At 42.3% G+C, this 72,089-nt stretch overlaps 3 protein-coding genes across 4 annotated transcripts; 1 reads left to right on the forward strand and 2 right to left on the reverse strand.

Moving 5' to 3' along the window:
• Window positions 1–1,790: 1,790 nt before the first annotated feature.
• Window positions 1,791–11,127, reverse strand: inhbb (inhibin subunit beta B). The gene is made up of 2 exons (XM_034562531.1): window positions 10,075–11,127; window positions 1,791–4,269 (listed from the first exon to the last, which is right to left on the reverse strand). The coding sequence occupies exons 1-2, from the start codon at window positions 10,460–10,462 to the stop codon at window positions 3,449–3,451; spliced, it is 1,209 nt and encodes a 402-aa protein (XP_034418422.1). The 5' UTR covers window positions 10,463–11,127; the 3' UTR covers window positions 1,791–3,448.
• A 10,567-nt stretch (window positions 11,128–21,694) lies between these two features.
• Window positions 21,695–45,401, reverse strand: slc37a1 (solute carrier family 37 member 1). Of its 2 annotated transcripts, none has more exons than XM_034561427.1 (20): window positions 45,237–45,401; window positions 43,948–44,126; window positions 39,644–39,725; window positions 38,500–38,623; window positions 37,814–37,892; window positions 36,632–36,767; window positions 36,297–36,373; window positions 34,439–34,605; window positions 33,258–33,310; window positions 31,360–31,434; window positions 29,682–29,804; window positions 28,182–28,272; window positions 27,698–27,760; window positions 27,461–27,546; window positions 26,901–26,949; window positions 25,244–25,317; window positions 25,048–25,126; window positions 24,340–24,437; window positions 23,949–24,013; window positions 21,695–23,091 (listed from the first exon to the last, which is right to left on the reverse strand). In XM_034561427.1, the coding sequence occupies exons 2-20, from the start codon at window positions 44,001–44,003 to the stop codon at window positions 23,076–23,078; spliced, it is 1,593 nt and encodes a 530-aa protein (XP_034417318.1). In that variant the 5' UTR covers window positions 44,004–44,126; window positions 45,237–45,401; the 3' UTR covers window positions 21,695–23,075. The 2 variants fall into 2 exon arrangements, with proteins under 2 accessions (XP_034417318.1, XP_034417317.1); XM_034561426.1 differs by having other exon boundaries at window positions 31,360–31,437.
• A 5,418-nt stretch (window positions 45,402–50,819) lies between these two features.
• Window positions 50,820–66,076, forward strand: LOC117750641 (ribosomal RNA processing protein 1 homolog B-like). Its single transcript, XM_034561912.1, has 16 exons — window positions 50,820–51,055; window positions 51,525–51,607; window positions 53,813–53,870; window positions 54,502–54,587; window positions 55,311–55,372; window positions 55,465–55,594; window positions 56,744–56,808; window positions 57,106–57,314; window positions 58,275–58,384; window positions 59,278–59,375; window positions 60,366–60,385; window positions 60,483–60,626; window positions 62,000–63,312; window positions 63,420–63,587; window positions 64,851–64,917; window positions 65,596–66,076. The coding sequence occupies exons 1-16, from the start codon at window positions 50,929–50,931 to the stop codon at window positions 65,796–65,798; spliced, it is 2,943 nt and encodes a 980-aa protein (XP_034417803.1). The 5' UTR covers window positions 50,820–50,928; the 3' UTR covers window positions 65,799–66,076.
• The last annotated feature ends 6,013 nt before the right edge of the window (window positions 66,077–72,089 follow it).

Here is a 72,089-nt window from a genome sequence, read left to right on the forward strand (position 1 = left end):
ACGGAAGGCTCGTGACGTTCTGTTTGTTTAACTGATGAGAGGAAATGAAAAGAATGAGATCCTTTAACTCTTCAGAAACGCATCTATTTTGTCTCATTTATTAAGTATTTAACATGTGTTTATGTTTTCAATAACCCACAAAGCTGTGATTAACCAAACATATATATCTTCTAAATAGCTGGTATACCTAATATAAGATGTGGAAATGGTGGTAGAAATGAACAGAACACTCTTTTATGCACAGATTCGCTCTTCTCACGATGGATTGACAAAGTCTATTGTGGATTGGTTTGTCATTTATAAAAAAGTGAAACAGAGGAATGCCTGGCCCCGGGCGATGAATACTTACAAATTCATTAGGGAGCGCGCACCGAGCTGATGTGGAAGAATGAACGCTAATGCGGTGATAAACCAGTTGACCCTGTCAACTTGGCAGTTGTCACGACCTCAACCTGCGGTGCTATTAGACGAGGCAGGGCAGAGGGACAGTATTTGTTTAAGCTGATAACTAGGGGGTGTGGAGGTGTATGTCGTGCGTGCGTTCGTGTATGTGTCTGTGCGTGCTTGTGTCCGTGCACGCGTTATTCTGAGCGCGCGTGTGTCTGTGCGTGCACACATGTTTGTTTAGTGTCCTTAGTGTCTGCGAGTGTTACTTTGGGAAAGCGCATGCGATGGATCCGTACCAACACTCCACTGACTATGGATCAAAAAGGGGGTGGTGGACGCGAGTGTGTGGCCCTGCAGCATGCTTAACGGCCTGCAGCTTTTGCAACGCCAATAACATTCCAGCCGTGGAGATTTTGGCCTACATTGGGAAGCATGACAAGACAGCTACACATCTCTCTGCACAGACTCCCATTTGTCTAGGAGAAGTGCGGGCTCCACGAGGGGGTTGAAAAACAAACCCGAGGGTCGCCCTGACAGATCATTTATCTTCTTGTCGGCCTCTTGTCAATCACATGCAGCGTGATATTCATTGGCTCTCTGTTTGTTTTCTTAGAGACGTGCTGCTGCTGCTGCTCACTCGTCCATCCAGATACAGCTATCGACACTTGTCCCTCCTTTACATGCTATTTTCCCCCACGGGCAAACATAACTGATTGCGCTCCGTGGCACGTCCTAATAGATGCATTTAGAGTGATTACCATGGCTGATTATACACAGGCGCACGTGACATGTTTTGATGGAGCCTCGCAGAATTGTAGCCGTTGGTAGCTGTTGGCACAGGCAGACACTTGGTCGGGCATGTCTCATGCTCAAATGCTGACATGATCCTGACATGATGGCAACTGTACACCTACCTTTATAAACAGTAACAGTGTGTTGTGTTGCAGAGTGCAGAGGGGTGTGGGTAGGTGGAGGGGGGTGGGGTTCGCTGTGATGTAACATACTGTACAGAAACGCGGCGCAGGAACGCCGCCAGTTGCCCACCTCACACGCGTGCACAGGTACAGATACCGATGCACAATTATATCTGGCATGCACACGCAAACACACATCAACAGGCGCTCCAGCCAAGAAGAAATCAAGCAGGTATGTGAAGGTCTGTATGCTGGCAGCCGCTTGGGATGCCATGGGAGCTGTTAATCATAGTACGTAATTACTGTTCCATTGCAGCTTCTGAGAAACGAGATGTTTCAACCGGTATGGACGGAGACTGTGCTGTACTCAACTATTTCAGACTCACCTTTTTTTTTATTGAGGTAGCAGCCCAAAACACCTTCAATCAGAAACACAATACACCCAACCCAGGAAGGAAAAATAAAAGTCTCAAATTTAAAATTACAAAATATTTTAAAAAACATTTTTATTTGACAAACTGTACAGATGACATTTATTTGACTAAATGATTCTTAGACAGGAACTAAAAATAACTTTCTTATTAAATAGAAAACTGAAACAAAAAAAATAGAATTAAAGATGAAAAACGAAGTGTTGCTTATTGTACAAAACAGAGAACGAAAATATAGCTAAGGAATGAAATCATTTATCGTACCCTGATACAGTGGTAGGCCTATTGCGAATGATCAAAAACAGTATTGTACACAGTAACTCAATGGCCTTGCCATCTTCGTACAATAGCTAAAAATATTGGCCTCTTTGGTTCCATTAATTAAGCAAAATACATTTGAAACAAAATTAAATTTACTTCTATAAAAATAACTTTTCAATGGCAGTTTTTGTTTCACTAATCCCGCAACCTTTCAGTGCAAACGTCACAACAATCATTCGCTTTGGAAAGGAAGCGAAAGATTACATTTCAAGTATTGATAAAGAGTGGAGGACAGAAACAAGAGAGAGAGAGAGAGAGAGAGAAGAGAGAGAGGGAGAAGAGAGAGAGAAAGAGAGAGAGAGAGACAGGTGGAAAGAGAATTCAGTCTAATAGAGCGTATTGAGTATGGGTATAGGCTACTATACATTGCATAGCTCATGTGGCACTTATTTAGCGATAGGACAGGACACTCAGTACCCCTTGGAAGGCATTTCTTTATACAAGTGCTATTCAGGGTGTGCATTTCTGTTTCTAGTGGTGCTGCACTGCACCGTGGTGACCCACTGGGCCAAAACTAGAGTCTCCGCGTCCAGCAGGCCCATGTCTACTGAGCCTCGGGGGCAAGGGGAAGCAGTTGTCTCTTTTGTCGCTTTCCTGTGCACAAGTGAAGTACACTTATGAGATCTACCTTCACCTGGTTGTCATGGTTGCTGGGCCTGCATCTGTCTTGACAGGCAGGAAGTTGAGGTCGAGGCCCGTAGTCAAGAAGGACAACAGCAGCTCTGTGGAGGACTTTCTTTTGCCTTTCTGTGGAGGGTATAATCCTGCAAGGCATTAAGAGCTGCCGGTCTAATTCCACCAGAGGGGACAGTCAGACTGTGTCTGTTGGCAAAGCAGGGAAGTGCTGGTGTTCTGAGTTGTATAAGATGATGAATTGTCAGTGCTTTCTAAAAAAACAAAAGTCTGTCATGTGCTCAAAGTACTTAAAAGGGTTGGAGGAGCGGGGTTGGAAGTGTTGGGGGGAAGCCAATAATGTCATCGGCCAATCCTGTCACTTTCCTTAAGCGCTTGTTAACTTCGTTCAAGAGGAGATGATGAACCATTATTTTTTGACTAGAAATGGCAAACTAGAGCAAAATATCATTTGGTGATAATCGTTCCCTTCTCGCCCTGTCACTGACCAGTTGTCGCCCGACGGACTTAACTTGGACAGCAAGCATGTCACTCAGTCTGATAAATACACACACTCGCACGAACACGTGCAAACACACGCACGCACACGGGGACACGGCCCTGGTACTCGCATTTGCTAGACGTACCAGATGCACCAGTGTGCGTGCTGCTTGCATATACAGTAGGTATAGATATATTGTATATGTGTACCGTACAACAACGTCCTGTTTGTACAAAAGGCCTTTCTGACTGTTCCAAGTTCAGAGATAATGAAGGGTGGACTCAAGCACAGCCGCACTCTTCCACGATCATGTTGGGCACATCCCTCTTTACGATGTTGTATTCATCGTCAAAGTATAGCATGGACATAGTACTGAGCTTGGTGGGGATGCAGCAGGAGTTGACCGAGCCTGGGCTCATCCCTCTCATGCGGTACTGGTTCACCACTGCAGTATGGAAGGATGAAGCCGAGCCCGGCACACCCGCCATGTATGCCGGGCAGCTGCCCTCGCAGTAGTTGCCATAGTAACCAGCCGGCGCAATGATCCAGTCGTTCCAGCCGATGAGGCGGAAGTCTATGTAAAACTGCTGCCGGCAGCAAAGACCCCCGCTGGTGCCATCGCACTCAAGACCCCGCTTGCGAATGCGGTGCTTTCCGTCCACCTGTCGCACGCGCACCACCAGGAAGGGCCGGTGGGACGGGTCGCTGGGGTTCACCAGCACTGGGGCCACGCCAGCTGTCTCGCAGCCCTCGCAGTGGACCTCGAGGTCCTGGCGCCGGCTGCCTTTCCCGAACACAGCCCGCACCGCCTCGGAGAGGGGGAAAGTATGCCAGCCGCTTCGTTTCAGATCCACCCGTTTCTCCACCGAAGCCCAGCGGCCTGTTCCCCCTCCTCCACCACCAACACCACCTCCTGGGCCTCCCTCTGCTCCAGCCTCCTGGTAATGGATCTTGACCGTCACCTTCCTCCGAAGGCCCTTCTCAGGACCGCCTGGCAGCACACGGAAGTAGAGCCACAGGTTGGCCTGGGACACGTACAGGTTCTGGTTGCCCTCGTGGGAGACGAGGAAGAACAGCCCAGTGTTAGAGGACGTGTGATCGTCTGTTGGAGACAGTAAAGGAATGGTTTATTCTCTTTAGATAAGAGATTAAAATAATGCATAACAGTCAGTTGGAATTAGTTGACAAAGAATTATATTTTGAACTATTGAATGGTTCAGTTATCACATGACCTTAGTATGGTCACATGATCACAGATGTTCTTATGGCGGGCGAGGACGATCTCTAGCATCAAATTACCGAAATTCCATACTGAGGTTGCGCGATGACAACTGAACCATCTCCATGACAACCGAGTCGTGAAATATGACTGAAAGTTTTTAATAATTATTTTGTCAAATACATTTATGCTATTTCAAGGAGAACATACTGTAAACACAAACACAGACAACATGTAGCCCACGTAGAAAGCAGAAAGCCCCCTTAAAAAGGGCAAAGCCGTCTTTTAAGGGCTGTTTTCCCCTTGTTTTCTCTGTTCACCCTCAATCACTGTGTCAGGTGACCTCTGTGGAAGCCCCTCATAGGCCAGCTGTGACCAGGCCAGTTCTGGGATCAGGCCCAGTTGGCCTCGGGTCCAGCTTTGTAAGTGACAGGGCCAAAAAGAGAGAGAGAGGGTGAATGAAGGGACCGGGAGGAGAACAGAGACGAGGAAGACGAAGGAAAGCAAGAAGGATGCAAGTGGGAAGAGGTGGGAGGGTGGCGAACACGGCCAAAGACCCTGGGGGGTTCATTGAGTTTGCTGTTAGTTCCCCCCGGATCCCCCCTCTCCCCACCCCCCACACACACAGACACACACACCCCTCGAATCCCACCCCCACCCTGCCCTACCCCTTCCCCCCTCCTTCCAGTGACAGAGAGTGACAGCACAAAGCCCGCTGTGAGGCACTGGGAGACAGCCGCGCTGCAGCTCGCCATTGAAACGCGTGGCTTTCCAGCAAAAAAGCATGATGAGGCAAAAATAAAAGCCATTTACATGACACTGGCCACTTTCTACAGCAGCACAATGAAGAGATCCCGGGAGTTAAAAAGGTGGCGATGGGCTCTCCCTGGCACTACTTTTTTTTCCTCTCTCTTTTTTTTTTCTCTAAGCCTAACGATGTCTTCCAAATTACCACTGAGGTAACTTGAAAGGTTTCTATTTCAGGAGATTTGGTACAATGCGCTCCAGCAGAGCAGCGCCTTTGAAAGCGGCTAAATGACTTTGTTTGCCGACTGATTAGTGTGTGTCAGTGTCAACAGGTGGCCACCAAAGACGCCCCCCGCCTCTTTAAGGCGCCTCACGCCTCTTCCTCCTGTAAACCGCGGCTTTACATTCACACGGGGACCTGTTCAGACCAGCTCCCCACTCTGTAGCATGTCAGCTGGGAGCTCAAGCACACACACACACATTTGCACCCAACCATGCAACCACACACACAACCCTCTGGTAAGCAATACATCACCCATCAGCCTTCTCAATACCAAAGCCTGTGGCACAGTGCGAACATATTGTAACCCAGCTGAAGTGAGCGATATAGAGGAATCAGCGACTGCCGTAAAGGCCCCTTTAGGGATACAAGTAACTAACCTCACCTTATTGAGTACCGTGCGATCTTTCTTGCCTCTACAGCTCCACGATAAGAAAAAAAGGGGGAATTGTTCAGTAAAGAGCCCAGAGTGAACGCGTGATAAACAGACAAGCAATGGAGCCATGTAATGAAACTGAGCCTGAGTCTTCCAGTCGACTTGATGCAGTTTGTTGAGAAGGTAATTGGTTGCCTTTCAAGATATCCACATTACGCTTCAGGGTAGGATCCCCAACTATAAAGTTGTTAACAACGATAAAGGCTAGGATCATCAAATTGCTTTCATCGCTGCCGAGGTGGTGGGACGAGTAAATGATAGGCATCTTTGCTGGAAAGATGACTCGATTTATGGATTATCATTATTGAAGAAGACATATTTTGCACATTTTCAGGGTTTATAGTTGTATTTGTTTTTTTTACTAGAACATGTTTACATGCTTTGATGTTAAAAAAAACACTTCATTTTTCTTACACCGTCGGTCAGAATATACCTGTATTAACCCTCTATCTGAAACTCTCCATTATAGCGCCTGTCTCTTTAAGCCCCTCCTTCCCAAAAAAGCCCAGTCTCCTCTGTGCCTCGCTGTGTGTGTCAACATGGGGTGGAGCGCCACCTCTCCCTGTGACTGTATAGCTGTGACATCACAGACCTTACAGAAGTCTTGACATCTCATGTAAAGGGACCGTTTCTGAATTCGGAGAGCGGCTGAATTTCAACATCATAACAAAGTCGACTCTTTTCATCTGTGCAATGACGCAACGATTCGACAACCAATCGTATCCTTCATTCATCCTGTTCCTTTCCGTCTTGATAAAAAGCCGTAAGCCAGTTCCCAGGGCTATTTAACACTTCAATGGCGACTCGCCGAAAATGTAGCTGCCCACGCTTGGCCGTTTTGTTGCGTCTGTCAGTCGTAGAGTGAACAGCATTAGGCACATTAGTAATTAGTGTGCAAGAGACTTTTCTGGAAATGTTGAAGTGCCCTCTCATCCACACGCCAAATGACCTCCTTCACAGCAGTAGCAAAGTCTGTTATTTACGGAGGTTCGATTGACAATTATATTGTTACCACCCACATTCCGCGAAGACCCACCCTACTGAGCCTCTGATTGGGTAACATACATTTCTATGTGGTGTCATAATTAAACTTATATTATCATTAATTCAATTCAATTCAGTTTATTTTGTATAGCCCAAAATCCCAAATTCCCCTCAGAGGGCTTTACAATCTGTACACGTACGACATCTCTGACCTTTGACCTCTCATCGGATCAGGGAAAAAAAAGAAGGGGAAAAAGGTGAAGAACCCTTCAGGAGAGCAACAGAGGAGGATCCCTCTCCCCGGATGGACAGAAGCAATAGATGTCATGGGTACAGATGAACAGAGTTACAGAGTTACAGTACATTCAATGAATATGACAGAAATGTATGAATAATGAGTAGTAGGCATGGACCACAGCAGGAGTTGGTACGGCACAATGATTAACAAGAACAATATATGTGAATGGTTAAATGAATGAAAAACTGCAACACTTAAACCAGCTACTTATTTTGGATTTGAGTTATATGAAGCCCTCACTGAGAGAGCAGGGCACTAAGGATCACCGAGTAGAAATGGTTCAGTTACCCTCAGCAATTCATACCAGTTCGATCCTTTGGCTCCCTCAGCATTCAGAGCAGATGCCGATACACCACATGACTTATTTCCACTGAGGTTCTTTGAATGAACAAATTGTTCTTGTCATCTAGTGTTGCAAACAATCTGGAGCTGGCCCCGACACGCCTCGCCTGACCCTGCTGCGCTGAAAGGACTAGTGAGAACAGTGCAGGACACCTGGGTGGGCTCGCGAGCTGTTTCAGCGTGTCCCCACCTGCGCCACAAAGTCAGGGAAGAGGCAGCGGAGGCAGGCAGGCAGGCCGCCCCAGAGCTCATTACTCAAAGCTGCTGTCGACAAGACCACACCGCCGTGGAAGGACGAGGGCGCGGCACGAAGCATTGGCCCGAGCCTCAGCACTCCAGGAATTCCACATAGGGTGAGGAGGTGAGGGAGGGAGATGGAGAGCATGGAGCTTTAAGCTTGCTTGTTGTTGTTGAAGCTTTACTACAGGGGCATTTTTTAATAATGTTGCATAAATCATTTAGAGGACCACAAGCCATAGAAAGGCAGCCAGGCCCATTGAGGACTGAAACACACACTTGTAGCTGAATGTGGAAAATGTCTGGACCAGGTCCAGGAGGTCCGTGACTGACAGCTCCTCATGAAAGGGTTGTGTCCTGAAGTAAACCTGCCAACCTGATCCTCTGGAGGAACCAGGCTGGAGTTAATGACCTCCTATAATGAAGTCTTAATTCCGTGTCTTGGACCACTCGCCGCAAGTTCACTGGGTCCGAACGGCTATAGTGAGCAATCAAGAAGCGCCGATCTAAACTTCTCCTTCAACCCCTCTCTCTCTCTTTCGCCCCCACCTCCCTCTTTCCCTGCCTGTGAACCCCACGCTCCGCTCCCGTGGATACGAGACACCGAATCCCTCAGCGAGGACTCATGGGACCATGTCAGGAGAGAAAGGAGATTGGCACCTGCCCGGGGCCGCTTGGCAGACCTCTTTCCTCTGTGCCACCGCAACTGGAGATAAGACGCCGGCTCCCTGGCCGATAAGCATGCAGTTAACCCTGTGCTAGGGTGGTGGGGTTGGGGTGGGGGAGCTGACCTTACTGCTCCACACATAAACAAGACACATGCACACCTATCTACTTGCTCGCTGCTGTTGGATAAACATGTTTGCAACCTTCTTGTCCTAAAATGTGACAACAACAATTCTGGCTCCCTAATGGTTGGTGGCGTGGGGGGGGGACAAGCTCTCCTGGCTTCAGAGCTTTCTGGAGACCTTGCCTCTGAGCCATGCTCCCCGGCTGGCAGCATCCGATCTGGGGAGGGTGGGGGGGGGCGTATGCCAGCTGGCCAGGAGGCAGACGGGGTCTAGGGAGCAAGGAACCCAAGCCAGCTCCATGGTACAATGCCACACAAAGACTCAAAGGTGTGAGGAAGAATAGAACTAGGGGGAAAACAGAAGAAGAAGAAGAAGAAGCAGCAGCAAAGGAGCCCAGCGAACCTTTTGAACCACGAAAGCATTCTTTGCAACACTGCATTATGGGCACACAACACACCCCCTTACCATCAACAACACCATACACCCTCCACCAACTCAAATGTCTCATGCATTATTCTGAGCAATTTCTTTTGTTTTCCTGGCTTTTTCCCCCCCTGCACAACGTTGACATGTCGGGTTCAGCAGGAACACATAGTGCTCTACTAATAATTGCCTGGCTTTTGTTCCCTTGTCATGAGGTTGCTCAGATCATTCCCATTGGAAGGCAGGACCTAGCAGCCCATTCAGGCTAATTGTACCGGCAGGGCCAATGGGAAACACAGGATGGTGTGTGTGTGTGTGTGTGTGTGTGTGTGTGTGTGTGTGTGTGTGTGTGTGTGTCTTTTTTGGTGTCTTTAATTGTATGTTTTCTTTTTGTTGAACAAGCAGTTTGTGTCAAAGACTCAGTTCTCACAGCGTTAACTGACAATTATTGGATTCTGTCAAGCGCAGATGATTTTAAGTGTTGGAGTGTGTGTGTGTGTGCGTGCGTGTGTGTGTGTGTGTGTGTGTGTGTGTGTGTGTGTGTGTGTGAGTGAGTAAGTGAATGAGAGAGAGAGAGAGAGAGAGAGAGAGAGAGAGACAGAGAGAGAGAGAGAGAAAAGGGTGTTCTCTTTGGACTTCTGAGAATTAGTTAGATACACATTCTTAGAGGAAGGGATAAATGGCCAATTGAGGGACTTTGTCTCTATTTAAAAGAGGGCTTTTATACATTGGAGTATTGAGTGTGAGCACAGCTTTAGTGATGAAATTGGATTCAGAGGTTCCTTTTATCCCCTAGACAACACATGGGGTAATTTAAGGACTCTTCCGTTGGTTTCATTTTTTTTCTATAAATTGCATCGGGCTCAAACCAGGAGGGTTGAACAGCCACTGGCTGCGGCAGGAGTGGATTGCGATGCAATAAGATGCTGGGAAACGATGAGCATCAGATACTATTAGTTTGTGTTACTGCCGATGTGTCCACCTCATCCATCTCTGCTGCTTAGTCATATCAACATGATGAGTGTAACATCATTAAACTCCATCTATGTGATGGTATTAGCCCACAGGGAGCAGTTACATAAAGTCAAAAGGTGACCGGGATTCATCGAGGGGTCGGTTTGGATGCGTGCAATGAATTATTGATTATTACCTGATTCCGCGAAGCTGATGATCTCCGAGTTCTCCGCTTGAACCTCGTTGTTGTATGCAGCCTGTCCGTCAAAGCTGGGGATCTCCACACGGCCGTCCTCGCGCACTTTCCCGGCGTGCAGCCTCCTGAGCGCCGTCACCATCGCAGCCTTTGGGATGGGGTGGGTGATGTTGGGTCTCTCCCTCATCTGCAGCCGGTTCAGTATGTGCCTCTTCACCGCTTCTAGGAAGTCTATGTTCACCCGCTCCGACTGATCCGACGTCCTGAGGCCGCAGGACGCGCACGACTCCTGGGGCAAGCTCTGAGTCTCCGTGCCCGCCACCGAGCTGCAGCGCACGGAGAGAACGCACGCCACGAAACAGGACAAAGCCACACTGGAGATGCTCATTTTTAGAGAACTTAAGATCGCAGTCCAACCACTATAGAAGAGAAGGCGAATGTGTCCAACACAACCACACTTAAAAGAGTCTATTAATTTACAAATGTGCCAGTTCCGGGGGGAACATCCACTTGTGCTCCAAAAAGTGAAAAGCCACAAGATATCCACGGAAGCCAATGAAATAGTTTGTATTCCCAAACACACAAGAAGAGGCTGAGATCGTGAGGCTAATTGCCTCGAGTCATTACGCGTTCAGGTTGTTATCCAGCGCCGCGTCTTTGTGCGCTAAATAAAAAGTGAATCTCTCTGATTGACAGGCGCACTCAGATGTTTGGGTCGTTGACGCGCTTCTGTCGCACCGCGTTCTCTTCACACTGAGCGTGATCTACCAAAACAAAGCGCAGCGCCTCGCCGACCAGTCTACACGGGAAACCCCCACGGCGTCCAGAGGCGCGCTGTCCGCTCCTTCCCATTCAAACAACGCGCAGCAGCTCCACTCCGACGGCCGCAGTCCCGCAGAGAAGAACAGCGCTCCGCGAGGCTTCTGTCTTTTGTGTGAATGCGCCCGGGCTACCGTGTGCGGCGACGCGCGGATGTGGATGGCCAGCTCCGTGTGCGTTCTTCGCAAGATGCTGCTCAGTGAGACCCTGTTCTCCCTTTGCAATCACGACACCAGGGGCTCAGCGCACCCAAAGTTTTTATACAGGAGTCGAAACCACGTGGGGATTTCCACCAACTGGACGCCAGGCATCGGATTATTAAACTACTACGTCTCCAGAGCCACGACTAATGGAACAGGGTTGTAATACGGGAGCTCGCCGGCCCCGGAGAGGTTGCATACTTGTTGTCCCACTTTTGGACTTATTTGATGAACAGACTGAAACATAGTGTGGTCATCCAACTGTGAGATTGGGAGCATCGGTTCAGTTTGGGTACTGTGTGCAGTCCAGCCTGTTGAGACTAGTTGGATTTAGATCCGTTTTCAGACTGGTCTTAAAAATACATTTGTTTCGCGACATAAAACGGGATCGAGACAAATTAAATACCTTCTTTTTTTATATGTATATATATATATGGGGGAGGGAATAAAAATAAGTTGGAACTTTAGTCTAGCGAGTGCATGTCCGGGTATGATGTTGATTAATAAACAAACATCGCCATCTACCGATATAAACAGCTCATTACACGCTGCAAGGACGGACGAATGGTATTCAGACCAATGGTTCTCAAATGGGGGTACGTGAGATTTGTAAAATATATATTTAAAATGAGCATCAATTAAAAAATCCTTTAAAAATAGTAATTTAATAAATATTCAATCAAATATAAGTGTACATTCATAAACAGAATTTTATACATCATGGAAAAAGGTTGAGAACCACTGAGCTGTACAATGATAGTGAATGTATTGTAAGAAAAGAACATATAGTACTTTTCAGTTTCTCTGAAGCCCGTTTCTATAAACCATTACGAAAATGATCTGAACAGTAGAATAGGTATAAGCACTCTTACTATTTCTAATGCTGTCTGTCAATCATCATAACACATTGCAGTATAAAGCATTTTATAATGGCTTATACACGTATCATACAAATTGCTGGTCTCTTCAGCCTAATCAAACCAGACAAATCAAATTGTGCAAGAAGAGAATCTCTTGTGTTGAAATGCTCATGTGAACACACAGCCTGTGATACGGGGTCACCAGAAGAAACTCCAAGGGGGGACAAAGGTGGGCAATCTCTGCTCTAGACCGCACAGTAACAGCCAATCACATTATTGGCATATCCATGATGCTTTCATTATACATAGACTATAGTCTAACACAGAAAGGAACACAGGATGATGGACAGCGCTGATGGATTAAAACAGCCTGATTAGTTGACTTTCCTACAGGTAGACTCCAAGATGAGGTTTACATTACCCAATGGCTTCAGATAGAAAATAAGACAATGTTGACATGTGTTTCAGTGTGGTTTAGAGTTTATTTAGACATGACTCAGTTATTCCTAAAGTATTGCTATTTTATACTTACGGGGCTCTTGCTTAGTTTCCCCCTTACCGAGCAGAAGTCTGGCAACCTCTGCAGCCAAGGCATTTTTAGACCCACAGAAGTTTATTTAAAATTCAGTTTTCCAAAGATACCAAATATTTTATTCTGAATATGGGGGAAACGTGTTTGACATTCAGAGAATTACTATTTGGTGAAACAATGCAGCCAGAAGTCAGTCTTGGGTTTGAACATTTCACTCAGTGTAGATATCACATTTCTTACATAAAGCGTTTCCAATAGACATATGTCATGCAAGTTCTTTTTACTGTCAACAAATGAAATGACTAAAACCATCCATTTCCTAGTAGACGTACATCTTCACCAAAGGTCACACACATACATACTGTATAAAAACATTTATTAAAATGGGGCGACTGTGGAGAGCAGGGTCGCCCTTCAATCAGAGGATCGGTGATTCGATCCCCGGCTCCGCTAGCCCATGTCGATGTGTCCTTGGGCAAAACACTTAACCCCAAAAATGCTCCCAGAGCTGTTCTACGGTGTGTGAATGTGTGTGAATGTTAGTTAGTCCTGATGTGCAGGTTTATGAATGTGTGTGAATGTTAGTTAGTCCTGATGTGCAGGTTTATGAATGTGTGTGAATGTTAGTTAGTCCTGATGTGCAGGTTTATGAATGGGTGTGAATGTTAGTTAGTCAATTCAATTCAATTCAGTTTATTTTGTATAGCCCAATATCACAAATTACAAATTTGCCTCAGAGGGCTTTACAATCTGTACACATACGACATCCCTGACCTTTGACCTCACATCAGATCAGGAAAAACTCCCCCCCAAAAAAAAAAAAACCCTATTCATACCCTAGTCCTGAGGGTATGAATGGGTGTGAATGGGTGAATGATGTCATGTAGTGTTAGTGAGTAGTCGGAAGACTAGAAAAGCGCTCTACAAGTACAGGACCATTTACCATTTTAAAGGCTCAGTGATTTCCTAAAGCAGATGGTCACTAGCTTTTAGCTAACTTTACTCAAACAGTTGGTGACTGATTTCATTCATTCATTATCTTTAACCGCTCAACCTGTTAAGGGTCGCAGGGGGCTGACATTGGGCGAAGGCAGGATTCACCACACTATCAAAGTGTCTGTCTGTGGTAGTTAACAAGTGTTACCTGATTACATTCAGGTTTACCTGTAAGTCCAGGTAGTTACAGAATGTGTCTGTCTGTAGTTGTTAACAAGTGTTACCTGTTTACATTCAGGTTTACCTGTAAGTCCAGGTAGTTACAGAATGTGTCTGTCTGTAGTTGTTAACGAGTGTTACCTGATTACATTCAGGTTTACCTGTAAGTCCAGGTAGTTACAGAATGTGTCTGTCTGTAGTTGTTAACAAGTGTTACCTGTTTACATTCAGGTTTACCTGTAAGTCCAGGTAGTTACAGAATGTGTCTGTCTGTAGTTGTTAACAAGTGTTACCTGTTTACATTCAGGTTTACCTGTAAGTCCAGGTAGTTACAGAATGTGTCTGTCTGTAGTTGTTAACGAGTGTTACCTGATTACATTCAGGTTTACCTGTAAGTCCAGGTAGTTACAGAATGTGTCTGTCTGTAGTTGTTAACCAGTGTTACCTGGTTACATTCAGGTTTACCTGTAAGTCCAGGTAGTTACAGAATGTGTCTGTAGTTGTTAACAAGTGTTACCTGATTACATTCAGGTTTACCTGTAAGTCCAGGTAGTTACAGAATGTGTCTGTCTGTAGTTGTTAACGAGTGTTACCTGGTTACATTCAGGTTTACCTGTAAGTCCAGGTAGTTACAGAATGTGTCTGTCTGTAGTTGTTAACGAGTGTTACCTGATTACATTCAGGTTTACCTGTAAGTCAAGGTAGTTACAGAATGTGTCTGTCTGTAGTTGTTAACCAGTGTTACCTGATTACATTCAGGTTTACCTGTAAGTCCAGGTAGTTACAGAATGTGTCTGTCTGTAGTTGTTAACCAGTGTTACCTGTTTACATTCAGGTTTACCTGTAAGTCCAGGTAGTTACAGAATGTGTCTGTAGTTGTTAACCAGTGTTACCTGTTTACATTCAGGTTTACCTGTAAGTCCAGGTAGTTACAGAATGTGTCTGTAGTTGTTAACAAGTGTTACCTGCTTACATTCAGGTTTACTTGAGGCAAATGAAAGAGAAGTTAGAAACTGTCTCCATTGAGCGAACGTGAACGAGCAAATTCGAAATACAAGAAATAACTATCCACATCTCTCTATTCTTTGCATTAATATAGATTATTATTATATTGTTCCATTGAATGATATATTTGACACTGAACTAGTTCATCTTTATCTCAGTGATAGTGTCCAAATGAGCATAAAATATCACTATGACCCTGAAATTCTGTCTCTTGTGTTATCATATACTGAATGAAGCAAAAAGATCAGGACACTCAGTAGCTGGTTGTGAGTTCATACCAGGATCTCCGTGGAGGTAATCACACTTCCCCTTGTGTCTTTGTCGCTGTCCTCTTCCGTGTGGATTATCTCTGTGGTCATTTCGAGTGCATTGTTTTCTGATTACCTGGTGAGAGATTTTGTTTTACCTTCCCCTGGATTACAAGCAAGTTTTTGGTTTTGTTGGGTTTGATGTTCAATCACCCGTGGACTAAGGGGACACTTTGTGTTTCTTCCAAGTGACTTGCTGTGCGCCAAAATAAACTACGCCGTGTGTTCGGCTAAACTGACCTTTGCCTGTTGTCGTGCGCTTGGGGTCAGAGACAAACCATAAGAAAAACAACATACTCCATGTCACAGCACAATCTATCCATCTAGGACATACCGTGACTTCAAGATATTGGCATAAATATTATACATTGCTGATCCCCAAAAATAACATTGGAAACCCTTAACAGAGGCAGACAGCCTCCAATCTACAGGATATTTGATGTCGAGTGGACTCTTTCTCCACGGATGTAACTTATGCAATTGATCAGTGCTGAAAAGATTGATCAATAAGACAATCAATAATAATAATAATAATAATGCATTTAATTTATATAGCACTTTTCATAATACTCAAAGACACTTCACATAATTAAAACATCCTAAAAGCTAAAAATAAATAAATAAGAATAGCTAAAATACAAGTAAAACAAATAAAACAAATAAATAGGGACTTTCTGAGTCGCTCGGACCCTGATAAGAAAACAAAAACAAACAATCACACATTAAACGCAGTTCAACATAAATACTGTTTTTGATCATCTATTCACAAGCATGGACTCTTGCTGGTTCCCTCTTCTTTGTGTCAATGTGCTGCTTCTCTGCATTATATAATTAAGTGTTATTTAGGTTCTGGACTATCGCTCAGACAAAGTCAACTTCCTCAAGAAGTCAGCTCGAGGAAATTGGCATGAGTTATAGACCTATGGATAAAAGAAATGTATACAAGTTATCTGTGGAACCAAAACAAAGTGCTTGTGTGACAGAGCATCACGAAACTGGTGAGGAACCAATTGGTAAGTTGTGCTCCAGAAGACTGACCCTGGCCCTAAAACGGGGAACATATGAAGATACATGGATTTGCATTAATTAAGGTACTCAGACCTTAATGTTATTTACTTTGGTGGTTTTACTCGAATAGCTTAACAAGTGATAAGAAACCCAAACGGTGGTGGGACGAGCGTACCTGCAGGTGGTTGGAGGGTCTGAGCAGCACACGGGTCACCAGGTCGCTGTGTCCCGCAGGTCGTGCACGCTGCAGTCAAGCCAGGGCCTAGGTTTGGCCTCAGCAATTGTAGGGACACTACAAATTAGAACATTTAAAATAACTGACTGTTTCCACAGACAGACAGACAAGGCTGGCGACCACGGACTGTTTCCACAGACAGACAGACAGACGACCATGGACTGTTTCCACAGACAGACAGACAGACAGACAGACAGACAGACAGACAAACGACCACGGACTGTTTCCACAGACAGACAGACAAACGACCATGGACTGTTTCCACAGACAGACAGACAGACAAACGACCACGGACTGTTTCCACAGACAGACAGACAGACAAACGACCACGGACTGTTTCCACAGACAGACAGACAAACGACCACGGACTGTTTCCACAGACAGACAGACAGACAAACGACCACGGACTGTTTCCACAGACAGACAGACAAACGACCACGGACTGTTTCCACAGACAGACAGACAAACGACCACGGACTGTTTCCACAGACAGACAGACAGACAAACGACCACGGACTGTTTCCACAGACAGACAGACAAACGACCACGGACTGTTTCCACAGACAGACAGACAAACGACCACGGACTGTTTCCACAGACAGACAGACAGACAAACGACCACGGACTGTTTCAACAGACAGACAGACAGACAGACAAACGACCACGGACTGTTTCAACAGACAGACAGACAGACAAACGACCACGGACTGTTTCCACAGACAGACAGACAGACAGACAGACAGACAGACAGACAAACAACCACGGACTGTTTCAACAGACAGATTGAAACAGTCCAAAACAAGTGATAATCTAACACTGATGCTTTCTTTGTCACATTTCTCTCAAAAAGAAGATGTTGGTAACTTTTGGTCTTCTTCGGAGTCCATATGAGTCATTTTCCAAATGGAGATAGGACTGTGTCTGGTGCAGGGTCTCCCCCCCCCCAGCACCAGCAGCAGATCGGGCAGATGCTGGGCAGCCCTGGTTGGATTCCTGAGCTGGAGCTGCTGCTGCTGGACCAAGCCCAGCACAGCAGTGGTGGATCTTGTCGGGGGAATGGAGCCCGGGAGTGTGGCGACCTGCCCCCAGCTCTGCGTGGTGAAGTTGTACCTCCACAGGCAGTTCTTTGGAGAGTTCTGGCTCTCGCCTCCCCCAAAAATAAGCATACTGTCCTTGTAGGCCACAGCCGAGTGTCCCATCAGCCTGGACATTGGTTCAGGAAAATGTCGATTGGGTGTGCTCGTCTTCTGTCTTTGTGTGTGCAACCTTCAGCGGGGACAGTGATGGGATGGAAAGCCCATTACTGGGATGGATATAAGACAATATATATATATATATATATGTGTGTGTATATATATATGTGTATATATATACGTGTGTATATATATATATATATATATATATATACATGTATATATATGTATATGTATATATACATATGTATATATATATGTATGTATATGTATATATATGCGTGTGTGAGGTCCTAGGACAGGGATGTCGTATGTGTACAGATTGTAAAGCCATCTGAGGCAAATTTGTAATTTGTGATACACTTATTGTAAGTCGCTTTGGATAAAAGCGTCAGCTAAATGACATGTAATGATATTGGGCTATACAAAATAAACTGAATTGAATATAAGAGAGGCTGTTTCTGCTTATGGCGGTGTGGAAGGGGCCTGTCATAATAGTTTGAACCCCCTCAGCTGTTACCTATTAATTATAGGTGGGGGCAAGTCGGGGAAGCAGTCTCAGGAAACTGTGGTCTGAGGTGGCAGCGTAGAAGAAGAGGAATGTGAAGTGTAAATAGTCGTGTGGACAGGATTTTACAGCGTGCTGCAAATTAGCCGCGAGCAGGCGGCTCCCCAACTTTTTCAGATGAATACCATTGTTCCTAAAAAGAGGAGCGGTACCAAAACACATTCAAATTGTCAATAAAGCCCACGTTGTGGGTCCTGCAAGCGGACTGGAGCCAAGAGACTGAGGACTGCTGAACCGCTGCAATCCACAGTGTGGGAGTTGGACCACTGACACAAGCTGTTTAAGAAGTGTAAAAGATTGTTAAAACTCTGACTGTTGGAGGGCGGTGCCGTTGATTCCCATAAACAATAATTTGCTGAGCGGTGGTTGGGAGTGCGTGCAGCAGGTGTGGCGGGTTCAGCAGGATGTTGGGGGAAGCGGTGTGTGGCTGCATTGAAGAAACAGGTCATCCTGATTATGGATTCCCCAACTATTAGTGTGGTTGGGCCGAAGAGGGGACGAGGAGGTTACACTGTAGAGAAGCAGACACCCAACGCTAAAGCATGCAGCATGAACCCGGCTATTGCCCTGACCTCGGCCTGAACCCGGGCAACACAACCTTGTCCCACCACACGACCAAGATATGTCACTGTAGCCCTTTGCAAAGTCCCATTTGGCCAGCTCAGTGCATTGCACTTAAGAGACTTAAGGGTCTGGTGGAACCTTTCCAAGGCTGCTTGGCTTTGCGCATAATAAGACGATGATTGGGTCTGATTTAATGCACAACTTCAACACTTGCCCACATATGGGATGAGAAATTAGACCCATGGACAGTCTTGACCACCTTAGGAATGCCAAATGTGGAAATGAACTAAACGCCTAAACGCCACAGCCTGAGTTGTGGTTGACCTGGTTTGACACACCACCATATGCAAATATTTACAACCAGATTTGGAACAAGGCAACGGACCCTCAAAGCTGTGTAAATGGTTCTCACAGCTGTGAAAGGCTGCAGTGGCGGCTTGATCTTCTAATGTGGTTTTCCCGTTAGCTGGCTACATGACATGTTTGGATATATGCGGACGCCGGTGCGGGAGGGGTGTCAGCCCAAACCCGGCCACCAGCCAAGCCGTTGACCAAAAGGAAATGTGCACCTCTAAAAAGCAGATTCACCAATTTCATGTACTTTAATGAACAGCACATCACTCTACTGGCAGAGGCAACGTTGTCTCACTATGAGCTCCCAAAACAACGTTCTGCAGTTGAAACAGTCAAATATGTATCAAATATAATTATACAATGTGAAGTTCATTACAACTGTGAATTCCAAAACTCTACTGGCCGAAACCACTATGTCTCACTTTAAGGTCCGAAAACACCTTTTGGTAGGTGAAACACTTAAATACGTATAACATGAAAAATACACTGAATGAGTTCATATCATCTAGTTACTGACTTTAGCTACTGAGTTAAGCAATTTCATGTACTTTTCATGAACAACTGTAGTCTCCTTATGAGCTCCCAAAACAACTTCTGGCAGGTGAAATACTCAAATATGAATAACAAGAAGAAATACACTAAATGAGTGATTTTTATTCAATTCAATTCAGTTTATTTTGTATAGCCCAAAATCACAAACTCCCCTCAGAGCGCTTTACAATCTGTACACATACGACATCCCTGACCTTTGACCTCACCTCGGATCAGGAAAAACTCCCAAAAAACAGAAAATTCACAGGGAAAAAAGTGAAGAACCCTTCAGGAGAGCAACAGAGGAGGATCCCTCTCCCCGGATGGACAGAAGCAATAGATGTCATGTGGACAGAATGAACAGAGTTACAGAGTTACAACACATTACATGGATATGACAGAAATTATTAATAATGATTAGTAGGTATGGACCAATATCCTGCCCTCGATGGACTGGCGGCCTGTCCAGGGTGTCCCCTGCCTTCGCCCTATGTCAGCTGGGATAGGCTCCAGCGCCCCCGCGACCCTAATGAGGATAAGCGGTATTGAAAATGGATGGATGGATGGACCAATATCCAGACCGCTACAATCCATATAATAATTGATTTTATTTGTAAGGCACTTTTCATTCAAAAATAAGTGCTACAGAGCCAGTAGATAGTAAAAAAACAACTATAATAAAAAATAAAATAGATGGCAGTGATTTAGTTTACAAGTAATAAAACGCCTAAAAGTGTTTTTAGGCCGGTCTTAAACAGTCCAGGGTCTGGGTTGCCCTCACATGGTCAGGGAGACTGTTCCATAAGCAAAAGGCCGGTCGCCCATGGGGCGGAGCTTGGTGTTGGGACCCGGAGGAGGGAGCTGGTTGTGGATCTGAGGGTGCGGGTGGAGGTTTGGGGTGTAATGAGTTCTTGTAGGTACGGAGGTGCATGTCCATTTACAAGAACAAGTTTACAAGTAATCAACCATGAGCCCAAGTACAGACAAGTCCTGAAACATTCAGCTGAATGGAACAGACATTTTTCTTTACCTCAACTACACCGGGCCTCTATAATCAATAATGTTTTGGCTTGTGTCCACTAAGATGAACCCAGGACATGTCGGTCATCATTGGTGTCCTGAAGTTACATTGAACCCTGTCCTGGTTCGTTAGACACATGCAAACACATGCAACGTTAAATGGTATATTCAAAGAACTCTGCTTCCTCCCCGGAGTCGTTGTGACTTCACGTCTCATAGGGTCCATTGGACCTGGAGGTGTCTGATGCTGGTGAACCGGCCTCCTGCGTTGGCCCTGCTGATGCCCCGCCCCCTCCACTCTACCTCCTTCTGTTTCATGGATTGGAGTTCCATTCATACATTGTCATATTCATGTAATGTGTTTATGTAACTTTGTAAATGCTGTTCATTCTGTACACATGACATCTATTGCTTCTGTCCATCCGGGGAGAGGGATCCTCCTCTGTTGCTCTCCTGAAGGTTTCTTCACTTTTTTCCCTGTCAAAGGTTATTTTTGGGGAGTTGTTCCTGATCCGATGTGAGGTCAAAGGTCAGGGATGTCGTATGTGTACAGATTGTAAAGCCCTCTGAGGATAACTTGTAATTTGTGATATTGGGCTATACAAAATAAACTGAATTGAATTGAATTGAATTGAAAGAAGTTGTATAAGCTACTGTCAAAGAAGGACAAATGTTTGGGTGTCCCCCCCCCGACACATCTGGCAGGGTTAAAGAGGGGCGGAGTTTGGAGATGTTTTTGAGATGATAAAAGGAGGTTTTGCACAGGTGTTTTATATGGTCATTAAAGGTCATGTGAGGGTCAAACCTAACTCCCAGATTAGTGACTGTGGAGGACAGGGGTATGACCTGACCGTCAAAGGTGAGGTGAGTTATGGAGGATGACTGGCTCCATGTCAGCTGACAGCTTGAACTTCAACATACGTCTCACCATACCGACTGAAAACAACCTGTCTTTTAAACACACAGACAAGACTTATTCATCTTCACATTTATCTTACCTTTAAGAAAACTAAAAAACATTTCTTTAATTGGGAACTGTTAAAGTGAAAGCAGAGGGAACATTTAGTAAAGTCCTAGTTCACATCAGGATCACGATTCCTGAAGCCGTGACCTTCCCAATCCCGTGTGTCTGCCTGTGTCACCAAGTGGGTTTCTGTCTGAGGAGCTCATCATTTAGGAGGACACCTGCCACCTCCAGCTGAGACTTGAGGCCTGTAGACGTAGGCTGCCGAGAGCGCCATCAAAAACACAACCCCGGAACAGTCGAGTGAGAAAACAATTTGTTTATTGTTTATTCCAAATAAAGCAAGTAAACATTTGGATATGTTATTTCTTCACAAAAGCAAGTGCCTGGAAAAAAGACAATCAACAAATAAGGCACACAATGTTTCAAGTACTAGGCCTACCACTGACACATAATAAATATACACCAACTGTGGTCTTGTTCTAAGTAATGCATTATGATAAGTGAATAAAGAATGAATATGTTCACAATATTAAATTACATAGATATTTAGTGGATTTTACTTTGATACAATTTACAGAGAATACATTTTGTCAGGAAATTTGTTTTTTTTTGTTTTTTATCTTAGTGTTCAGATTTTCATTGATATCATTTGTTTATGGTTACAAAATCATACATTGGAAGATAAGATTCAGTCACTATTGACAACTTACAAAGCAAAGTTATCAACATTGCACTGAAAAACATATCCTTATGAGGTTTGAAAAGTTCGACAAGAACATTACATTCATAATAGCTCAGATCATCGCCCACAGAAAACATACATCACTATCTGCATCTGTCGTATATATATATATATATATATATATATATATATATATATAAAAATACACCTTTGGTGCCTTCATTTCAGAAAAAAATCGGAAGCCTTCACAAAACCAACAATTAGTCTCTTAATTAAATTACATTAACATGGTGGGCACAATGTCTTTGGTTCAGTAAGGCAAAGAAGACTCTGAAACAGCAACTTCCACACAGAGGAGAGTTGTAGTGGTCTTGGTTTGTGCTCCTTCCAGATACAGCGTATCGAACTCATTTGTCCACAGAGAGTAGGAAAGTTTCATTCTTTCTTTTTTAAAAGAACCAGGTCAATAGTGTGCTGATATTTGATTTATATTGTCTCTACACTAAATTAGTAGAGATCAGAAACTCTACAGGGGACCTTTCCATGTGTGAAAGGGGTTGACGTTTTGAGTAATCATCTCAAAGATACAGAACATTCATTACTGAGCGTTCATGTGAAGCTGCCATGGCGGTTGCTAGAAGTTAACATCAAATGTAAGTTGACTTACAAACACCTGCACACATTTCAGCTGTTACCATTTGTTGGGGGTCAAGCTCAGACTGTCTGCCATAGGAAACAAAAGGTCAATAGCAGAAGAGTTGAGAAAAGGAAAGTTGAGTAGTGAAGATGAATCCTCCTGCTGCTGCACTTCTTTTTGGTTCACCAGCCAGCTTCAGCTCTTCCTCGGGGACGCTAGTACAGTGAGCTACTGCAGCTGGCACAGCACACGTTTATTAACGTGGGCCTGTGTGTGTGTGTGTGTGTGTGTGTGTGTGTGTGTGTGTGTGTGTGTGTGCCGGTGTGTGTGTGCTCTTACGTGAAGGCAGTGCAATCAAAGTGCTCAGTGCTCCTTCAACCTGTGAAGTAGAGACAACCATTAACATCATATTGATAAAGTAATGTTAACATCCATATCCAAAAGTGGAGGTCCGAAAATATCCCAACATAAAACTGAATGCCACCCAATCCTGAAGCCATCTCCATTTTCTGTCAGGATTCTTTGAGTGACGCCTTGTTCTCTGAAGCATACGAGCCTTTACAGAAGATGAATCCTTAAGCTTTTGGTTATTTGACTTTATTTGATATTATGACTGGGATGGCTATAATATTATAATTATTACAATACACTGTATTACATTATAATATTGATTCCATCTATTTTCATGCACAGAAAAGTATGCATTTCTGTTCATTATTGACATCTGCCTTTACTTCATGTAGTAATATTTCTAGTTCATAGATTTCATTTAAGCGTCCCTTTAATGGAAAATGTCATGTCGGTGCATGAAGGATGCACCGACATTGGGCCGATATTGACTCAATTAGCTGAATACATTTAAATATTTGCTTTCCTAACTTTGTATGACTAAAATATAATATTTAAGTCAAGCCTGTTGTTGCCCTTCACATAGAGAATGATCCCAGTCTCTTCTACACAGCGAGGCACAAAGCTTATTGATTAAACTCTGGTGTCTGATTGGTTATCAGTGTGTATATATATATATATATATATATTTATTACGAGTACGATACATACAATACAAAGATAGATTGAATCGCCATCTAGTCACTTTGTTTGAATATAAATATTTAACCAAATATAAAACCAGAATGATTCACAATCTGCGAGAAATAAAGGAATGAAAGGAAAGTGAGAACATCCCAGAAAAACAGGACATTGAGTAACATGATGAACAGGGAAAACAGGACTTACTCTACAGTGGAGATGGGGCGGGACTTGGTGGAGGTCAGCTCCTTTGCCACAAGCCGGAGCAGAATCTGCACACAAACAGTGGTTCATTTATTCAAACAAAATAAAATAAATGCCTTCTTGTTAGCAGCTTTTCTGCTCGTTTGTCTCCCCGTTTGTTGCCATCTGATCCGGGTTGTGACAGCATTGAAACATATTTTTGTAGGGTGTCATTTAAAAATAAAATCCGGATGTCTGTGTGCATTCAGTATTATTGAGACTGATCTGACCCCATATTGGAATGAGCCCCATTATTTAGTAGACCTTAATTAAAGACAAACTCAACGAACGCATCTACTACGGCTACTTTGTTTGGTAATGATACTTTGTGGTTTATGGTTTTTAAAGCACTCACCAACAGGGCAAGGAAGTCAGCAGTCATCAGCATGTAGAAGACCCGATCCCAGCCACCTGCAGACAGCAGCCCAGCCAGCAGGGGGCCCAGTGCTGCGCCTGACATATTAAACATAGGCACATCATTATCTCAACACATTAATGACAAACATATCTATCTCACACATGGGGATTACACTGAATTGAGAGAGAACAGAAGATATGCCAACATGAACAACACTAACCAGATTATTAAAATATGAAGTTAGTGATATTTCATTTAGATTTTCCACCGTGTCATATTATTAAAAACACATCACTAATCAAAACTGTTGCACTGTATAACAAGACACCGTATGACCTTCATTACCAGGAACACACACACACTGTAGTTTATTTTGACTCAATCCCACATACAGTGTTCTGCTGCTTTAAACACAGTACTCACTAGACTAGAGTACCAAATATGTATTAATCTGCCACTGAAAATAGTCCCCAACAAATGTACTATTTCCTCCTGTTTGAGTTGCATGTACTCAAATCTACAGTTACTGAGGGTTTTTAAAAATAGTGCTACAGACAAGGTAGGGATTACGTAGATTAGTGTCATGTGGTAGGTTTGCATGATATAATGTGTCCATGTTTTCTTAACTAGAATTGTGCTAGCTGGGTTCTGATTATGAATGTTTCAGTACAGAAACCTAATAGTTTGTTGATCAGTGGTACTGACCTACAGATCCTGTGCCATCGATGATGGCAGTGACAGTAGACAACGCTCTGGCATTGCCTTTCAGGCTCTTGTGGGTCCCCTAGGGTCAAGGGTCAAAGGTCAAAAGAGAGAGGGAATGAGAGAAGGGGCCGGTGCAGATTGAGTAAATAATTATGTTCAAGTTCAGGAGACTGGAATCAGAGGTTAAAATGCTTACCAAATCAGCAGATACTGCAGTTGTGATGAGGGAGTACGGTCCATTGACGAGGCATCCACACACCAACAGCATGCCTGAGAACACAGACGGGTTAAGTTGGATCTACAGCCCCCACATCCACTGGACTGCTGCTGAGCATATCCGTGTCTTTAGATCACGTTAATACGACAAAACCTGTGGGCATCTAGAAGGCATTCGGCCCCTGCTGCCAACATGTGTTATCAGGGGCCCCTTCCATCCAGCCAGCTTACCAGATAAACCAGACTTATCTCAGTTGTTCTGACTGCAGTGGTCATATTATTTGAATTTATTAACCAGCATCAGTCAGAAAATTAAAGTTAATAGAACATCAACTTGAATAAATAATAAAATAAATAAATGATCCAATGATAAATGATAACATGTAGACCCACAAGTGTTTACATATGATATTAAACATTATGCTTCTGCTACACAAGTCTTAATCTAAATAACCCTAATAGATAATAACACATACATAAATAGTTAAAAGTCCAGTTGCAGAAAATGATATTGATCACAAATATCCACATTTTCCTGAGAGGAATGTTTTAACATGTATTGGTTAATATATTTGCTTATGTTAAAGCTTTTCTCAATCTCTTTTTTGTAGCTTAGATTGTTCTAGCTTTCCCCTGAATTTCATTTAATTGTACCATGTAGCTAACCACATCATCTAAAGAGGAGCTGCTCTCGGGTTTAACATTAAATTCAGTTCAGTTCAGTTTATTTTATATAGCCCATAACATCAGGCCTCACAGATTCAACCCCCACACAATGCATGACTAGATCCCTACTTGCTCCAACGTCATGCACGCGGAAGCATTCAAACCCAACGTTTTGCAGTCTAGTAGCTGCTTTCCACCGACTGAAACCCCCGGGCATGATGGGAAACGCCTGGCTGCCAACGGATCAATTTTGCCTATTTGAGTCCTGATATAATTTAAAAGGCGGAGTTATGTAAGAATTCACCCCCCATACAGTTGTCGTGAATTAGCTAGAAAGGCCAAAACAAAACCATATTTGTACCAGGCTTTAAACATAAAAGTAAAGTTATGGAGGTTGTAACCCTCTTCGCAGGATAAGTGGATAAAGATGTTCGACGATACTTTTGCCGTGTATAAAACTCATTGTCAAACTTTCCAGCCCAAGTAGGCGCCAATGTTCTGTCGTTAGTCTTTACTTTGTCTCTTTTTAACATCATAGTCAAGTGTCTTGTTATAACAACATATCAACTTATAATGTTATGACAAGAAATGTTTGTTTTAATGAGATATGATATTATTGTGATAGAAGATTTTGCGATATAGATCAAATTACATGTTATAACACAAAACAAACACTTAATACAAAATAAATTAGATTGGTTTGGCATTGACTAGGTATGTTACTAAATTGTGTTGTAATGTTTCAACAATTGATTAATCCATTATTGTATCAAATTAAAAAATTAAAAGAAATAATACAATTTTGCAAGTTCACAAGCACCCAAAGCTATTGATTATATAATGACAAAACATGAAGATCCGTCTGGTTTTCCTCATACTAAACAGAACATCAACACTTCTTCGCTTCTCAAAACTGATGTAATCCTTCAGTGAGAGCCTCAGTCGGCTGAGGAGTGAGAGCTGGCTCTTACCTACGGTCGGCCCCAAACCCAACTCACTGATCATAGAGAAGCCGTACAGCTGCAGGACGAGGAGAAAGAGTCAAAACACTCACATTTTCAGTCACTGATCATAATTCACATGCTGAACTACATTAACAGCAGCCGGATTATACATTTAGTTGGAAGTTAAAAGTCAACACTGTAGCTACTTTGAGTTATCAGAACCTGTTGGCAATATGGCATGCGAATGTCTTCTTAATGTACTGTATATCATAAACAAAAGACACTGTGTAATCGGTCTACTGCTGCACTGCTCACAAAGACACACATTTGGCTTCAGTGAAATATGTTTGTTTTAAGTGCTACACAGCTGGGAGGCCTGGTGAGGCAGTGCAGGGACACATGACAGTCAGTTACAACCACTTTATGTATGCTCCTCCTTAAAGATGTATGCATCAGTCACTTCTATGCTGGACACCATTCATTGACACAGAATACTTTAAGCAGTACAAGTATGTCTCTGAATTTCCTAATCTAACATGTAACTTCAGATTGTGGATGAGCGTAGCAGCAGCGCAGTGGGAACTTACTGTAGGAGCAGCCAGCAGTAACATGACTGCACAGGTGGTGGCTCTCTTCCCCAGTTTATCAGAGATCACTCCTGCCAAGATCCCCCCTGTGGGTGCCCCAAACAAACACACACAATAGAGGGGCGATGAGCCAGTACAATAGTGTATATCAGCTTTTATACTAACCATGGAGCACAGAACTACATGACAATACTGACGGTAAGAAAAAATAAGAAACGTTTTAACAAAAGCACTTACCCACTATTCCTCCCACGTCAAACAGGGTGGAGAGATCTCCAGCCTTCTTGGCATCAAGGTGAGCTAAGAGACACACAATCACTAATTAAATTCTCTTTCTGGCACGGCCTTTGATTCTGGCGCCTGCTCTACCAGCCGAGCAGGCGCTCTTATCATTCTCAATCTGTCTCGTCTAATACAGGCCAACCAATAATATACAACACATGCATATAAAACAAGCCAAAATTGATTACTGGAGTCTTGAGTCCGCCTCACTATTCATATTTGTGAATAAATGTTTTGTATTTTGAATAATGAAAACTGCTGGTTATCTTAATGTTTGACAACATAATGTATCAGTTAAGATTGATAACAAGCAGATACAGAACATAACCGTATACCATCATATAGAAATCATTTGGCTTTTTTCTTTTGTTTAGTTTCATAGGTGAGAATCAGACAAAAATGAAGAGCAATAATTGTAGTAGTTGTGTTTGGTCCTCACCTGCTTTGGTGATGTAGAGCGGCAGCCAGAAAAGAAAGGTGTAGCTGACAAGCTTGGCAAACAGCAGACACAGAGAGAACTCGATCACTCCCTACAGAGACAAACAGAGCACACGTCAATACAAGGTTGTTGGTGACGTAATGATATCTGTCTGTTCAACTACCCTGATGCAGTAAAACTACAATAATGACCTCTTGACCTTATGGACACAGTCTGATGCAGAGACACACACATCCATCAGAATATGTTCCCAACATTTTAGACCATTAGGCATTCAAAACAGCAGTCCAATCTATTTGTAGACTCTAGGGTTCGACACGTATGTGTATGAAACTCTCAGTTCACTATCTGCTCAGCAGCAGACAGACCTTCAGAGACTAGCTGGTGAACAGAGAAGCGCATTTAGCAGCTGAAGAGACAGATATTTCCTTCGATATGATCTCCCCCCTTTAGGGCAGCTGGATCCAGCCCGACCTACATGTGCTGGCTTCTAGAGTGGATCTGCTGACCACTGAACTAGCTCAGATGAAGTCTCTTCTCCTAACCCTCCACCCTAGTGCAGAGAGGACTGAGGCATCAGATCAACCCGCGGCTGAGCCGGTCCCAGAGGAGGACGTTATCTCAGTGGCAGTGGCAGCCAATCTCTTTACTGAATACAGTAACGAGCGTCCCTCCCATGCTTCTGGGTCTGGCTCTTGTTCCTCAGCCCATAGGCCTTCGGAGGAGGCAGTCGACAGCTCCATGGGGTCTGTCATTCGCGGGGCACCGGCACACCACTCTTCAAGCCCCTGCCACCTTTTATATCTCTCCCTCCGAAGAATATCTGAGGGAGTTGCACGCATGCTGGAGAGACACTAGCGGTTTCTCCCGTGTTAAGTCAGATGGCCGTACCCTGGCAGCCATGTAGGACGCGGCAAAATGTGGCCATTGAGCCGACTATTACCCTCATTGTTTTTCCCCCCCAGAGGAGACTGAGGCCGGATGCCAGGTGTCCTCAAGCCTAATGTCGGATCACAAACGACCGCTTTCCTGTGCTTACAACACGGCAGCGCGCATGGGTCGTATTGGCAATATTGCCAATATGGTTTATTGGCAACAGCCTCTTTCTTCGCCTATTGAGCAAATTGACAGCTGCCTCAGCTGTCGCTCCCGTGGGCTTGCTGTTGCTGCGCCCTTTGCAGAGATGGCTGAACAGCCTTCGCTTGGACGCCAGGAGCCACAGGACAGCAGGCGTCACAGCAGAGAGCATACAACAGTCACCTGCCTCTCAGTGTGGGGGGCAGTGGTCCGTTCAGGACCACATGGAGCATGGAAATGTTCTGGAGCTACGGCCATGCACCTCATACTTGATGGAAACATGTACTTGTTTGGTCAGATAACAAACACCTCGATCGTGTTTCCACATAAACCACCAGGGGGGCACCAGGTCTGTAAAGCTGCTACAGGTATTCGTGTGTGTCTGTGTGTTTGTGTGTGTGCGCGCGCGCGCGTGTGTCTGACCGGTATGCGTAAAGCTCCCATGAAGCTGATGGCGGATGGCTCCAATTCCCTCTTCACCACCACGACCGGCTGCATGGGGACACACACACCGTCTCTTGGCAACAGCAGCTCTGTGTCGTAACTCTGGAAGAGAGAAGGAGGAGGATCAGGGGCTGCCGGTGGAGCGGTTTCAACTCAGTCCATCTACTAAATGAAGTCAAGAGACAATATTATATGTTTCTGTGATTTTTTTAAATTTTTTTACCCAGAATGAGTTTGTGCAGAAACATTTGAGTGGTGACCTCTGACACATTGTGTGACAATAAATAAAAGAGAAAAAGAGTTAACTTAGCCAAACGGTAATTTGAAGAGCAATCAAAGATGATTTAGTGATCCAATTTAGTAATCATTTACAACACCCCCGTTATTATGGGGGGGGAAAAAAGAAAAGTGACACACCAACATCCTTGTGTTAAATACTATCAATGCCAGCATCAATCTAGGACTGCCAACTAATTTGGTGTAATAGATGGACAGGGTTCCCTGTATGGACCAATGCATTAGGTAGACTAAAGAAAGGTTGCATGGTAAACCCAACCCAACTATAATTCCAAAAAGGTTAAAGAAACCCTGAGCCTAAATCCAAATGTCCTAACTCGCCTGCACTCGTGGTGGACTTGAGTGGCGTGTTATTGTTACTGGAGTACCAAAGGCTGTTTAAAAACGTACAGAGAGTTCACGCTATGTATTACTTATGTCACAAAGGCTCAGTCCATGAGTCAGAGGATGGACATTTGGATTCAGCCTCCACATTTTCAGTGTTCAGCCAGCATACCCCAAAATCTGGGGTACCACGAAGCACCAGGGAGCACTAAAGAAACTGACCTTCCTGGTTGTAACACTATCCTCGTAATAGTAGTTCACCTGAACAAATTACAATGATACAATCCTTTGATACTCTGTTAAATGTCATTCATTTAAACAGTTACCAGTTAATTTGGTACAATCTAAAGCAGTTAATTACAAATATATATATATATATATATATATATATATATATATATATATATATATATATATATATATATTATTATTTTAGTTGTCAAGATGTAGGAAATATAATTTCCTTTTTGGACATAATTCAAAGCTTCTATTGAGGTTAAGCTTTAAGTGTCGGTTGTCATTTTTTATGTTATCAACCTGAGCATTCAATAAAAACAAAAAAACATAGAAAACAATCCTACGAAACCACCACTGGAATGGTGAATAGCCAAAGAGCCTAAAGATGCACAGCGTTTTAATTTTCCATTTAAATGTCACCGAATGAAGCTACAGCCCAACCAGGTGGTTTCTCTTTCCCATGCATGATTGGTAATTGTCAATGCGATCAAATAGCTATTTGACCAAATTCAAAATGTAACATTTAGTGGACATGTTTTAGAACCCCTACAAATGTTGCAATCAGCCTCTTATTTCTGTTAACTTATCTCAACTTGGTGAATGGCTGGAGTTGTTGTATTTGGATGAATTTTGCCTTTCAATCCCCTGAAACTATATTTTCTCAATAAGCTTCTAACTTCAGGTACTGAGCTCATACATGAACATTAGTAACTAGTCGTTACTTGTTTTGAAGGAAGTGGGGCTCAATTGAAAAAAAAGGTACTAATACACAATGCAACATACACACACCGCCACACACCTGGGTTTTGTTGTCCTTGTATTGTAGATACACTTCAGTCTGTCCATTTACGCCGTTCCAACTCCTGGTTGGAACCTGCTTGAAGAGAAAATAAATAATGTACATCACACAAGTTCACCAAAAGGCATGAGGAGACTCCAAATGCGGTTTTACTTTTCTTTTCTAGATGCAATGGCCTTTAGTCCTGACTTGTTCATACCACACTTCATTGTATGTTCTCTGGCTCGTTTAAAAACAAAAACGTGTCAAATGTTCAGAAACAACAATGTAACTGCTCTAGTAAAAGGGCAGTCAAGCAACAATCTTAAAACACCAACGTTATTACATTTATATAAATCACAATAACACTAAATCAGATGTATGTTTTTTGAGGCGGGGATACGACAATGTGGTGAAGCATAGAGAACGCAAGAGAGCAAGAGACTGAATACAGACCAAAATTGCACACTCTGCTGCTATGTAACCACAGAGAAGCTTGGATTGAACACGCAGAGGAAGAGTGACTTCATTCTCTGCTGGGATATACATTACTCCATTATATCTTTCCATAGCAGATAGTTGTTTGAAGCTATATTAATGCAATTAATCTTGTCTATAGAATCTTTGGCACATAGTCCTATAAAGAAGGTTCCGATATTGTAACCCTTACACCTACGCAAGGCGGAGCTCTCTACTGGATTCTAAGGGTTATACTCTCCTCCAATCACGAGCATGTGCTCCTTCTGAAATTTGCAAACGCATCACCGGTTGTGCCTACCCAAATATATGGGTAGGCACATATAATGCTCCAGAAAAAGTTAAAATAGTACAGTCAGATACAAAGCAGTCAGAGACTAGGATGTATATTATCAGAACTGATACTTTTAGCGTGCATAACTTCTTCAAAGAAAGATCAAGAGTCTACAAAGGCAACGGAGTTCATCAAATGGTCGGTGGTCTGAGGTGAGTTTATTTATGTCTTTCTTTGCTGCCGCAGAACATATGACTTGGCAGTATTGCACTACTGAATAGTTTCCCATCCTCCTCCACCACACACTCCAATTCCACTCCCTGGACAGAACCAGAAACAGACCCTTTATCAAGGCCTTGAGCACAAATGGCAGGTCCCACTGCAGGGAGGAGACACGCATCACCGGGTGTAGGAACCGTTGTGTGTGACCGTGTGAGAGGACGAGCGACCAGCTATAGCGCAGCAGCGGCCATATCAGAAAGCTGTGATATCCTGTCTTGGCTAGGGGTCACGGGAGGCTGGCCATGGGGGCCAACATAGAAAGCCCACCCCACCCTCGAGAAGGTTAGGCAGAAGGAGTCAAGGGTGCTCCATCTTGCCAACGCTCTATCCTTCACAGACACATTACGCTTCACCTCAGCCTTCCTCTGAGGGTGGCCGAATGGCAAATGACAGCTAAACTGAGAGTGAGAGCACAACCGTGACGTTAGGGGCTCTCCGGGAACCATCCTGGTCCTTCTTTGGGAGTGCCGGGACTCCCAGCCAAACATGGCGAGAGCCCATGCTGAATAGAGACATACCACTGTATGTAGTCAGCTGGCACATGCTACGGGTCCAGACTGTCAGATTGGGACATCAGACTGGGGAGATGCCAGCGAAACTGGGGACTGTAAAGGCTTTAACTTATAATTCACACCCTTTTCAGGCCTTGTGCCCTCTCTAGAAGCACCGGCATTAAGCTCCTCTGATCCTTTGTTAATGTGTTTCCTTTCATTTATTAAAAAATATTATTGAGACACACTGAGGCCCTAATGGATGCTGAAAGATAACACAATGCACATATTAAATACACGCTTTCAAAAGCAATAAGAACGTAAATACAAAGAAATGTTGCAACTGTGTTTCCATTAACTAAAGAAGGAAACAGGAAGAACTCGGTTGTACTCACGTTCTTGCTTGGAGAAGAATTATGAGCATACATGCTTTTCAGGTCATTTGGATCTGGAGAGAGAGAACAAATGCCATAAAGTCAATGATGCTCCTCGATTTTCAGACGGCAAAGTCTTGCTATGAGCTGCTTCTTTTCTTCAGTGAGCCACAACAAAGTGATAAAAAAAACAGCCTAATTAAATAAAATAAAAAGAGCCTAATAAATAATTAAAGCCAAAGGCCTCTGTACAAACCATTAGCACTGTAAAGGGAAAACTCACTTAACTTGGGGAACACAGGGTTAATCCCATCAATGTTTGCACTGTGAGAAAGTGCATTAAGTGCTTCCTTCATAATTAAATTTTTTATATTTATTGCATTATTGGTATGTTAATATTGCTAATATAAACAATGTTGTTGGTGCGTTTACTCGCATGTGGACAGAAATCGGTTTTAAAGAGAATAACAAAGCAAATAAAGTAGTTCTTAAAATTACAAATATAACATCACAAATTTGAAAGAAAGAGAACAGATGAGCAAGCAACCAGTGACTTGCTGGATTCATTTTTGATTGATCTGTGAAGAACACGACAACAGCTATTTTGGAAACCAGCAAGTAGACACGTTAACTGATGACACTTAAGATTCAAGTGTGTATCACATAGAACACAAATAATAATAATAATATTGTAATAAAGCTTTTATTCTTCTATGTGAATTTTATTATTATTAATGGCACAATAATAGAGTCCATTTTCCTCTGTGTAGTTTGTTCCGAGCTTCTTTTTGCTTTGTTGAACATGCTTTCTGTGCATGTTGCTGCCACTCTGCACTGCTCTGATAGGTTACAGCTGTAACCTATCAGAGCCATAACCTAACATCGTCCCAACCGTCCGCCTCATCGTGGGAATGTGGCCCCCACCGTCAGGTTCCCCCTCAGGTGAACACTGTTAGCTCCGTCACCTTGTCTGCTGCATTGTTAGCTACGAGTCGCCAGCTCAGGCATCGCCATACTGACAGCCGTTACGAGGAAATTAAAATGCTCCCAATCTCGCACAGTATCTTGATTACTCAAAATATTTAAAAAGTGACCAAAAATGGCCACCATATTTCCAGATTCGGCAACCAAAAGCTGATGCTGGTTGCCATTCTGACAACCACTTGTAAAAGCCCTCTAGCCAATGGGGAGGCTGCACTCACGCTCAATGAGGAAGAAAAAGCAGACGATGCCCATGACGGCGATGATGAGCCCCGGTACGATGAAGGACAGGCCCCAGTTGGAAGAAACCCAGTAGCCGGCGATCAGAGAGCCCAGGATGTTTCCAACTGAGGTGTGAGAGTTCCACAGCCCCATGATGAGTCCACGCCTAACAGACAGACAGGAGCACAGGACAAGAGCAACACAGACACATCAGGGTGTTAGTGACTTCACAGTCGGCAAGTTCTCGGCTGACTGTGTCTCACTGGTGCAGTGGCAGGGTCGTCCTTCAATCGGAGGATCGGAGGTTCGATCCCAGGCTCCACTAGTCTATATCAAGACACGTAACCCCAAATTGCTCCCGTAGCATTCACACGGTTCACAAGGACAATATCATTTGGAGCAGGAAAATGGGATTTCAACTTGAATGTATTAAATATTAATCACAATCCAAATTAATTATTTAAGTTGCAATTTAATAATGATTTCTAATTCAAAATTATACTTCAGATGTTTTCTTAGGATGGCTGTTCGGATAATATATTTCAAAATATAAGTTATACAATATTTTGATGAATCTCAACTCGTCAACCTTAGTGCTGATAAAGGACTCATCTCTGTACTGGTCTTGTTAGACCTTAGTGCAGATAAAGGACTCATCTCTGTACTGGTCTTGTTAGACCTTAGTGCAGATAAAGGACTCATCTCTGTACTGGTATTATTAGACCTTTGTGCTGCGTTCGACACCATTCATCATGACATCCTATTACAGAGACTGGATCAGTCGATTGGCATTTCAGGTACCACACTAAGTTGGTTTAAATCCTATTTATCAGATCGATCTCAATTTGTAAACAATGAAGCCTCAATGACGTGTGGGTTTTTTTCAGTTTTTGAATTATGCACACTACAGATTATTTAATACGGTGGAATAAATAAAACTATTCAACATTTCATATTGCACAAATGCAATTAAAGTCAAACAATGAAGCCTCGATGACCACCAACGTTAATGACGGAGTTCCACAAGGTTCTGTGCTTGGACCAATTTTATTTACATTATATATGCTTCCTTTGGGCAATATTATCAGGAAACACTGCATAAACTTTCATTGCTATGCAGACGATACTCAATTATGTCTATCGATCAAACCAGAGGAGACCAACCAGCTCACTAAAATTCAAGAATGTCTTAAAGACATAAAAACATGGATGATCTGCAACTTCCTGATGTTAAACTCAGACAAAACCGAAGTTGTTTTACTGGGCCCTGAACACCTCAGAGATCAATTATCTGGTGGTGTGGTTTCTGTAGATGGCATTTCCCTGGCATCCAACACCACTGTAAAGAATCTCTAGTTATCTTTGACCGAGACTTGTCCTTTAACTCCCACGTTAAGCAAATCTCAAGGACTGCATTTTTTTATTCATAGGGTCCATTGGACCTGGAGGTGTCTGATGCCTGGTGAGCCGGCCTTGCGTTGGCCCTGCTGATGCGCCTTGCCCCCCCTCCTCTCTACCTCCTTCTGTTTCATGGATTGGAGTTCCATTCATACATTGTCATATTCATGTAATGTGTTTATGTAACTTTGTAATGCTGTTCATTCTGTACACATGACATATATTGCATCTGTCCATCCAGGGAGAGGGATCCTCCTCTGTTGCTCTCCTGAAGGTTTCTTCCCTTTTTTCCCTGTGAAAGGTTATTTTTGGGGAGTTTTTCCTGATTCGATGTGAGGTACCGGGACAGGGATGTCGCATGTGTACAGATTGTAAAGCCCTCTGAGGATAATTTGTAATTTGTGATATTGGGCTATACAAAATAAACTAAATTGAAAATTGAATTGAATTCCACTGTACCTTCCTTTACCAAACCAGTTGCCGATGCAGGTCACTACACTGGGCCAGCCAGTGGTTTGGACCAAGCCGTTGGCCACCTGAAATCACAAACGAATGAATGAGGACAATGAGGTATTAGAAGCACGGCTACACAAGTAATTAGTGTGAGCCTGTGTATATGCATGGGTATATAAACCTAGGGTTATGTTTGTGTACACCTAAGTTTGTTTCTCCAAACTGGGGGCGTGCTGACCACCATCTACTGTTAGGTAACACAGCAACCATGGAAGAAGCTCTATCCCCTTTAGTCCCAAACGTTTTTTCATGATTTACTTCAGCAATATTATGTGTCTCACCTGCACAAATATATAGAAACCCAGATTGTGAATGTTGTAGACATAACCCAGTCCAAACAGGCAGGTGAACAGGCCGCTGGTCAGCATGCCCACGGTCAGGTACAGTCGAATGGGCACGCGTTCCCCAATGATGCCGCTGTATTAAAGTGGTGACATTTTATTAAGCAATAACTTACTTTCATCAAAAAGGTTGTTGGAAGTCTCCCTACATGGAAGCTTTGTACCTTCACCAAGGAGATTATGTTTCGGTTCAGTTTGTTTGTCTGTTAGGTAGAAAGATATCTAGAACATTGCATTGAAAACCACAGGAAAAGTAGTTTGTTTCATTCCAGATATTAAATATAGTGGCTGGACCTGGATCATCACTGTGAACTAACTGGGACTGGAACTCTGTGTAATTCAATACTATTTTTCAATTGAATTAAAATGTATAAAGATTGTGCATTCTTGGTGGAGGTTTGTGCTTTGTGAGGGTTTACTTGTTTGTTACATGAAAAGACTGAATGTTCTGTTAGGAACAACAAAAAGAAATCAACATACAACATTAGTAGCTAGATTTCGAGAATAGATTGGAATACATTGATTCAAAAAAAGAACACAGAGACAGAAAACAACAATGAAGTTTCAATAGTTTATGTTGATAAAGCTCCTCTGTATCTGCCACAGTTGCAGAAGTGCAGTTTATTGAGACAAACTGGTTCATTTAGCCTGGAGGGAGGGGGGTGCTGTGAGTCTTTCTTGTTTTCATTTGTCAAAATGTTTTATTCCTTAACCAAGCAGATTTAATGTGTGGAATCATCACAGCACCCAGATCCTCAAACCATAATGCCAAAATAAATCAAAAAGTTAAACATGTTGATTAGGTATTAATGGAGGATACAGCTGATATCAAAGGCCACATTTACACCTGGTATTAACCTGTGGATCTAGATATGTTATCTGTATAGTTCAGATCACTTTTGCTTCCTGCTTCTACTTGTAATGTTAGCTGGGCTTGCTTATACTAGCAGGAAGAGGTGGGGTTTGTTCTCTTCAGAATGGTGCTATGCCGTATGGACTGCATGTGCACATGGCTGAGTTCAGACCACCTCCAAAATGTGGTACTTTTCTTACATTCATAAAGTTTGGTAAATATATTCTTCACTTATGAATAAAACTGCCGTCCTCTTCTCGCCATCTTACCTGAGGTACATTCCCACCGCATAGGCACAGAGGAAGGAGTAGTCCATGGCTCCCAGCAGTTGTTTGTAGTTCCTTTTATCTGAGAATAGAAGAGTTGTTTAGTTGGGGACAGTAAATCAGATTTCATTCATCCTCAACTGTGTTTATCAAACTTTATGCTTCCACGTTCCTCCATGAGCAAAGCTGAAGAAAACAAGCTTGAAAAAGAACAGTGCACTGCTACATGCTCTGCACATTCTATCATTATTATTATTATTATGGGGGGTGCTGAAGGGGCATGAGTCTAATGGCAGAACAGAATCATGTTGACTGACTAATACTGAGACAGGAAGGTGACCTGGTGGCACATGGTAGCTAAACCAGTGGCACACTAGCAACAAGTGTACTTGAGCTTTTTGGGAATGTTAAAGTGTCCTTTTGTAAATTGGCACTCGAGTGGCCTGTTATTTACGGTGGTTTGATGGATTATTTTTCCACCTACATTCCACAAAGACCCAGCCTACACTGAGATTTTAAATTGAGATTTTGTTTTGCAGTCATAATTAAATTCAATGGTAACCTTAATGTTAATGTACACATTTTAAATGGAACTTCATATCAAAAAGGTTGCCAACTACTGCACTAAAAGTCTATCTATCTGTCTCTCTTCGAAACCCAAACATGTCAGGAGTCAAGCAGATACAAACCAAAAGGCTTCCAGCTACAGTCTGTGCCCGTGTGGAGCGACGGCAGTGAGGGCTGCTGGCTGCTGCTGCTGGAGGCCATGGTGGCGAGCTCATTGACTGAGGAGCAGTTCTTATGGAGCTCACTCTGTCAATACAAAACAATGAGCGCAGCCATCAGAGAGCGAGAAAACACCAGGTATAACAGAGAGAACCAGAGAGAGAGAGAGACGGAGACAGTGAGAGACGGTAACATAGAGAGAGAGAGAGAGAGAGAGAGAAAGACAGACAGATGAAGAGACAGAAAGAGAGAGAAACAGCAAATGTTATTCATTTTTAAAAACCTTTATTTAAATAAAAAAACAGCATGAAAGAACAAAACCTTGTTCTCGTGACAATAAATAGAACATATCAACATGCATTGACTCTTCATCATTTACTGAAAGGAGTGTTAAATATTAAGTTGTCTCCAGAAACACAACATATTGCATCTTTACAGCACCATTTGTCAATAAAATCTGAAAGAAATCTAAAATCTACAATCAATCCAAAATCTGACATGAAGACGGAAGTGCGACAGTTTGGCTCCTCCTACTATCAGGTTGTGTAGCTTCCACTTGGAGGCATTCACTTTTTTATAGCAGACAATCTGCAGAGCATTAACAAAGATTACAGAGTAGTTTACATTAATACAAATAGTAAAAACTAAAACCGTCTCCACTGCCTCATTAAGACATTGATTAGAAACAGTGGGGTTATTAACAGAGATTAAAAAGCATCGACAGCAACAGCACATGTCAAATCCTCCACTGTAAGTCTCCTGGATAAGATGAAACATCGTGCACAAGGATGCTGTGGGATGTATTGCCACAGCTCCTTATACAAATGCAATGCTATCCCTTTAATAGACAGTGGCAGTGAAAGACAAAAGGCTAATTCCACATACCAAGTTTAATGCTAGCCTCCAAATAAGATTATCATCAATGGAAATCTGGACTGAATTTAGTCTTCAGTTTTGGACTGAGGATGTATCACTGGCTCAGGCCATATAAAATAAACTGAAGTGAATTGAATGTCATTGCATGTTACTGTTAATTTACAATGTCTGTCCCTAGAGATGCCATGCATGTGAAATATAAAGAATACTATGACAATGAGCATATGTTACCTTGACGATGCTAATGGGTTTCCTGGAGAGGTGGAAGCTGGTGTAGAGGAGAAAGGTGAGGATGAAAGTGAGAGCTCTATACCTGCAGAGAAGAAACACAAGAGGGCAGCAGTGAGAGCGGAAGGACACAAACTAATCCAAACACCTCGACTGACCCTCTGAAGGAAACCAGGATGTCCCATTTCAGTTTGAGCTGAGGGGGTGACAATCCACAGTTCATGCTTGTATTCTTTACAAGACAGGCTAATACCACAGCACACATATTTGCAGAAATCCCGTCAAAGATTTTTCCACATCACAAATGTGCAATCAATGCAATCCACAACAGAAAAAAGAAAAAAAGATTGTATTTAGGGAAATTTGTGTAACATGAAAAGATAGAAAGTAGGGGTGGGCCATAGGTCCTAAAGTCTATATTATGGTATTTGGTGTGTTTTTGTATTACTTCACAGTATTAGAAATGTACCTAATCTTGTTCTATTGGCAATGAAAGGGAACATAAACACCCAAACCTTTTTGTCATTCCCAAAAGCACACACACATTTCCCATAACCAAAAACACAATTCACCTGTGTCCACACATCTGCAAAACCTTACACAAAAGTGACCAAATAAATCATTCTTTACACTACGTGTTCATTCAGCAAACACATGCTCTCAATATAATTAACTCAAGTTATCATAACATAAACTCAGAGACCACACCCTTCTCAAGGTGAAAACACTCAGCCTGAAAATTGTTAACACACCAATCAGAATTGGGGGTCAATAAATAGAGCTTAGAGGCATGCTCATGTCCTTTAGAACAATGGATCCCAACCATGCAGAGGTTGAGATACAAGAGAGAGGAAGAGAGAGAGGAAGAGGAAGACTAAGAGGAAGAGGCAGAGGAAGAGGCAGAGGGAGAGGGAGATGGAGAGGAAGAGGACAGCAAAGACAAGTAATTTCTGATAAAATCCTATGGCCTGACCCTGACCTGAGACAAGATCATGCTGATATTGATGCTGATGCTGATGCTGATGAACCTGTATATGTGCTCAATCTGGAAGTGCTGTGAATAAACCCTATTATTGACATTTTGGTGGCAGTGTGTTGAATGAATCCCTCCTGTGGGTAACAAACACTAATGTAGTCTGTGTTTTGACAGCGTGTGTGTATTGTCTGAGGGTAAAGATGGATTGGGACCCAGAAGTTAGATGTTTGGACTGTTGGGTGTGAGTTTTTAAAATTGTGTGTGAAGATTTGAAAAAATGGTGAGTTGTTCCAGGAATTGTGTCTTAGCAATCAAGAAAAACTGTAATGTTGACAAAGGTATCTGTATTCTTGACAAAGACATCACTTATCAGCTGCCAATGTTACACCCTTCTGCAGTTTCCTACATACAGGATATCCTGCCACTTGAATGTGTACTTTTATTGGCAATACATTCTGTTTGCTTTACCTCACAGTCAAGTCTACACTCATCTTTGTGCTGTGTTGTGTGTTTTATTTGTGCGGATATGAAAAGCAAGTCTGAATTAACCTGATCTGTGTGTGCGTGCGTGCGTGCGTGCGTGCGTGCGTGCGTGCGTGCGTGCGTGCGTGCGTGCGTGCGTGCGTGCGTGCGTGCGTGCGTGCGTGCGAGTGAGCGAGAGAGAGGGCTGACTGGAGTGAAACCAGTGCTATAGTTGAGGACACTGGAGATGGACCAAGGTGCAATTTGAGAAAAGCAACTTGACATATACTTGAGCAACAGCTAGGCGACATGCTGCGAGTGCATTGCAGTGCGTGTCAGTGTGTGTTCTGAATAAAGTCTGCTGACAAATAACAGCTGGCCAGACACTGCTCTGACCCAGCTGTAACACCACACTAAAGCTGCAAATGACTGACCGACAAAATATGGATCTAACTTACAACTATTGCAAAAATATGCAAATGTTTCAATGAGAATTATGGGATATATTAGGTGATTGTGGAAGGAATCCCGAAAACATCAAGCCCCCACCAAATGAGTTAGTTTATGTGAGTAAAGCAAGGACACAGCTGGAGGATGGAGCAGATGAGAGGAAGCACTCAGGCCTGAGGACTGCTCAGGAATTGCTACTCTGGTGTCTTTTTATATTTATCCTGTTATTTGTAATTTAAATATGGATGTACGACGAGAGCATACGCGTAACCGGAGTTAAATTCCATGTATGTGCACACATACATGGAATTTGAGTCACGTACGCTCTCGCCAATAAAGCGGATTCTGATTCTGATTCTGATTCTGAATGTGGACGGAGGTTGGGTTGACCGACACCTATCATTGGGTAAATGATAAGGAACTACAGAACAAGGTCTGGTCCAATCGGTGGACTGGAAGAGGATGAAGGGGGTTTGACTTTAAGGTTACACGCTGACATGCTGAAAATTAGCAGATCTCTCTGTGCCGACCGCCGGGCAGTTAACCAATCTACAGGTAACCAGGTAACCGATCTACAGGTAACCGATCTACAGGTAACCAGGTAACCGATCTACAGGTAACCAATCTACAGGTAACCAGGTAACCGATCTACAGGTAACCAATCTACAGGTAATCGATCTACAGGTAACCGATCTACCGATCGGTTGATCTACAGGTAATCGATCTACAGGTAAGGCATGATCAGAATCAGAAAATAGTAGTTCACTGTCCAACAATGATGTTAACGGAGAAGTGAATAGAGCTGAAACAAGTGGTTTTAATAAGAGATAGAATGTGAGCCCTTGCACACACATTTCAGAATGATTGACATCTATTCACACCTGAATTTAAAAGCTGCAGGACAGTTTTGTTCGAATGTTTTTTTCTATAATTAAGTACTTTTTTTTTATCCATTCCTTATTTTAATTTAAATTAGATCATTTATGTATTATATATTATTTATAATTCATCCAGTTTAATTTTAAATCTGACAATAAATATTGTTGAGATATGATTAAATTAAACTGGATTGACAGTCAGTTGATGACGACATACAGGCTACTTCAATATATATGACAATATTGAGTTCAGTTCAATTCAGTTCCACAACTACAAGGAGAAAATAACAAAAGGTCTGAGTCACGCGAGTCCAGTCCAGTCTAGTCTAGTCCATGCCGTACTTCATATTATAATACTTAATAATACTTTAAAGTTAAATAAAATGGAAATACTCAAGTTCTGTACAAGTACCTTCAAAGTTGTAATTAAATACAACATAAATAGCCTAAATGTACTTAGTTACATTCCACCCCTGCTAATACAAGAGCACAACATTGTTTGCAAGAGCACAGAGTTGTTCATAGATCTAGCCTTTTAATGTTGCTCTCAAAGTTCTTAAAGTTGCTCTCCTGAAGGTTTCTTCCCTTTTTTCCCTGTAAAAGGTTATTTTTTAGGAGTTTTTCCTGATCCGATGTGAGGTCAAAGGTCAGGGATGTCGTATGTGTACAGATTGTAAAGCCCTCTGAGGCAAATTTGTAATTTGTGATATTGGGCTATACAAAATAAACTGAATTGAATTGAATTGAAAGTTCATCAGATCAATGCATTTAACTTTAAAATGTACACAATGGTCTTCTTGGGGAACAGGTCTCACTTAATCCTTTGGGAAACACTGTAAATGCTCACGAGCACACAAAATTAATCTGCTCATAAAAACTATTTCCTCCTATTCGAGTAACGTTTGTTAAAAACTACGGTGCCCAGTGTTTTTTTTTCTAAATACATTTGTGAAGACAGTGGAGGGACGTCAAAAGGAGAGCCGGACTAACACATCGGTTGTTTTGTAGTTCTCTTGGGATATGTTAACAATAAGAAATATATCAAATATAATTTCATTAAGATTAGCCTTATGTGACGTGATGTTATGACTATGTCTACCATACACTTAATAAGCAGCCCTCAATAGAATGTAGTATTTCCTGTTCTCAGACTCTTGTTATGCACCATCCACAGTGACAAACATCATGGGAATGGATTGACTCAGCCCACAAGGACATAAGGGTTTATATGTGCTGATTGATACAATGTCCATATTGTACAGAAATATCTGAATAAATAATATCTTGATTAACGGTGACATCTTGTTTAAAATAGCCTTGGATGGGGAAAGAAAATTAAGAAGTCAACTTGAAATAAGAACATATGCACATTCACATTCAAATAATGTGATTGCCAACAACTAAAACAGCTGGAAAACAATTCACACTTTTACTTTAGCTACACATTGATGGCAAATTGGCTCAGAGGAAAGACTAACTATGTAAAAGAGACTACACACACTTAAACACACACACACACACACACTCAGGTTAAGACTCACCACTGGTCTCTGTCGAAGGACACCAGCAGGCGGATCCCAGGAGGAACAGTGGCCATGTTTGGGCACAAATATTGATAATGACGGTGACGGGCAGCGGATGTGGGCTCACGCTGAGGAGGCTGATCGGGACCACACAAACATGCTGGCGCTGCCTTGCCTCATCCCCACCTCAGAGGAAGCTGCTTGGAGATTGGCAACATGAGGATACATGGTTAAAACTGGGAGCACTGGAGCTGGAAGGACAGGACACAACAGGAGTCTGAGAAGATGACGAGAGGGAGAGGGCAGTGTGGAGGAGGAAGAAGATCCGGAAATGATAACAGAGGGAGGACTTGTATCGCTGAAAAGTTCACAACTACCATTAAGTGCCCAGTTTCCAAGTGTTTCTACTGCTCAGTTAAATCCACATACGACGTATGTCCATCCGAGCAATAAAAGATAGTTTGACATTAGAGTGCAGGACAGGGGAGAAACTAAACTGAACAGAAATCATAGAGCGGAAAGTCAAACTGTAATCACATTTAAATTAAAGTAACAGTTTGAGAATTGATTACTCTTTTAGGGCTTTAACACTACATGTCATCATTCACCCATTCACACCAATGTCTACACGGATGACGAGCTACCATGCAAGGTGCCACCTGCCCATCATTTACTAGTTCCTTTACTAGTTTGGCTGGTTTTCGCTATTTTATAAAAGACTACGCATTGCTATCCTGGTTATAATCAGAGTTTTGGTGATTCCTGTGTATCTGTTTTTACACAAAAACATCACACATGGATGAGTAGAAACCTGAATATGCCAGTCAGTGCACACGTTTCACCAGAAAGCAGGTCCAATGCCTCGCTGCATAGCACCTACTGCTGCCGCGGGCTGAGTGCAGTTTTCATATACTTTCCCGTGCCAGATTTGACGAAGCGCTTGGATAAATAACCAATGTATTTCACTCGAGTGCCAAGGTTTCATCTCTACCCTCATAGCTCCGTGCACTTCCCCCTACACGAGCGCAGTGGAACCCGCCTGGTGTCCAGTCTTCTCGGCACACCACCCGATGTTTGCTGAGGCTGAGAAGACTCGAACAGTGACCGACGCTACTGGACGGACTGTTGGGACGGAGGTCGTTTCCTCTCATAATCCTCATGTATAACATATTGCGAACATGAAACAATTAGAAAAAACACATATAGGACTTCGAGTCATCGATAACGTATCGACACAGTCGTCAGCGATAGGGCCTATCGACAGAGAAAGCGACAATACATTTGGTGGTTCAGTCTCGTCACGTTACCCGATCAAAAAGAGCCCCTTTCACTCTATTCCTGCTGGGGAGCCTATCTCGGAGAGAAATTCGACGGTTTCGTCTTTGTTTGTGCCTTCAGTTGAGCGACATGTCCTCCACTTCCTTGTTGTGTGAAAGCTAGCCCACTGTCACCTCAAAGCCCCGGTGCACACAGAGAGCGGCACACGCTGCTCTGACGTCACTCCCGGCTCCTGCTGCCTCCTCCATTCAGATGGTTGTTTGATCTTTGACCAGAGCCTCTCACTGTGGGCCACAGTCAAACATCACACTACTATCACACTAGTACCACACTAGTACCACGCTATTATCACACTATTATCACACTACTGTCACACTACTAACACACTATTACCACGCTATTATCACACTACTACCACACTAGTACCACGCTATTATCACACTACTACCACACTAGTACCACCCTATTATCACACTACTACCACACTAGTACCACACTATTATCACACTACTACCACACTAGTACCACACTATTATCACACTATTATCACACTACTGTCACACTAGTACCACACTATTATCACACTATTATCACACTATTATCACACTACTACCACACTAGTACCACACTATTATCACACTATTATCACACTACTGTCACACTACTAACACACTATTACCACACTATTATCCCACTACTACCACACTAGTACCACACTAGTACCACACTATTATCACTCTACTGTCACACTACTGTCACACTACTACCACACTAGTACCACACTATTATCACTCTACTGTCACACTACTACCACACTAGTACTACACTATTATCACACTACTGTCACACTACTACCACACTATTACCACACTATTATCCCACTACTACCACACTAGTACCACACTATTACCACACTATTACCACACTAGTACCACACTATTATCCCACTGCTATCACACTAGTACCACACTAGTATCACGCTATTATCACACTACTACCACACTAGTACCACACTATTATCACACTACTGTCACACTGCTACCACATTAGTACCACACTAGTACCACACTATTACCACACTACTATCACACTAGTACCACACTAGTACCACGCTATTATCACACTATTATCACACTACTGTCACACTACTAACACACTATTACCACGCTATTATCACACTACTACCACACTAGTACCACGCTATTATCACACTACTATCACACTAGTACCACACTAGTACCACGCTATTATCACACTATTATCACACTACTGTCACACTACTAACACACTATTACCACGCTATTATCACACTACTACCACACTAGTACCACGCTATTATCACACTACTACCACACTAGTACCACACTATTATCACACTACTACCACACTAGTACCACACTATTATCACACTATTATCACACTACTGTCACACTACTAACACACTATTACCACACTATTATCCCACTACTACCACACTAGTACCACACTATTATCACACTACTACCACACTAGTACCACACTATTATCACACTACTGTCACACTACTACCACACTATTACCACACTATTATCCCACTACTACCACACTAGTACCACACTATTACCACACTATTACCACACTAGTACCACACTATTATCCCACTGCTATCACACTAGTACCACACTAGTATCACGCTATTATCACACTACTACCACACTAGTACCACACTATTATCACACTACTGTCACACTACTACCACATTAGTACCACACTAGTACCACACTATTACCACACTACTATCACACTATTACCACACTACTGTCACACTACTACAGCACTATTATCACACTATTACCACACTATTATCACACTACTACCACACTAGTACCACACTATTACCACACTATTACACCACTACTATCACCCTACTATCACACTACTACCACACTATTACCACACTACTGCCACACTACTACAACACTATTACCACACTACTACCACACTATTACTACACTACTGTCACACTACTACAACACTATTACCACACTACTGTCACACTACTACAACACTAGTACCACACTACTACCACACTATTACCACATTACTATCACACTATTACCACACTACTATCACACTACTATCACACTATTACCACACTACTGTCACACTACTACCACACTAGTACCACGCTATTATCACACTACTACCACACTAGTACCACACTATTATCACACTACTACCACACTAGTACCACACTATTATCACACTACTGTCACACTACTACCACACTAGTACCACGCTATTATCACACTACTACCACACTAGTACCACACTATTATCACACTACTACCACACTAGTACCACACTATTATCACACTATTATCACACTACTGTCACACTACTAACACACTATTACCACACTATTATCCCACTACTACCACACTAGTACCACACTATTATCCCACTACTACCACACTAGTACCACACTATTATCACACTACTGTCACACTACTACCACACTAGTACCACACTATTATCACTCTACTGTCACACTACTACCACACTAGTACCACACTATTATCACACTACTGTCACACTACTACCACACTATTACCACACTATTATCCCACTACTACCACACTAGTACCACACTATTACCACACTATTACCACACTAGTACCACACTATTATCCCACTGCTATCACACTAGTACCACACTAGTATCACGCTATTATCACACTACTACCACACTAGTACCACACTATTATCACACTACTGTCACACTACTACCACATTAGTACCACACTAGTACCACACTATTACCACACTATTACCACACTACTATCACACTATTACCACACTACTGTCACACTACTACAGCACTATTATCACACTATTACCACACTATTATCACACTACTACCACACTAGTACCACACTATTACCACACTATTATACCACTACTATCACCCTACTATCACACTACTACCACACTATTACCACACTACTGTCACACTACTACAACACTATTACCACACTACTACCACACTATTACTACACTACTGTCACACTACTACAACACTATTACCACACTACTGTCACACTACTACAACACTAGTACCACACTACTACCACACTATTACCACATTACTATCACACTACTATCACACTATTACCACACTACTATCACACTACTATCACACTATTACCACACTACTGTCACACTACTACCACACTCTTACCACATTACTACCAGATTACTACCACACTACTACCACACTACACTATCACACTACACTACTACCACACTACTACCACACTACTGCCACACTTCTACCACACTACTATCAGACTACTACCACTGCATAGACAGGCATGAACATTGGCACACATTGCCCGCCCGTCATTCAGTATTCAGTATTCAGAATGGTCTTGGTGTCGGCCTAATCTGTATTCAGCACCAAATCAGACAGCCTTTCCTCTGACTCATGACTTATATAACATGACTTCTACATAATCTGATGCAGGATACATGAATGAATCCCAGGTTTTGATTACATGGCATTTGCTGAGCCAAATAAAAGGATGATCAAATTGTTCCTATTTAGGGCTTATAACTAAGTATAAAGCTAAATTATGACCATTGATAGAGATATTTTATGACAGTTTATAACCCAATTACAAAGGGTGTCTTGTAAAAAAGTGGTATAGATTAATCACGAAGATAAGGTGTATTGCCCGTGGCCACCGAAGTAATTGTAAAAATCTTCTTTCAGTTTGTTTTAAACGTGAATGATGCAAGTGTTGTGATAGCTATGGAGCAAGTCTGCAATGCCAGGTGTCGGCTGCTGAGTGGTGTGCCAGAAGGCGGCACTCTTTTCTGTCAGATTCATATGGGGTCACTGAATTGCTCTTGCTCTGGCCCCTCCCATGGGACCACGTGGCCTTGGAAGAACCCAGAGCTATTGCCCCCAACAACACAGCTCCGAGGGTCACAGGAAGACATTTATTTTAGTTTTATTTTTTTTTAACTGGAATTGTTTATGAGGCTGGGGTTTTTCTAGCTTACATTTTCTTCAGTAATTTGAGGAAGTATGTTTTTCTATTTCTTTTCATACAGCCAATCAAATTTATTAAACCTAATAAAGCCTCATAATGTAATTTAATGGCTTACTCCTTTTTATTACACACATCTTAGTTGCTTACAGTCTTCTTGTACAGATCTTTACCACATACCAAGTAATGCATTCGCAAGCGTCAACTTTAGTTCTAACAATAGGCCTAAATGAACACAAAATATTACATATCCCCATAGTTATGCTATAAAAGCTCCAATACTTGGACCCAAAAAAAGTTTGACTTCTCTGTTCGAGGTCCTGGATATCATCCTTTAAATGAGACGGCTAATCTATAGCTTTTACTTTCTGCTTTATTGTAGGACCAATTCTGCAATTGGTAGACATAATATCACTATAGTCTACAAATGTACGTTCATATATTATTTTATATTAACAAACATTGGATATGCTTAAGAGTCTCGGAAAGACGTACTTGGGTATATTCAGATCTGACTTCACTATACTCTATTGATGTCAGCTAAGGCTTCATACAAACAGTGTTCACTTCTTTGCAGGACTATTTTGCAGTAGTAAAATAATCTCTGCACTTTTTCACAATATTTTTTCTTTTAGTCTTAACAGATAAAGGCAACATATGATCTCAGTCAAAACCTTCTCATGAAGCTGTTTGTTACTGCTCTGCACACTGATTATGTGGATGTGCATGCATAATCAATGTGGGTGGGCCTATCCCTGTGTAGCTGCTGTTTTCATCAATTGAGCTAATGCACAATGTCATTTCATCTAACCTATAACTATAATAATAAGTCATGTATTAACAGCCACGGCAAGGAGTAGTATCTTAGCTTAAAGCCCCATCAAATAACAGAAATGGATAAACGGAACGTTTAAATGCGGAAGAGTACATGTATTCTTCTTGAATTGGGTCACGCTCAGTACATCAAGAGGTGGCTAGGTCTAGATATTGTTTATTGCAGCTACTAAGCCTATACAGGAATGTTTGTGTGAACAGTAGCCAGAGGCTGCGCTTTATTTGATAGACTTATTCAAGTCAGAATTGGGACAACCTTATCAGAAAGACACACACATGCCTATTATCCCAATACTCTTATCTATTATGATAAATTGTGTTTTTTTTCTCATGTTCGGCGGGATATTTGGAAAAAGTGGAAAAAACAGCATATTCTGGGAAAAATACGAGAGATAGTTAATGTGGTTGAAAACCGTAAATATTTGAAAATATTGGAGATAGAATACACACTGTATATCAAACTTATGTCCTACTGATAGAGGATCCTCATACAGGGAATATGGTTTGCTTTGTATACCAGCTTTGCGAGTGGAACACCTTAAATATGAAAAATGTGTTTGACATCGGGTTAGCGAGGCTCTTCCAATATCTGAACTTGGGCTGGTCAAAAGAATGTCGTGTGGCCTCAGTGTGTTTTTGTTATGAAATGGGGTAACGTTAGATAGCGTTACACGCGAACATGGTAGGTGGCGGTAATGCACCTTAACGCTCGTTGCCACCCGCCATCAAACTGAAAAAGAAGAAGAAGACGAAACACGTCATCAGTCCGCGCCGTATCGGGGAAACGTGGGGAGAAGAGGGGCCAAAGTAAAGTGGAAACGTGTGAAGAGTCCCCACGTGAATCGGTGTGAACATGGCGTCGATTCAAGAGCCAGAGGTGCAGCTTGCGCAGAGATTAGCGTCCAACGAGAAGCCCATCCGGACCAAGGCTGTAAAGAAGCTGAGGAAATACATACATGTCAGGTCTCACATCGCGACAGGTAAGAACCGCGCTAGCCCGCTAACACTAGTTAGCTCTGACTGAGCTCGCTAGCAACAGCTCTAAAGCTAATATTAACTTTACTTGAAAATGGGTAACAGGGTATCTAAACATGTATTGTTAACAGCGACTGTTGAAACTAACAGTTTGAAAGGGAATGGGTCCCAGTCGGGTGCATGTGGGTAGTTAACCTACACTTAGTGCACACGTGTAGCTGTTAGGTCAGGTTGGTGTGTAATTAAGTTAGCTAGCTAACGTAAGAGTTGACCATCTTTTAACTTGTAATGTAACCGTGTTACTGTACTTGTTGCAATATAGTATTATTTCCACTGTGAAAATACGTTATTGATTAGTTGTCTTGTCTTTAATGTATGAAAAAGGAGGACTGACTACTCTGCAGTAATTGTATAAAGTGTACTTTTATCCTGGACTCAGGACTTGCCTCACACAGTCCCGTGTCTTCTTTACAGGTGGATTCACAGGCGAGGAGCTGCTCAAGCTGTGGAAGGGTCTGTTCTACTGCCTGTGGATGCAGGACAAGCCACTGCTCCAGGTATGCTTTACTAGTGTTTGTGTGAGTGGCGTACAGACTCGGATCATGTGAATGGGAACTGCTGTGAGTACACGCGGTGCATTTCAGCCCATTGGAGACATCCAATTAGTTATTTGGGGGCGTTTGACTCAGCGTTAGAGCAGGGCCATCCTTCAATCAGAGGATCGGTGTTCGATCCCCAGCGCCGCTAGTCCATGTCGAAGTGGGCAAGACACTTAAGTAAGTTGGATGGGTGAATGATGACATGTAGTGTTGGAATATATATATATATATATATATATATATATATATATATATATATATATATATATATATATATACTGTATTTGTTGCAATATAGTATTATTTCCTCTGTGAAAAGACGTTATTGATTAGTTGTCTTGTCCTTAATGTCTGAAAAGGAGGACTGATTACTCTGCAGTAATTGTATAAAGTGTACAATATATGTATAATGTATACAATATATATATATATTCCACTAATAAAATATGTGTTATTTAGTAGTATGTGTATTTTTAAAGCTACTGTTGGTAATCTTAAAAAACAAGCAAGAGTATGCTAAATTTGAAAATGTATCCAACCCAAAACCCAGCTCTGTGTCTCAACTCTTTTCCAATAAGAGTATCTCACAGCACTAGCGCCAAAAGTGTCTAGATCTATAGTGAGAAGGTCATCCAGTCAGCAACACTGGCAGGCAGGTAAACAGGTAGCCCGCCCAATCATTACTTCCAGGCCAAATTACACAGATGCACAATTTCTTTGGTCACACCATTCAGGATGTAATAAGAATTTCAACAACACAGTTTTTGAAGAAGATTCCTTACCTGCCTTTAAGTATATGTGGATGCTAATCCTTTTGTACTTAGGCTAGGTAGGATGTTGAATGAAAGGACGTTTACTTGTAGCAGGAGTATTTCTCAAAACCAGGGGTCACAAATAGGCGGACCGCGTTGCGGACCCAGACGCCATTGTATCTGGACCTAAAACTTATAGATCATTAAGTATTTTAAAATTGATGGAGTGCTTCTCTTTTTAACCAGCGCAGCTTTTCTAGCCTTTATGGCACTCGTTCAGCCGTCCAGTGCATGGTTAATTATCTCAAGAGATACTACTCAGCCAATCAAATATGTGTATTCTGATTCTGTTTCCAGACTCGAGTGAGATAAATAAATGGTAGTCAGGACGAGAGGCCGAACTGTCGGAATAGTACGCGAGCCAGAAGTTATTTTACATGGTGTTCTACAAAAAGAGAAAAGTGGTCAGCGAGACCAGAGCCGTTAACCAAGACTGTTATATTTTCATACTTTTCAAAGGCAGTTGAAAGCACTAATCCTTTGCACAAATGTACCGACTCTCATCCAAAGTGAAGGAACAGAAAATAAATCTGATCAGAATCCTAATACAGTTGTTCACTGGACAACAACAACGATGTTAACAGAGAAGGATAAAGTTGAAACATGTGATTTCAATAACCAGAGTTGTAGTCCCTGAATACAAATTTATCTTATTAGAAGATGACACGAATATACTATCGTGGCTTTTTTAGGTGACAACAGTTCCGATCTGAATTTAAAGCTGCAGGACAATGCAACCCATGACATCCCATATTTTACTCGATGAGAAGAACATTTATAATTAGACTATGTATAAATCATCCCATTAAATTAGGAAACTGTCAATAATTATTGTTGTTGTTCAATTGAACTTTAATTTGACAGTGAATTGTTGACTACATACAGACGTTAATACAACTGCTGGGCTACTTGGGGGTAATGTCTTTTTGAAACATTTAGTACATGAGAAGTAGGGTCTAATAAATACAAAATAATTTTATATATATATTTTTTTTTTTTTTTTAAGTAGCCTAGCAGTAAAAATAAAAGAGACTAAATAATTGCCCAAGTTAGAAATTACTGTGATGCTCCAGACCTTTGATGAGGAAATTCTCTCTAAGTGGACTTTCATGCACATTTTGCACAGTGCGCCGGTGCTGACAGTGGTGCCCTCCATTTCACCAGGGTGGATTAAGTCTGCATCTCCAGGAAAGGAAAGGTTCGGCCAATGGTTGCTATAAAGCTTACAGACTGAGTCGCAAGCCACTTTAAGCCATGGAGATGTGCCCCATAATCACATTTTAGAGTCAGTCACCCCTCTCATGCCTGATTTGATATTTCTGTTCATGCAGTCTTCACTTGTCTTCTTCAGGAGGAGCTGTCCAACCAAATCTCTACCCTGATCCACAGCTTCCAGGATATTGACGGACGTAAGTTTCCCACGTCTGATTCTTATAATCTCATAGGATTTGATATGAGGCATTTAAAGAAGTTTTGCAACATGTTGCAAGAGTTCTCTTTTAAGTCAGGGTGTATCATCAATTACAATATAATGTTACACTATTATCGTGTAGATGAAATGTCACTGCCTACTTCTGTAATTTGATATTATGCACTTTATTATTCAGAGCGCTGATTTGAAATGATCCTTCCCATTTTTTAAATGATCCAATAGCAAAGTCATAGTACCAGACACACTTGCAGGGAAGGATTGAGAGCCCTGTTTCTGTCCATGTTATGTTGCACATATGCTGCCGGCAGATCGATAATTCTCTGTAGCTGCTTGTGGAAAACCAAAGCAGAATGTGCAAATATCATCAATTCGCTCCAAGTTATCCCACGTTTCAAAACAATGAATCCATGACAGATGTTATTTGACAGATGACTTTACACATACTATAGGCTAAGTGGCAGAAACAAGTTGTATCTTACACCTAGCATGTTGTATGTATACAAGTTGCATCTTACACCTTGCATGTTGTATGTATACAAGTTGCATCTTACACCTAGCATGTTGTATGTGTTGTACTTTTCATGACGACAATGTGCCATTTCCTGCAGAACTGTTGTACCTGGAGAGCTTCCTGCAGACCTTCAAGAGGGAGTGGACTGGTATCGACAGGCTGCGCATGGACAAGTTCTTCCAGGTTGGTGTGAAGTGTAATCAGTTTCAGCTATGTAAAATGGCTCTTCCAGTAAGATGTTTCACTCTGGCATGACGTCTTTTGGTTAAGAAATTGTCGAGCCTGATATTCCCTAACATAAAAGAGAATGATCCCAGTCACGTCCACATCGTGAGCCGTACATCTTATTTTTAAACAATGGTATCAGTACTCGGAAGGGTTTCACCGGTGCCACTAGTTTTTCAGACAAAGTACTTGTTAATACAGAGTACCGATATGAGTACCATAGCCCCTGCTATCAGTGTGTGAATGGGTAAAAGTGGTGTGAGACCGCTTTGAGTGAGCGGAAGACTAGAAAAGAGCTATAAAAGTACAGTCCCATTTTCCAAACATTACCATTACTGTCACTGGGACACTTACTTTGTGTTAATAGTAACCTAACCTTCCCTGTCAAATCAATTACTCCTCGCATACGGTCAGTGTTTTCATCTGGTGGCTCGCTGATACTCTTTATTGGAAAACCCAGAACAGCCTAAATAACTACAGCAAGGCTCGTATCCTGCTGGTATCAACACCTGATAAGAGAATTTAGTAACCAGCGAAGATCAAAACGCATTCAAACAAGAGTAGCAAAGTACATTTCCTCATAACAAACTATGGGGGGTTTCACATAAAGAGGTCAGCTGTGAATTTAAATAAATATTTTGGATGTTCTAATTGCTTACAAGTCCCCTCTTTTGTCAACAGCTGGTTCGCTTCATGTTCAGACAAACATTTGAGATGCTGAAGAGGAAAAACTGGGAGAGCAGGTAATCTACTCAAACTTTATCTCCAAAACCTTTTTGGTTACCTTCATGTCGTGTCCCTTAGAAGTCCATAATGATGTACCATGTCTCCTCAGTGCGGTTGCCAGGTTTCTGGAGCTGCTGACGGCACACCTCTTGCAGAGCGGCAGCGGGGCTCCCCTCGGGCTGCAGTTCCACACCCTTGACCTTTACATGACCGAGCTGGCAGCCGTGGGTTCAGCAGAGGTACAGCCCCGCCACTGTGTTCAAGACATTCTTAGCATTTGTGATGAACCGACAATTTAAGTGTGTGTCATTGAGTTCATGATTGAGCTGATCTGATCTTGCCATAGTCTGTTATCTTTGACTCTGGGAAATGGCAAAAAAAAGGGAGACTTGTTTTCTGACCTCGATACCAATTGTAGATCGTCGATGTGCCATATCGGCCAATCCAGATTGTTTTTGTTTTGTAATAGCAGCCGGTATTCAAGGCTCAACAATTCTTTCATCCCTGTTCTAAAAAGGGAAGAAAAGATTGTATTTTTATTAATTTCTAAAATCTTGACATTAGTAGTTTTAATTATGTATTAGAAGCTGCTCAGAGCTAGTCTTAGGAATTAAACGGCTCATAATTCTTTCTAATTATGTTGCCGTGAAAACATCTTCAAACAGATTTATTGCATGCAGATCTACATCACCGTGCTAAGTGGCAATGTTTTGGAGTGAAACTGGTCTCAATATGGTCACAAATGTATATTACATGATCTAGGTGCAACCATTTGTGTGCTCACAGATTTACTGATGTGCATGGATCAAGTTACATAGCGACTAGTCACCACTAGTTCAAGCCTATGGCTTTTTACACTGCATGAATGAACTTGGCGTCCTTTCCCTTACTCGTAGCTCTTCTCGTACTTAGTTTGAAGTCACTGCTTCTTCTGACAGAACGAGCTGAGCTGCCAAATCGCAACAAAGGCACACTTTAGAGGTAACGGAAGTAAAAAGCTCTACCCGGTCCGCCCATTATGCTAATTCCTCTAAATGAAGAAGATTATCTTTTTCTACATATTTGTTCTTGCTAGTCATCGGTGCCACCGAGTCGGATTCCTCTCAAAATCAGCTGAACTCTTGCAGGTTCATCAGAAACTCCAACAGAGACCAGTCCACTTAGTTTTTACCATATCCCATTTTAAAAGTGCTATACAAGATGAATGTTTTATGATCAGATATTCTCAGATGCTTCCTCTGTAATTGTTTAGACTTCGACTTTTGCAGTATGTTGGTGTGTTATTTTTTACAATATAATAACTCATTTTAATATAAAAATAGTTCCAGTTCTTTGTTATGCGAAAATAAGTGACTGTCAAAATGATCCTCATGTCTTTCTTTTCACAGCTCACTGCTGATCAGAACTTGATATTCATCGAGCCATTCTGCAAAACGGCATCCAAAACCAAGGAGTAAGTCTTTCTGCTTAATTTATTCTAATGCTTTCTTGCACTCGAACCGTTGTCATTTTTAAAATTTGATCGCAAATAAGTTTATCATGCAGTTCTGTATTTGATGCTGGTGCAGGCTGCTGTGATTGGCCACAGTAGAATAAAACCAACGCATGTACACCACTGTTTAAAGGTTTAGAGTAAGCTGTCATACTGATGACTCATGGGAAATGGATGGCACTGGTCCATGTTGACTAAAGCAGCTTGTTTTCTGTTCCAATTCTGGCGCTAACCACTTCTCATTCTGTCTGTCACCAGTCGGTCTCTTTTCAGTGCCATCTGCAACAGCATCCTCAGCACTATTATTGACCAGGCCCCCTTTGCCATTGAAGATTTGATGAAGGAGTTGAAAGCAGCTGAGGACTCTGACTCTGACTCGGGACAGGCTTCTGAAGAGGACAACGACGAACTCAATAAGATGATGAGCAAACCGGTCGCCAAGAAAAGGAATAGGCAACAGATAAACGGTACCTTCCCAGAAAAGAGCATCAGTTGATTTGGATGGGATTTTTCTTAATGAGAAAATAAATAATTTGCTCTATAAATATAGTGCACAATTTTTCTGACCTATGCCCTCAATGGAATATCGGCCACAAATAATAATTTATTTTCTGGATTCACTAATTTCTATACAACATTAATACTGCATGTTTCTTTGCCCCAAAGTGCACAGGATTAGCTTAAAGTGGACATGTTTATGAAGGGGATTCTGGTGGGTACGTGAGCCGGCGCTGTTGCTAACTTGGGCTAATGAGTTGTAGCATTTATTTATATATTCACTGACAAATATACTGCCCAAACACCGTCTCGACTGGACATTTGCTAACATTACACTGAGTTTGTAATGCACTGGTTTAAACTTGGATTAATACAGACTCATGGTGGGGACTGTTTGTTTTATGCATACACTGCAGCTAGTGATACGCTACAGGTCATGGAGTTGTTACAGCTGGGCGACTTATTAGGCTCAACAGATGAGAGGTCAACGGGTTGTAAATGTGCTTCAATGACTAGAGGCCTTGCTGTCTCAGTGCAGACCGTCAGTAGCTGTTCATTGGCTGTCCACGCCACACTGTGATTCAGTGTGGGCACATCACTCATTGATACAATAGTCTGCTATTGGTCACAGGGCATCCTCCCCCCCATCTGTCATCTATTTTGTAAGGGCGACCAACAAGCCAGCATGTTTTCTCCTGTAGCAGAATGATGAGTGGAGCCCGAGCTTTCCTTTGTGCTGACACAGCGCTGTAGAGTTTGGGCTGACTTTAGATTAATATAATGATGATACAATTGGTCACATTTTGTTATTTATCCATGCAATGTTCTCATTCCTATTGACAGACAGTGCACTGTGTGTCACCACATGTCGTAGCAGGTGTTTACGTTTTTTTAATGAGGTAAATTGTGCCGTTTAATTTTCATTTCAGGCAATATATCAAATGAAGATGAGGGTAATGATAGTGATGATGCTGAGCTTCAGGTGGAAGATTCAGACACAGAGGTGTCATGTGACGAGGATGTTGAACAGGTCCTACAGGTGAGGACTTTCTCGATCTATTTGTATTCAGGGTTTTTCTTTTAGGATTTGTGTCCTAGTCACACATTTCACCATCTTATTTTTGATGCATGCTATTTGTTTTATCGTCTTGTCAGTCAAACTCCATTTAAAAGAACATGGAGTCCCAAAACCCAGAAATGACTCATTTCCCTCCCTAGATGCTTGAAATAAGATCAGTGGTTGAAACAAGCTTGAGAGATTTTAGCATTTTGTTCGACACACGAATACACTGTTAATTACCCAACTTGTAAAGACTACGTGTATTAAAGAGGCCGTAGCTAACAAGTGGCTACAGCAGACTAGTCTGCTGTTACAGCGTTTCTGTGTTGCTCGTGCAACCATGGTGTTTGTTTATATCCTAAAGTCAGCTTTTTACTTCTGCCAGTTGCATTCATGCTCAAAAAAACCCCATAATGGTTCACTTAATTTCTGAAGATTATGTTGCTGAACAAAATGTAACTATCGTGAACACTTGTTTGCCAGAGATCCTAATTTCATTTTCCACATTTCCAATATATGCTGCAAACAAATGTATGGTGGTTTAGTGGAAAATCAATAAAAAATAATATCTTTCTAAAAAGTTGAACTGCAGAAACACTGAAGGATGAATAACAGCAGTTTTGGGCTTGTTCAATTAGCTGAGGGAGGAAAATCAATGTGAACATTTACGTGTTTGACAATGGTTTGTAGTAATTCAAAGTGTTATGAAATGTGCAGAAAGATCTGTTTAGCAGCCAATAAAAAGTTGATTACTAGAAGTCTTTTATGGATCAGTCAATGTTTATCATTACACGCATTCTTACTTGGATGATGGACATTTGAAATGGTAAGGAATTAGTTTAGATTTCTAATGAGATATTTGTGTTTTGCAGTTTAACTATGCCGCCCTGGCAGACAAGTTGTTTGAGTTTGCCAGTCGGAGCAGCACACCCAGCAGGAACAGACAAAGACTCTACAAGATCATCAAAGTGTGAGTAAATGCTCTAACGCGACACTTCACCTAGTTTTTTTTTTTTTCCCCTAACCACATAAGAACCAGCAAACTTGGCTTTCAGTACTAAACCAGATGGGAAGGAAAGTGTTAATTTTAACAAATCATCAGTAACACGTAGACTTACGGGATTTGTGCACCTCTGCATTCTAGGCACCAGAGAGCTGATGCTTTTTCAACTAATGTTCAATGTGAATTCTAATGCGAGTAGGTCTGTAACCAGACTGGAAATACACAATATGCATGCTTTAATCCCTCAGTCCATGTCCTCATACTAAAAGCACAAGAACTTCCAAAATGCTGCCTGTCTCTCTGGGACACAAGATGGCTGCTTTACCAACCTCTGGCAGAGCTTTGGGTGAATGTTGATGAGGACCTGAGCTCTACCTGTCGGTACACATTGTAAGGCCATTCCAAAGTAGGGGCTACATGCTTAAAATGGTAAAAGTATTTGTATACATACTTCTCAGAAGTCAAGAACTTATGTTCCCCTCAGCATCAATTCAACAGCCGCGATGGCAGATGTCCGAGCACCCTACCGTAAACTAAAATTCCTTAATTTTCTTATATACTGATGCCAACCTCACGTTACATGAAACGCTGCTATGGCTGGCATCATGAAAGTCTTCCGTTTTTGTGGAAGACATTTGATTTTGATCTGATTTACCTAGTAAGAGAAGCAAGCCAAAGTCTAGAACATTGTACTTCCTGTTGCCAGTACGTGGGGCTACGACTATAATAAAAAATTAGACTGTACATGTCTTCAGGCCTGGAGTCTCATCACACATGAAATCCTGAATGGATCTGATGTGGAGTCGAGTTGTTTTCACGGCTATAAGCAAACTAGATATGGGAAACTGAATCGTAAAGGACACATGGTACCAGATAATCTCTAATCCTGCATGAATGATTTCTACCTCAATCCAAACTCATCAATGTTTCCTTCTTCCCTCTCGTGTTGTATGGCAGACTGCGTGATCTGAATGAAGGTAAGAGTTGATCACATCTAATTCTTCACTGTTTGACATTTCTGAAAACAGAATTGATCTTTGACCTCGTTCTGTCTCCTCCTGGATTTCCTCTCAGGCATCTTTCCTCAGGATGAATACCCCGAGGAGGTCTCCACAGATGAAGATGATGACATGTTCGGCAGCAGGAAGATGATGAAGAGGGGAGGTGGTCACATGGAGGATAACAATGAGGGAGTGCCAGCAGCCAAGAAAAGTAAAGGTATCCCATGATGCACTTTTACCTCCTGCCCAGAATGTATTGATCCCTGATAACAACAAGGGCTGTTGATTGAACATGTAAAAAAACAAACAAATTAGTTACTAGTAAAATCATTCAAATTGAGTGTAAACAAATTCTGTATTCATATTTGTGAATAAATGTTATGCCGTTTCAATAATTAATACTGCTGGACATTTGGAAATCCTTCTTTAGTGAGTAGTACTGTATTTTCCCTCAAGTTGAACTGTTGAGGCTTTCAGGGCATCAAGAATCCATCAACCTGCTTATTATGCACACCGGTAGAGTGATGCAACCTTCCTGCCAACGTAATGTTCTTCTACCTGGCGGAAGCGCCAGGTAATGAAAGTCAAACTGCGATTTGAATTTTCCCTTTTTTGCGGAAGAAAATATTATCTGTGATTAACATTTCGGAGGCCCAATCAGGCTGTTGGATGTTATACCGGAACCAAGACGGTTTTTGTTTCTGTCTGTGTGGACCGTTTTTGACAAACCATATAGCTGTCTTAGCCATGCTCTCTAACTGTGGCACAGGAAGATAACATTTCCACATATCTAACTCTCTAGAATTCCTGCGTCCTCAGACAGTATTAGTCTTTCAGAAGCCGTCGCTGGCTCAAAGGAAGGAGTTTGAATAATGCTCCAAAGTTAGGCTACATTTTGGCATGGACTTTTTTTAATGGGTCCTTTGACCTCTCACCTTTTTAATAGATAGATAAGTACTTTATTGATCCCCTAAGGGAAATATGTGAGTGAGGTTCTATTGGTATCCACACGTCTCCCCTTCACAGACATGCCCACTTTACACTAATCCCATGCATTTCGGGGGGAAACTAGGATGTGTTTTGTCCTAAAATATGGTGTATTGGTGAATATGTCTGCATACTGGTGTCCCCTACCAGTTTTGACATTGCATACATTGGGATTAGAGCTTGTGGATCCAATAAGCCCAGTTATAATCACTTAAACTACAGACTCAAATAATTGGGGACATCCAGAGGATGCATAAGTAAAGAAAGATACTCGGGTGGTTTGCGTAAGACGGGCCTGTATGTGTCTTATGTCTCAGAGGCCATTTTATGCCATTTAATTTCAGGCACTTGAGTCAAAGGAAACTACTGGGTCACTCATCATCACTTAAGGAGGGATGCTTGCCTTGTTACACTCACTATATCTAATAATCGTTGCAGGTTAAATAACCATACCTCGTCTTCAGATAAGACTGAACATGGCGCTCCCTTAACTGTTAAATGTCCTACATCTTGTCCCTGTGTCTGTTTGACCATGAATGGAGAATTACATTTGGTCTCCTTTCAATAACAAATGTTTGATCTGATCTGTTTCTGCTACTTCAGGGGGTAAAAAGGAGGCCTACACAAAGCAAAGCAAGGATTCAGCGAAAGATGACAATGAACCAGCTGACCTAACTGCAAATGAAAACAAGAAGAGGAAGAAGAAGAAGAAGAAGAAAAAGAAAGCAGTGCAGGATGGCGGTGCAGACGGATCTGAACAGACTGTTGCTCAACCTCAATGTCCAATAAAAGAGACCGAGGGAGTGAAAAGGGATTTGGAAAAGGAAGCACAGACACAAAGCCCCCTCGCATCGTTAAAAGTGACGGAGGGAAATACTCCAGAGGTACAGTCAGAAACTCTGCTCCTCTCTGAAGTTAAGAAACGGCCCACAGGAGAAACCAGCCAACCCACTGACTGCACGAGTGACAACATGCACCAATCTGTAAAGATCAGAAAGAGGGAGACTTCTCAGCTTAAAGCTGAGGTGACCGTGGCAGCAGAGGAGCAGCAGGCTGTTGGAACAGAGCCAGCGATGTCCTCCGAAGCCAATGCTACGGCCTCGGGTAAGAAGAAAAAAACGAAGGGCCTGAAGGTGAAGTTGCAAACGGATAAGATTAAGGCTAAACTGCAGAGCAATGCAAAAGCAGAAATCGTTCTAGTTAAAAACACGGCAACGACACCTGAAACTGATTCTCCAACCCCTGCCAAGCAGAAAAAGAAGGGCCCGGCGGCTGAGAAGAAGCTCAAGGAGGCGAAGGTTGGCCCGACCGCCGTACTTGAGAAGCAAACAATAGCCCCATGTGATAAGAGTAAGAAAAAGAACCTCAAAGCTGATGTAGGACCAACAGTTGAGGCTCAATTCGAAGAAGAGCTAAAACACACCAACGCTGAAGTCAGTTCAGTTGAGGAAGAATCACAAGATGCCACCACAGCGCCAATTACAAAGAAGAAAAAGAAAAAAGGCAAGCAGGAGGATGGAAGCGCTGTAATCCAATTGAACAAGAAGAGGAAAAATAACAAAAATGAATGTAAGACTTCAGTGGCAGATGAAGCGGCGGCTATGGAAACCCGTCCGACAGTGGATGCTGGGAAACTGCCGTTTGAGATCACCGTGACAACACCAGCAAAGAATATGAAAAAGAAGTTGGCAGCGGCCCAAGTGGACGTGAAGGCTAAAAGCCAGTTGCAGGTGGTTTGCAGAGTCGATGCAGAACTCTCGACTGAAACCGAAGTGGTCGCTTCCTCTGGGAAACCGAAAAAGAAGAAGCGGAAGATCCCTGTGGTGTTTGAGTATGAGGTCGATGAGCTGGAGGCTACATTGACCAATGGGGTCGCAGAAGAACACACCGCTACCAAGAAGTCCAAACCAGACAGTGTGAGTGTTTAATGAGGTTAAAGGGTTCAGACGAGATGAGACTGAACTGACTGACGATCTCATAACACGGAGTTATAACTAACGTGTAAATTAATTTTCCATTTCAGGATGTTGGACAGGCATCCACTCTTTGCACTAAAAAGTCACAAAAGAAGGCAAAAGCTTCCCTGGGGTCGGCATCTGACTTCGTCACCTTTCACAGCAACACCACAGTCCCAACGCCACTCTTTTGCAAAACCAAGGGGAGCCCCAGCGTCCCGCTGTCCAGCAAGAAGGTAAGTCAGAACTAAGCATCAAAGAAATGGTTCACACAAACTACAACAAACGTTGAGCTGTAACCTGGATAAATAAGATCAAAGTTATCTGCATTACTAGGGGTAAGTGAGGAAAGGCAAGTGTTTTCCTTTTGGGGGAACCAACCCTTTAAGTGGTCCAGTATCTGGGTGTACAATGATTTCAGATGATGTGTGTAATATAATATGTGCAGGTTTTGTTATGGTTTCGCTCATTAAATATGGCAAATGCAGTCTTTTTCCTAATGGCATCAAATATTAGTTTTTCAAGGTACTCGTACTGAAAGCCAGAAATTCCATTATTGTGTCAGAGGTGTGACTGGCAGAGGAAACATTGAACAGAAGCTACTGAACACTAAAACGCATACACTCTAGGTGGTGTTCCTTTTATTTATTTGTATTGTGGTTTGCTGTGGTGAATTTGTCTGGGAGACTGCGGCTCCTTCAATAAGGTGTGTGTGTGTGTGTGTGTGTGTGTGTGTGTGTGTGTGTGTGTGTGTGTGTGTGTGTGTGTGTGTGTGTGTGTGTGTGTGTGTGTGTGTGTGTGTGTGTGTGTGTGTGTGTGTGTGTGTGTGTGTGTGTGTGTGTGTGTGTGTGTGTGTGTGTGTGTGTGTGTGTGTGTGTGTGTGTGTGTGTGTGTGTGTGTGTGTGTGTGTGTGTGTGTGTGTGTGTGTGTGTGTGTGTGTGTGTGTGTGTGTGTGTGTGTGTGTGTGTGTGTGTGTGTGTGTGTGTGTGTGTGTGTGTGTGTGTGTGTGTGTGTGTGTGTGTCCGCGTCCGCCCCCTTGGGCAAGACAGTATGCTGTACCTTTGTTCTGATGGGAGGTTAGGTGAATGATATGTAGTGTTAAAGGGCTTTGGGTCCTGAATACTAGGAAAGCTATGTACAAGTACAGTCTATGTATATAGTATGTCAGATGATGCTCCCATCAGGTTTTCCTGGCGACAATTTTGAGGTATTGAAATGTCAAAATGCTGCTGGATCAAGAGCTTTATCCAAACCTGAGTACATCTGTTAATTGGTGGAATGGAAGTGTATAATCAATGTATAACTACAGTACGATAATTATTAATGTGTTGCTTTCTTGGGAGGAAAAGCAGACCACAGCCGATGTTCTACCTAATAAATTGATCAGATTCACTCTTGTTTAGTTTAATTTAATTTTTTTTACTTTCTCAAATATTGGTCTCTTAGAATATTTAAATCGTTATGTGTGACTTCTTCTTTTCTATGTTTGTATTTCACAGAAGAGTCAAACTCCCAAATCAGAATCCAAGAAGGTGACCTTCGGTCTCAAGAATAATAAGACAGCTGGTAAGGAATTGGATACCATTTGATATTTATAATGTATACTAAAGCTGTTTTTCTATGGGGGAAAAAACAATAATTAAATTTAAAAAATGGTCACCAGCCAAAACTTAACTGGTGTATTTAGAGAAGACTGGAATTAGGGAAAATGGCTCTTTGGATGGACTTAATCTGGTTGTGCATAAAGTAGAAACAAATACAAATTTACAGTGCATACAACTCACTGCTTCACAGAATTCTCCCCCTATTGTTTTTCTCCACATGGATGATGCAGAATGAAAGTTGTTAAATGAACCTGTTGGTTTGTAGGCTGTCATGTTTACCGCTCTGTCCGAGGCAATATGTACTAAATTAGAAAGACCTGTTTTTTGGTTTCTCTGAAAGCTGCAGCTGTTTTAAAAAGAAACCAAAGGAAATGGCCTCTTTTTTCAACTTTGCTTTTGACAACTCCAGAAAAGCTACTAAATGGATCACGTCAAGAACACACTTTTGAATTTTAGCTGTGTGTGTGTGAGATACATGGGTTTGATTGGGGGGAGTTCCAGGGGTCTACCCCTGCTGTATAAAGTCATTAAAATTAGGTCCACCGTTATTAAGATGTTGAACGATTTATTATGTGAATTAATCTCTCACCTGTTAGGCTTTGTAACAATGTTGCCCGTACCATTTTACTTTTCCGTGCAGAGTTTCGGAAGACTGATCGCAGCCTGCTGGTGAGTCCAGACGGCTCATTACGAGTGCCCTTTGACCCCAAACAGAAACCCAAGTTTGGGGTCTTAAAGTCTCCACTCACCACCAGAAAGACCCCTAAGGCCATCGGGAAGACCAGCACGAAAACTCCAAAGACCACGCCGAAACGCCGGCCCTTGGCGGCAGACTTCTTCTAACATCCACGCCACCGGGCTGGAGATGCAGACGGAAAGCTCTCTGAACTAGTGAATAGACTGATATAGAACACATCCCCTTTTGGAGAGATGGAAAGTGGTATTTGTATTTTGTATCTATCGGCGTTGCGTTTTGCCAGTTATTCAATGTTTTAATAGTTACTCATTACAGCTTTTCAGTTCATGTGTAATTGAGTTTCATGCAGCACATGTCAAATTTAAATGTTATTTTGGGAAACAATTTCTTTAATAGAACAAAATAAACTATGTTTATAAGTTCACAACATCTTTTCATTACTTTTGATGCAAACAAATGTCAAAATAAAGAATGGTAAAGTGTACCTCCTTGTTGTACCACACTTTTCTAATGAACAAAACTGACCAAACCGTGTCAGATTATCTTCAGCCGTTCATTTGAATACGGTCAGAATCTGTCCAGGCTAAAAACATAAACACAATCGAGACTCAAATCCAACATGTGATGGCGACAGCCTTATGTGCAATGAAACCAGAAGGGCAAACGACAATATAACCTCGAGGAGATGGCTTTTCAGCCGTTGTCCTCTTAATAATTATCTTTTGTATGAACTCGATCCCTTGTGACAATGTTTCATTATGATTTGATAGTAACTGCACCCAAAATATAAATTGACACTTGTTGTTTACGTCGTCATTCTGAAGACGTGGTGCAACATTTTTCCATTACTTAAACCTGTGACAGCCCACTGTTGTACCTGTGTGAAGCTTATTATGTCTACCATTTGATTAGACTTGTCTTTTTGGTCAGTCCTAAAAAATAAATTTTAAAAAAAGACCGTGGTAGGAATATTCCAGGTACAAGGCATGTCGGTGTACTGCTGTAAGCTTCAGAATCTGTCTACCTTCTAGGTAGTCTGTCAACAGAACAATGTCTGATTAAGTTAAAGGGATGGTTTGGGTATTTTGATGTGGGGTAGTATGAGGTCCTTATCCAAAGTCTGTGTAGACCTACCTAGAGTAGACTGCAGTCGGCACGCCCCGTTAGGAGAAGCAGACATGAGTACCAGCCCAGCAAAAGTATTTTAGCCACCTAAAACTAAGGCTGACCTAAAAAAAAATAAATCAATACCTGTTAAAGTATATTTAGAATATTATCAACGTTTATCTTGTTGGACACTGCTATGCATTTAGTTTCCATTGGGAACTGAAGCTAAAGCTACCTGGCACCATTGAAAAATAATGTACCTCTCAGAAACCGACATTGCTGGTTAATGTTTGAGGTTGGCCCTTCTCTAAAGTCCTCACCAATCAGTGTGACTTTCTATATCTTTTTTTTATGTAAATGATGAATCGCGTAGTTCCAAAATGTTCTTTGCTCTGACCAATTTCATTCACTTTATATAGGCTTCCTTTAGGCAATATCATTGGGTATCATTGTCATGCAGATGATACCCAATTATGTCTATTGATCAAGCCAGAAGAAATCAACCAGCTCGCTAAAATTCAAGCATGTCTTAAAGACATAAAAACTTGGATGACCTCCAACTTCCTGATGTTAAACTCAGACAAAACTGAAGTTATTTTACTGGCCCTGAACACCTCAGAGATCAATTATCTGGTGATGTGGTTTCTGTAGATGGCATTGCCCTGGCATCCAACACCACTGTAAAGAATCTTGGATGTATCTTCATGACTTCATGAACTTCTTCAATGAAAAGATTTTAACTATTAGAGGCAAATCAGTTGTGTGACTTTCTACATCAGAATAGTTTATTTATTTCAGTCAGGATTTAGAAAACACCACAGCACAGAGACAGCACTGGTGAAAATTACTAATGACCTCCTAATTGCATCAGATAAAGGACTCATCTCTGTACTGGTCTTGTTAGACCTTAGTGCTGATAAAGGACTCATCTCTGTACTGGTCTTGTTAGACCTTAGTGCTGATAAAGGACTCATCTCTGTACTGGTCTTATTAGACCTTAGTGCTGATAGAGGACTCATCTCTGTACTGGTCTTGTTAGACCTTAGTGCTGATAGAGGACTCATCTCTGTACTGGTCTTGTTAGACCTTAGTGCTGATAGAGGACTCATCTCTGTACTGGTCTTGTTAGACCTTAGTGCTGATAAAGGACTCATCTCTGTACTGGTCTTGTTAGACCTTAGTGCTGATAAAGGACTCATCTCTGTACTGGTCTAGTTAGACCTTAGTGCTGATAGAGGACTCATCTCTGTACTGGTATTATTAGACCTTAGTGCTGATAGAGGACTCATCTCTGTACTAGTCTAGTTAGACCTTAGTGCTGATAGAGGACTCATCTCTGTACTGGTCTTATTAGACCTTAGTGCTGATAAAGGACTCATCTCTGTACTGGTCTAGTTAGACCTTAGTGCTGATAGAGGACTCATCTCTGTACTGGTCTTGTTAGACCTTAGTGCTGTGATAGAGGACTCATCTCTGTACTGGTCTTGTTAGACCTTAGTGCTGATAGAGGACTCATCTCTGTACTGGTCTTATTAGACCTTAGTGCTGATAGAGGACTCATCTCTGTACTGGTCTTGTTAGACCTTAGTGCTGATAGAGGACTCATCTCTGTACTGGTCTTATTAGACCTTAGTGCTGATAGAGGACTCATCTCTGTACTGGTCTTGTTAGACCTTAGTGCTGATAGAGGACTCATCTCTGTACTGGTCTTGTTAGACCTTAGTGCTGATAAAGGACTCATCTCTGTACTGGTCTTGTTAGACCTTAGTGCTGATAAAGGACTCATCTCTGTACTGGTCTAGTTAGACCTTAGTGCTGATAGAGGACTCATCTCTGTACTGGTATTATTAGACCTTAGTGCTGATAGAGGACTCATCTCTGTACTAGTCTAGTTAGACCTTAGTGCTGATAGAGGACTCATCTCTGTACTGGTCTTATTAGACCTTAATGCTGATAAAGGACTCATCTCTGTACTGGTCTAGTTAGACCTTAGTGCTGATAGAGGACTCATCTCTGTACTGGTCTTGTTAGACCTTAGTGCTGATAGAGGACTCATCTCTGTACTGGTCTTGTTAGACCTTAGTGCTGATAGAGGACTCATCTCTGTATTGGTCTTGTTAGACCCTAGTGCTGATAGAGGACTCATCTCTGAACTGGTCTTGTTAGACCTTAGTGCTGATAGAGGACTCATCTCTGTACTGGTCTTGTTAGACCTTAGTGCTGATAAAGGACTCATCTCTGTACTGGTCTTGTTAGACCTTAGTGCTGATAGAGGACTCATCTCTGTACTGGTCTTGTTAGACCCTAGTGCTGATAGAGGACTCATCTCTGAACTGGTCTTGTTAGACCTTAGTGCTGATAGAGGACTAATCTCTGTACTGGTCTTGTTAGACCTTAGTGCAGATAAAGGACTCATCTCTGTACTGGTCTAGTTAGACCTTAGTGCTGATAGAGGACTCATCTCTGTACTGGTCTTGTTAGACCTTAGTGCTGATAAAGGACTCATCTCTGTACTGGTCTTGTTAGACCTTAGTGCTGATAGAGGACTCATCTCTGTACTGGTCTTGTTAGACCCTAGTGCTGATAGAGGACTCATCTCTGAACTGGTCTTGTTAGACCTTAGTGCTGATAGAGGACTCATCTCTGTACTGGTCTTGTTAGACCTTAGTGCTGATAGAGGACTCATCTCTGTACTGGTCTTGTTAGACCTTAGTGCTGATAGAGGACTCATCTCTGTACTGGTCTTGTTAGACCTTAGTGCTGATAGAGGACTCATCTCTGTACTGGTCTTGTTAGACCTTAGTGCTGATAAAGGACTCATCTCTGTACTGGTCTTGTTAGACCTTAGTGCTGATAGAGGACTCATCTCTGTACTGGTCTTGTTAGATCTTAGTGCTGATAAAGGACTCATCTCTGTACTGGTCTTGTTAGACCTTAGTGCTGTGATAGAGGACTCATCTCTGTACTGGTCTTGTTAGATCTTAGTGCTGATAGAGGACTCATCTCTGTACTGGTCTTGTTAGACCCTAGTGCTGATAGAGGACTCATCTCTGAACTGGTCTTGTTAGACCTTAGTGCTGATAGAGGACTCATCTCTGTACTGGTCTTGTTAGACCTTAGTGCAGATAAAGGACTCATCTCTGTACTGGTCTAGTTAGACCTTAGTGCTGATAGAGGACTCATCTCTGTACTGGTCTTGTTAGACCTTAGTGCAGATAAAGGACTCATCTCTGTACTGGTCTAGTTAGACCTTAGTGCTGATAGAGGACTCATCTCTGTACTAGTCTAGTTAGACCTTAGTGCTGATAGAGGACTCATCTCTGTACTGGTCTTATTAGACCTTAATGCTGATAAAGGACTCATCTCTGTACTGGTCTAGTTAGACCTTAGTGCTGATAGAGGACTCATCTCTGAACTGGTCTTGTTAGACCTTAGTGCTGATAGAGGACTCATCTCTGTACTGGTCTTGTTAGACCTTAGTGCTGATAAAGGACTCATCTCTGTACTGGTCTTGTTAGACCTTAGTGCTGATAGAGGACTCATCTCTGTACTGGTCTTGTTAGACCCTAGTGCTGATAGAGGACTCATCTCTGAACTGGTCTTGTTAGACCTTAGTGCTGATAGAGGACTAATCTCTGTACTGGTCTTGTTAGACCTTAGTGCAGATAAAGGACTCATCTCTGTACTGGTCTAGTTAGACCTTAGTGCTGATAGAGGACTCATCTCTGTACTGGTCTTGTTAGATCTTAGTGCTGATAAAGGACTCATCTCTGTACTGGTCTTGTTAGACCTTAGTGCTGATAGAGGACTCATCTCTGTACTGGTCTTGTTAGACCTTAGTGCTGATAAAGGACTCATCTCTGTACTGGTCTTGTTAGACCTTAGTGCAGATAAAGGACTCATCTCTGTACTGGTCTAGTTAGACCTTAGTGCTGATAGAGGACTCATCTCTGTACTAGTCTAGTTAGACCTTAGTGCTGATAGAGGACTCATCTCTGTACTGGTCTTATTAGACCTTAATGCTGATAAAGGACTCATCTCTGTACTGGTCTAGTTAGACCTTAGTGCTGATAGAGGACTCATCTCTGAACTGGTCTTGTTAGACCTTAGTGCTGATAGAGGACTCATCTCTGTACTGGTCTTGTTAGACCTTAGTGCTGATAAAGGACTCATCTCTGTACTGGTCTTGTTAGACCTTAGTGCTGATAGAGGACTCATCTCTGTACTGGTCTTGTTAGACCCTAGTGCTGATAGAGGACTCATCTCTGAACTGGTCTTGTTAGACCTTAGTGCTGATAGAGGACTAATCTCTGTACTGGTCTTGTTAGACCTTAGTGCAGATAAAGGACTCATCTCTGTACTGGTCTAGTTAGACCTTAGTGCTGATAGAGGACTCATCTCTGTACTGGTCTTGTTAGACCTTAGTGCTGATAAAGGACTCATCTCTGTACTGGTCTTGTTAGACCTTAGTGCTGATAGAGGACTCATCTCTGTACTGGTCTTGTTAGACCCTAGTGCTGATAGAGGACTCATCTCTGAACTGGTCTTGTTAGACCTTAGTGCTGATAGAGGACTCATCTCTGTACTGGTCTTGTTAGACCTTAGTGCTGATAGAGGACTCATCTCTGTACTGGTCTTGTTAGACCTTAGTGCTGATAGAGGACTCATCTCTGTACTGGTCTTGTTAGACCTTAGTGCTGATAGAGGACTCATCTCTGTACTGGTCTTGTTAGACCTTAGTGCTGATAAAGGACTCATCTCTGTACTGGTCTTGTTAGACCTTAGTGCTGATAGAGGACTCATCTCTGTACTGGTCTTGTTAGATCTTAGTGCTGATAAAGGACTCATCTCTGTACTGGTCTTGTTAGACCTTAGTGCTGTGATAGAGGACTCATCTCTGTACTGGTCTTGTTAGATCTTAGTGCTGATAGAGGACTCATCTCTGTACTGGTCTTGTTAGACCCTAGTGCTGATAGAGGACTCATCTCTGAACTGGTCTTGTTAGACCTTAGTGCTGATAGAGGACTCATCTCTGTACTGGTCTTGTTAGACCTTAGTGCAGATAAAGGACTCATCTCTGTACTGGTCTAGTTAGACCTTAGTGCTGATAGAGGACTCATCTCTGTACTGGTCTTGTTAGACCTTAGTGCAGATAAAGGACTCATCTCTGTACTGGTCTAGTTAGACCTTAGTGCTGATAGAGGACTCATCTCTGTACTGGTCTTGTTAGACCTTAGTGCTGATAGAGGACTCATCTCTGTACTGGTCTAGTTAGACCTTAGTGCTGATAGAGGACTCATCTCTGTACTGGTCTTGTTAGACCTTAGTGC

Source organism: Cyclopterus lumpus, chromosome 21 (assembly GCF_009769545.1).
Source record: "Cyclopterus lumpus isolate fCycLum1 chromosome 21, fCycLum1.pri, whole genome shotgun sequence".
Taxonomy (NCBI): domain Eukaryota; kingdom Metazoa; phylum Chordata; class Actinopteri; order Perciformes; family Cyclopteridae; genus Cyclopterus; species Cyclopterus lumpus.

Excerpts from the sequence above, each read along its gene's own strand:
- LOC117750641 (XM_034561912.1), top strand. The coding sequence starts at position 50,929 with ATGGCGTCGATTCAAGAGCCAGAGGTGCAGCTTGCGCAGAGATTAGCG. Across the intron at positions 51,056-51,524 it reads CAGGTCTCACATCGCGACAG|GTGGATTCACAGGCGAGGAG; the intron begins GTAAGAACCGCG and ends TCTTCTTTACAG. Across the intron at positions 51,608-53,812 it reads AGGACAAGCCACTGCTCCAG|GAGGAGCTGTCCAACCAAAT; the intron begins GTATGCTTTACT and ends TGTCTTCTTCAG.
- slc37a1 (XM_034561426.1), bottom strand. The coding sequence starts at position 44,003 with ATGGCCACTGTTCCTCCTGGGATCCGCCTGCTGGTGTCCTTCGACAGA. Across the intron at positions 39,726-43,947 it reads TCCTTCGACAGAGACCAGTG|GTATAGAGCTCTCACTTTCA; the intron begins GTGAGTCTTAAC and ends TCTTCTCTGCAG. Across the intron at positions 38,624-39,643 it reads AACCCATTAGCATCGTCAAG|AGTGAGCTCCATAAGAACTG; the intron begins GTAACATATGCT and ends TTGTATTGACAG.
- inhbb (XM_034562531.1), bottom strand. The coding sequence starts at position 10,462 with ATGAGCATCTCCAGTGTGGCTTTGTCCTGTTTCGTGGCGTGCGTTCTC. Across the intron at positions 4,270-10,074 it reads CATCAGCTTCGCGGAATCAG|ACGATCACACGTCCTCTAAC; the intron begins GTAATAATCAAT and ends TGTCTCCAACAG.